The following is a 69168-nucleotide window of genomic DNA, read 5'->3' on the forward strand; positions in this document are numbered from 1 at the left end:
ATTGCCACAGGGCTGGGAACCAGGAGGCTGGGGGCTGGGGGAGGCCTTGGGCTGGGCACCACGTCACTGGGGTTGAAGACTGGGATGTCCAGGTGGGGGGCAGAGCCAAGCGCAGGGTCTGTACAGTCACGGCTGGATCCAGCAGAACCAGGTTGGAGAAGAGACCTGTGTACAAGAGGCAGAGGCTGCACCAGAAACACGTGGGACCTGGGACCTGGCAGGGGGACATAGGATGGGGGAGAAAGAACCTGCAGTGGATGGGTGGCCCCCATATGGAATTTGGGAGGACCTGGGCTCTGGAGGGATGTTGGATACCCTCAATAGGAGCACAGAGAACCCAGAAACCTCAGGGTGGGTGGGGATATAAGAAAGATATGGGAGGTAAAAAGGTGTTAGGGGGACCAGCACTGGGGAGCACAGAGGTCTTCAGAGGAGGAATACAGTGAGACTCAGCACCTGAGGGAGCACAAAGGGGACAGGGGAATGTGGGAAGAACAGCAAGGACATGGATCCCCAGAGAGACAGGGACGTACAGGGAGATACTGGGGCTGCAGAGGAACCCCAAGGTGTACAAGGCTGCCTGGGCGTGTTGGGGCTTAGATGGGGCAAGCAGGGACCTAAAGGTGATCCAGGGACCCCCATCTCTTACCCTTCTTGGCAATGCCTCGCAGGAGGCTGTCCAAGCCTGGCTCCAGGTCTGAGGGCAGGAAGGACCCAGCCAAGCCAGGCAGGAGCTCCCTGTGGGGACAAACAGAGATGCTGGGGGACCAGAAGGATAATGGGGAACAGCTTTCTGGACACCTGCCTTAGCTCCCACTTGGTGACACTAGAGAAGGAGGGCAGTGAGGAGCCCAAATATCCAGGGCCAAATATCCAGGTTTGGCCATGCCCCCCCTTCCCAATTCAAGAGCGAGAGCTGTGACTGTGGGCTGCTGGCAGTCCTGCCTACTCTGCAAGGAACGGAGCGGCCGGGGGCCGCGGGCTCACCTGGGGCAGTCGGATGTGTCCACGTAGACAATGGCTGACGCAGTTCCGAAGGCCACGAAGGTTCCGTCGGCGCGGGGCAGGAGGGGGAGGCCGCGGAGCCCAGCATGGCACCCATCCCCGGACACGTAGCGCAGCAGGGAGAGGCGGCCGGCAGCCGGGAGCGCTGCGGCCCCATGGCGCCGCAGCACCTCCCGCACGTGTCCCGCCGTGGCCTCCCGCAGACCCTTCGGCATCCCCAAAGCCAGTGCCCTCCACACGTGGGGTGGGACCTCAGCCACCGGCTCTCCGGCTGCCACCAGCAAGGCCTGCACCGCCCGCCGTGCGGCCTCATCGCCCGCGGCCGCCGGCAGCAGCACAGCCTCGAGGGCCCGCAGCCGCCCCTGCCCCCCGGCCGGCAGCAGGACGGGGGCGGCCGCCAGCTCCCGGCACACGCGGCTCACCAGGCTGTGCATCCGGCCGCAGCTCGGCGTGCGCTCGGGGTCCGGCCACAGGCTGTAGGCATCTGCACCGGGCAGGGCCACGGCCACGGCGGCCAAGGGGCTGTAGACCCGGGGCAGGAGGTCGAGCAGTAGCAGAGCATTCCAGCGGGCATCTTCCTCACCCTCCTCGCCCTCCTGGGGCCAGCGCAGGTGGCGGCGATCATCGGAGAGGGCAAAGGGAGCGCTGGCATGGACGGGCAGCCCCGTGGCTGTCTCGTCGGTGGCTGGCAGTGGCAGGAAGCAGCAGAGCCGCCCTTGGCAGGCCCCGCGGAGGGGGTGTGCCAGGCTCAGCTCAGGGCAGCACCCCAGCTGTGAGCCCAGAGCCACGGCTGGCCCCTCAGTGGCCCTGCCTGTGGCCACCAGCCACTCGCTCCCAGCACCCACCTCATCCCTGCGCAGGGCCACCAGGCACCACTCCAGACTCAGCCCCTCAGCCCCTGATGGCACCGGGACAGGGAGAGGCTGAGGGGATGCCTCAAGTGTTCCCATGAGTGTTTGGACCCCGTCAGGGGCCACACGGTGCAGGGCCACGCGGCGGACATGGCGGAGGAAGAGGAGGGCAAGAGGGGCCTCTGTGAGGAAGGTCTGGATGAGGTTGCAGATGCGCTCAGGATCGGAGACCCCTGCAGCAATTTCTGAGGGTTGCCGGCGAAGGGGGAAGCGGAAGAGGGTGCCCTGGGCTGAGGCACGGTGTTGTCCTACAGCTTCCAGCCCAGCCCAGAAGGGCTCAAAAAGGCCAGGAAGGTCCTGGGCCTCAGAGATGTCCCAGCGCTTGCCACCACCAGGCAGCACCTGGCATTCGGGGTCCAGCACCCCCAGGTACGGGGGGCTCAGCACACCTGGCAGGTCTGGAGACATGGGAACCATGAGGCCACAGAGATGACATGGACACCACTGCCTTCCCAGATCATCCCAACTCATCAATGCCCACACAATGGCCTCAAGTTTATCCCCATGGTGCCTCCCATGATCCAAAGCTTAATCCCAATTCACCAGTCCTCCCTCTGTTTGTCCCCCTAGCCCTGCTCTCCATTTCCAGCCAGCCTCCCGATGCTCCAGGTTTCCTCACTTTGGACACACCCCCAGTGCTCCCAGTTCTCCCCAGCACCTGTATTTCAGTGCCTCCAGTAAAACCCACACGCCCAGTTCAGTCCCAGCTGAGGCTCCCAGTGCCACTCACCGGTGAGGTGGTAGACAGAGATGAAGCCCAAGCCGAAGCGCCCCACGCTGCGGGGATCCTCCCGCTTGTGTGACACCCCTGGGCGCTGAATCCCTGTCCAGTCCCGGGCCGACATCACGGCGTCGTTGTAGGCCAAGAGAGCTGGGCCTGGCGGTCAGCACCATCCATGGGTTAGGGGCAATTGGGACATAGAATTGTCATTCACACTCACTGTCCCCACAAGCTCCAGTCCCACAAAACCCCCCTCAGCAGCACTGAGTCCTCCCAGTACCCTCAGTGCCCCCAGCACATCCCAGAACCCCTCATCAGTTCCAGTTCCCCCAGTCCCTCCCAGCACCAGCCAGTGCCACCCCAAGGCTTCATCCAGTTTTTCTCCCAGTGCCCACAGTGCCTCTCACCCTGGGTGCCCTCCAGTCCCCCTCCGGTGATGTCGAACTCCCGCTCGTCAGACACAAACACGACCTCAGTAGCGCCGGCATCGTCCGCGTTCTGCACCAGCTCCTGGAATTACAGATCAGTGCTCGGTCACCTGGGCCCTCCAGGCCCTGAGAAGAGCACTGAACCCCTCTTCCAGCTGGGCACCAAGGTGCTGGTGCTGGACAGGGACCAGCCCCACTGCCTGCAGAGCCTGCCCTGCTGGGCAGGAGATCCCAGATGGGGTTCCCTGGGGGTCTGACCTTGAGGATCTGCCCTCCATCTGGGTACTTCTGCAGGATGCTGTGCAGGTAGTCAAGGAAGGTGGGTGCCCGCTGGCAGAAGGTGTCCCTGTAAAGCAGAGAGAGGGAGAGAAGGTGTGGGGGAGACTCTGTAACTAGGACACCCACATCCTCCTTGGATCCCACAGGATGTGCCTCTGCTTGGAAAGGGTCAAGGACCCCATCTCCTTCCAGGATCCACTGAAACAATCACCTTCAAGGACAACAACTACACTTTCCCAAACCCCTGTCTCTTCCTGGGATACCACAGAGCACTGGTTTTGGCTGGGAGAGAGTTAATTTTCTTGCCAGAAGTGTGTACAGGGCTATGTTCAGGATTTAGCATAACAGTGTCAGTTGCACACAGATGTTTGAGTTGGAGCCCAGTCAAGGACTTTTCAGTGCCCCATGCTCTGCCAGCAAGGGGAGCATGGCCAGGAGACCCGACCCCGACTGGCCAGAGGGATACTCCGGACCCCGGAACCTCCTGCCCAGCACAGAAACTGGGAGGGGGCAGGCCAGGAGTCACCAATCCCTGCTGTGGGATGGGTGGGGCATTGGGCAGTGGGGCATGAGCAACTATTGGGCATTGCTGGTTTCTCTTGGGTTTTATTCCATTCTCCTTTTCATTACTATTAGTAGCAGCAGTAACATCAATATATTTAGTTTTGTTTCAATTCTTGAACTGTTCTTGTGTCAGTTCAGAGGTTTTACCTTTTCTTTTTGATTCTCTCCCACTGGGAACAGTGAGTGGCTTTATGAGATGAGCTCTGGGTAGGGGTTAAACTGTCCTGAGGGTTTGGGTAACCAGAGAGTACTGGGAAGGGGAAGGGGAAGGGAAAGGGAAGGCTGAGCTGGGAGATTTGTCTCATGGCTTGGCTCCCGCAGAAAAGCCTAAAGGTGTAATTATTGGCAGTTCCCACTGGATGGCTCCCGAAGCCCAGCGGGGACGGCAATGCCGAGCGCAGCCGGCAGCTTTGATCCAGCCGTCCTCTCGTACCACAGCCCCGTGTTATCAACCACAACAGTGATAACCTTAGCCCAGAGCCAGGGAGGATGAACATTTCCATGGGACCTCACCCACCAGGAAGGGTTTTATAAAATGCACCTGTGAGCGCACGGGCAGGAACCACGAGAGCAAACTGTGACCCACAGCTATTAAATAAATACGCGAGATGCTTACAACTGTGTTTTAACACACTCTGCTCAGATCTCAACTCTTTGTGCCCCAAAGAGAGGACTGTTGTGGTTTAACCCCAGCCAGGAACTCAGTCCCACACAGCCACTCGCTGCTCTGGTGAGATGGAGGAGCGAATCCAGAAAAGGTAAAACCCATGAGTGGAGATAAGAATAGTTTAAAAACTGAAACAAGACTAAATAAATTGATATTACTGCTGCTACTACTATTAAGAATAGTAATGGGAAGGAGAGAGAACAGAATAAAACGCAATAGAAACCAGCAGTGCCCAGTAGCTGCTCATCACCCACTGACCAATGCCCAGCCCGTTCCCCAGTAGCAATCAGTGGCTCCCAGTTTCTGTACTGGGCAGGAGGTTCCGGGGTCCGGAATATCCCCCTGCCCAGTTGGGGTCGGGTCTCCTGGCCATGCTCCCCTTGCTGGCAGAGCATGGGACACTGAAAAGTCCTTGCCTTGGAGTGAGCTCAACAGGGCTCTGATTCAGCATGTTACCAGCATTGTTCTCACTTTGAATACCAAAAACAGCGCTGGAGCAGCTTCTGGGAGAAAATTCTCTCTCTCAGTCAAAACCAAGACATCCAGCAGCCCCTGAAAACCCCTCCCTGTGAGCCCTGACCGCTGCAGTCCCCACCTCCCCCAGTCACCCTTCAGTGCTCCCCAGCACCCCCCGAGCCCCTGCCCCACCAACAGCCCCCCGTGACCCCCAGAGCGCTCCAGCCATGCCCTGTGTGCCCCCACAAACCCCCAGTGATGCCCCCAGACCCACTCACGCCTTCGGCTGCTTGAGGGCCATGGTGGGCACTGAGGGGGACCCCTGCCCACTCCTGGAGATGGAGATGCTGCTGCTGCTGCTGCTGCTGGTGCCGCCGCTGCCCGGTGTCCCTGCTCGGTGTCACTGCCCGGTGCCGCCGCCGCCGGGTATCACAGCCCGGAGCTCCGGTCCGCCCCCTGCTCCGCCTCCCTGGTCCCGCCTGCCGGACCGAGAGTTTCGTTTCCCCGCTGCAGACGCGCATTCAGGGAAATGTGCTTTTGCTAAGTGTTTTGCAAAAATAGCGGCGGGGAGGAAGGAGACACGAAAGGCGGTGCGCGGGACCGGGGCGGGAACTCGCCTGTGCGGCAGGGAAATGGGAATGTGGATACCTGGATGGGGTATGGGAACACGTGGGTGTTGGATCATATTATTTTCTGATTTAGAGATGGGGTGACTGAGAGGTGTTTTAAGAACTTTTATTCTATTTTCAGTCTCATGAGAAGGGTGAGATAATACAGATGTTATAATTCACATCATCACAATCAGAAGTAAACTATTTCCTAATTACAATATACTATTAAGTGTTTCTTGGCCTATCAGCTTTAGCCACACCATGTTGTAGATGCCTTAAAGCCAATCATCTAAAACGACCCCTCGTGGGTCCCACTACCATGCATCTTTCATGGTTCTATTTCTCTAAAGTATTCAGTCTTATCTGCAATGCCGTCTTTTGAAACTTGTTTCTAGCTCCATTTGTCTCTCACCAATATCTGTCCTATTCCATGGCATTTCTAAGTCAGCATTTCTTATCTCGAAGTTTGGATATGGATGTATACTGTGTGGGCCTTCTGTCAGGCCCTGAGAACTCTCTACAAATCCATTTCCCTCACGTGGGGATGTGGCTACATGGATGTGGAAATATGTAGGGATGCACCTACAGGGATGTGATATGGGCATGTGTGGGGATATGGCTGCAGGGGTGTGGGGTGTGACTGTGTGGGGACACTGCTGTGGGCCCAGGGCCATCAGGGCCTGGTCTCCTGTCACCAACTGGCCTGCAGAAACACCCAAACTGTCCTGGGTGAAGGGGCTCTACCTAATGGATCGTGGGGCCATATGGAGATCACTTGCACTGCAGAGATCACATAAGACAAATTTCAGCCCCATGGACTGTTACAGACCATGTGGGCACCACACGACAGCACACTGAGGCTGCCTGGACTGGGGAGTGCAGGCACGAAGACCACAGAGACATGAGACCACTTGGAATGTGTGAAGAAGGAACCTGCAGGACACGGTGACTCGGGGCAAGTGAAGGACAAATTTCAGGGGATGCAGTGAGGCACCTCTGCAGGGAAGCCTCCTCACCTCTTCCTCCTTTCACCTTGCTGCTGAGTGTGATGATGGTGTGCAGGTCAGTGCTCCCCGGCTTTGACCCCTCTCCAGGCAGATTCCCATTCCTCCAGACCCTCAGAGCTGTGGTGGGACTGCAGATAGCCATGGGCCTGTGCAGGGGTGGGGATGGGTCCTGCAGCGCTGCCAGGAGCCCTGGCCAGCCGGGACAGAGGGACACAGCAGCGTTGTGCTCCCAGGGAAGGCTGGGGAAGAGAGAAGGGGGTGTTTGGGTGGTGGCATTTGCCCTGCCGTCATTGTAACCATGCTGGAGCCAGGCTATCCCGGGGATGGCTGAACCTGCCAGTGGGAGGTGGGGAATGAATCCCTTGGTTTGCTTTTCTTCCCTGTGCAGCTTTTCCTTCCCTTATTAAACACCTTTAGCTCAAACCACAAGGGGGTTTTTCACTTTGACCATTTGATTCTCTCCAGTGCCCCACCGAGGATCGTGTGTGAAGCTCAGCTCAGTTGTGTTTGGGATTATACTATGACAGAAGGTGAGTAAAATGAGTCCTTCCCTTGATAGGTGCAATAAAACTGCCCCTTCTCTTCCCTGCTTTTTCCCATTTGCTGGGCTGAGAGGTGGACAGAGCAAGCTGAGGCACCTCCTGGGCTGTTTGCAGCAGTTTTGCATGTCTGGAGCAAAGTCTTCCTTGTAGTTCTCTCTGGATGTAGCACAGCCAGGACAAACACCAGCATTCAGAGAGGAGGGATAGGGAGGGATCTAATGAGACATTTATTCTCCAGCATCTCGGCTCTCAGAATTGAAACTGAAAATGAAAGGCAAAACTAGGTAGATAATAAGAAAAGAAAGTAGGACCCGAAACAAGTCTGACATTATTTTTTTTTTCTCTTTTGGAAAATGCAGGTTCACTGAAAAACCAATAAAAGCTGCTTGTAAGAATCAGTTCTTATTATTCTGAACTAATCTGAAACAACTCAGGTGGAAAAAACATTTTCCTGTTGATATTTTCAAGAAGAATATTTCACTATTTTATAATTCAAGATGATGCTTTTATCACAGTATTTGAATTAATGCATAGTTTCAAGTGTGAAAAATTAAACAAAAAAAGAAGATAAAAATATCATTTATATAAAATATTTTTTAAATTTAATCTTAGGAATGTCTTTTCATTTGTCTTCTTGAACAGCATTATTTCCCAAGTTTTTGGCTTTTATTTATCACAGTCCTAAAATTTCTGTGACAGGTAAAAAACCATTTGTGGCTTAGTGTGACCGTGGTCACAAGGGTTTTCAGGATGAGAGAGAGACGAGAATGTTGATTCCATGATCAGAAGGCTTGATTTATTATTTTATGATACATATACTACATTATAACTATACTAAAAAGAATAGAAGGAAAAGTTTTCAGAAGGCTAGCTAAGCTAAGAATAGAAAAGAAAAGAATGATAACAAAGGAGATCTCTCTGACTCTGTCCGAGAGAGCTCAGTCCTTGATTGGCCATTAATTGTAAACATCCAGCATGGGCCAATCACAGGTGCACCCATTGCATTGCACAGCAGCAGATAACCATTGTTTACATTCTTTTTCTGGAGCCTCAGCTTCCCAGAAGGGAAAATCCTAAAGAAAGGATTTTTAGTGAAAGGATGTCTGCGACAGCTTAGCTTAATGGTTAAAATCTAAAAATGTCTGTGGCAAAATTTGTAGTCAACGTTGCACCGTGTAGCATTTTGGGTGTACTTCAGTGAACTGTGGGCTGCTGCTGCTTGCCTTGGGAGCCCGAGTGTGCTGCCTCTCTTCAGCAGAGGCAGGTTATAAGGCTGTGCAGTCTGCCCTGACAATTGTGCAGCCCTTTCCTGGGAAGGCTGCTTGCAGGCTGGTTCCTGCTGCAGGCTGGGAGCACGGCTGCACGCTCACCTGGTGCTGTGGGAACAGGCAGACAGAGATTACTTCATGCTTAGCTTGTCTGAAGATGCTTCTGCATTGTTGAGAGTTTGTGATGAAGGCCTCCACCAACAGCCAGGGAGAATCCAGGTGGGAAGAGACAGCCAAGGCCAGCGGGGCTATGGGGAGACATGGCTCAGGTGTTACAAACATGATGGTCCCACCAAATCCTTGCTGGAGTCCGTTTTGCTGAGCGGGAGCACTGCAGCAGTTGCTGGATTTTGGCAGCAGGGGTGGTTTCTTGTGATATTTGCATGGTTTGGAAACAGCTTGTGTTTCTTTATCCTTCCCTGTTGTTTTTTTTTTTTCCTAGTATGGACATACTTCTGCTCTAGCCAGTGACTTGAGGCTGCAGAATTGAACTGGGGAAGGTAGATGACTGAAAGGAAAATGTCAGGTCATAATGGTTTCCTTCAGGGCCAAAAAAAGAAGAACCTACTGATTTACATATTTGCACTGTAGCCAGGAGTTTGCCTCAATGATCCTGATGGCTCCCTTCCAAGGCAGCATATTCTGTGATTCTGAGCTGAGAATGTCCAGTGGCAGAAAGGGCTCAACTGGCTGGGATCAGGAACGCTGGGGACATTGACTCCTGTCAGAGGGTGGCACCCTCGTCTTGTTGGCAATGCAGCTGCTGAGGAGCCACCTTTGGGCAGTAGAGGGAGGTGTAGCTGCAGCTGGGGGTGAAGCCCAGATCACAGGGCAGTTCTTTGGGGTTGCTGAACTGGATATGAGGAATTGTCTCCAGTCACATCTTTCCATACTGCCTGTAGAACCGTTTATGGTGGTGGGATTCTGACAGTGCATTGTTCATTAAAGCTTTTTAAATTTAAGCTCAAATGTGCTTGCAGGGATACAGTGAGGGGCACATCCTGTTGGTTCTGTTTGTGGGAGGCCCTGTGTGCCTGCCCAGACCTGTGGAACTGTGAGAGTCTGTCTGAATTTTCCCTCAACTGCCTCACAATTGTCATTGGGGGACCACTGAAGAGAAGACCCCGCCCTGTCTAGAATCTCTGGCTCTGAAGGAGAAAGTCACACGCCCGGAGACCTGAAAGGACAGTGTTCAGTTATTGTTGTCACTGGTGTGTTTGCTGTATGAAGAAGAAGGAGCACCATGCTCTATTTCCCTTTCAATAGCCTTGGGAGCTGTCTCACCTCTCGGCCTGGCTGGAGTTCTCCTGAATTTTGGATGGTCCCCCACAGAAGACCCTCACCTGCTTTACAACCGCCGTGACTGACAGACTGAGATGTTGTGACCAATGGACCAAGAATAAAATGGCTCTCATTTACTACTGAGAACATGGACTACCTGTTACATCTATTCCCTATTGTATCTGTTTCCCCGCCCTCACAATTTTCAGTAATAAAAACCCCTGAGTTAGCTAGAGATTTTGAGATCTCCCCGGACGTGGCCTGGTGAGCTTCGACGGCTGGACCTTTGGAGAACAAAGCAGCACCACATTGTGGTAGCTATAACCCATTCCCCCCCTTCTCCTCCCTCTTTTCCTTATCTTCTCCTTTTTTCCCCAGTTCTCCTCACCAACACATTTTCTCTTGTGGTTATTTCAATAAAACTGTATTTGTTGATTTTTGTAACTGCAAATCCCCTGTGCCTTGGTTGTATATTTTTGCACCTCAAAATCACCACGTAACCGGTTCACTGGGACGGACCACAACAGGGACTGGCTCTGTGTGTGTGTGTGACCCCACCTGTCCTCTGGGGACTCACAACTGCTTGGACCTGGGGCCTTGGAGCTGTGGCAGCCTCCTCTCTCTCAGGCTGCTGGATCAGGCAACTCCCAGCAGTGGGGATGGAGGAGGAGAGCTCTCTCCACGGTCCCATGCTCTGGATGTGCACCCCGAGGTCAGTCTCAGGGTGAGGGATGTGAGAAAAGGCTCTGGAGAGGGGAGCAGGGATTCCAGTGTGCCCATGGATGGGCCCACAGCGATGCCACCAACATCATCCTGGACAGTGTGAGCCAGGCCAGAGCCATGGAATGGCCAGGGCTTGTTCTCTACTGGGCACTGGTGAGCCCAGAGCAGTTTGGTGTGGCCAGTGGGGGCTGTGGGGCTCAAAGGAGGCTCCCCAAGGAGATGCTGATGCCTTTTTGGGGCTACCTAAAAACAGAGGCCAGACAAAATAACGGGAATACAGTTCTATGTATTGAAGGGCCTTCAGGCTTTGTCTATTTCAGATAGACAAAGCCCCTCAGGGGCTACACCCAAAATGGACAATGATTCACAGGTTTTCATAGTTTTATAACTTTTAAAAGATTGGTCCATTTGCCTGTTGAGGGTTAATCTTCCAATTACAGCTTCAGGTAATGAAGTCATTACCCCTAGTTTGCTCCCCCCAACACACTTGTTTGCATTTCTTGGGGCCTGACACAGTGAGGAGTCCTTGATTGCCAGGCCTGGAGAGGCATTGTTGTGTCTGACCAAAATGGGAAAGCAGCAGCTCACACTGAATATGGAGTTTAGAGTTATGCACTAAAGAATTGCAGGATTACAAATATATGAAAAATATCAAAGCTCAAATACTAAGTCATCAATGCCAAGAATTAGTTGAGGCTGGGGGAGGCAAAGGGTGGTGAGACAAGAGAGAGGGCCAGAGGAGGTGCCCAGAACCGGAAGAGGCCATAGGGCACCCTGCTGCCAAAACTTCTCCTTGCCCATGGAATCTCCAAGGGAGACCAAAAGGGCTGAAGGGGGAAGAAGGAAAAGGGTAGAAAAGGGTCTGGAAGAAGCACAGCTTTGCCTTTTCCCCCTGGTTTACACCCATATAACCCCCACACCCCCAGCCCTGAGCCTTCCCTGTTTTTCCTGCAGGGGCCGTCTGTGGCAGAGGCTGCAGACGCAGAGGGGACAGGATGTGCTGCCTGCAGCTCACAGGAGGGCAGGGAGCCACAAACACCTTCAGAGCAGGACTCCTGGCCAAGCTGCACGTGTCCCACACAGCCCCAGTGCCAGGACTCATCCGTTCCCTTCTCCCACATCCAGGGGTGCAAGCGACTGTCCCTGTTTCATCAGCCCCTCATTATTGTCAAAGGGAGCTCTGTCTACATCACTGGCAACCCAGGGAAGATGCAGCTGAGGTGCACCTGGCTCCAGGCGTGGGTAGAAGGCAGCAGCTGTCTGCAGTAAGGTCCATGGGTTGCTCCAGTGTGGGACTGAGGGGGTTTGGATGGATGAGGAGTGGAACCAATGCTGTGGGGTGCACCCAGACCTACAGGTAGGAGGTGTTGCTGCCCCTCCTGTAAAGATGGACCCTGTAGGCCAGGAAAGGACCAAAAGGAAGTCAAGTTCCTTCCCTCCTATTTCAATCTGCTGAGCCACCAAACTTGTGGGTTTGTGGTTGCAAAACAAACCCCTATTTCACAAGGCGGAGAAAAAGCCATTTCACCATCAAGTGACCAGATCTAAGAAAGAGAAACAAAAAGTCCTGATAGCCTTTCTACCAAGGTCTGCCGGGTCTTAAGTTGTCACAGGGGCCCTGCCCTGGGCATGTGACTGGACACTGTGGTTCCAGTTCAGCCACCCCAGCCCTGCAGTCGTGCTGCAGAAAGCCAAGCCGTGGGACAGGAGGCAGCTTGTGACAACGAGCTTCTATCAGGAGCCACAAGGAGCCCCGCAGCTGCTCGGTGCCTCTGGCCAACGCTTCCCTCTGCAGAAGCCCTGCTTGAGCTGAATACTGAGGGAGCCAAGAGAGACGTGATGCTGCCTGTGACCCGTGTGCTGGCCTTGGGTGAGTGCCAGAGGCTGTGGGGATTCCCAGAGGGCGACGGGAGGTGTTGCCCAGACACTCCATGGAGGTGTTACACGGCTGCTTCTCTTGCAGGTGCTTGGCTGGTGTCACTGGGCGAGGCTACACCAAGTGAGTATCTTGAGGAGGTAGAAGGTAGATGGGGAGTTTGGACACATTTCTGGGCCTACCCATCTCCCAGGGCTCTTCCACAGCCCCCTGGAACAAAACTCACCCTTGTGTGGAGATGGGGCCTGGTGGCAGCCCCGGGCTCACAGCAGGGCAGCTGCTTGGGGCTCCCTGTCTGGCTGGCAGCATCTCTCTCCCTGTGCAGGTGCCCCCACAATTTCCATCTTCCAGAAGCCACCAGGGGTGATCCCACCTGGAGGCTCCACCACCATCTACTGCATTTGCCAGTGCAGCAGTGGGAGCTTTAGGATGTACAAGGGCGGCCACCAGCTCCCCACCCTGGAGCAGAGTGGTGGCAGGGCCGAGTTCTCCATCTCTAATGCCACCTACGAGGACAGAGGTAGCTACGTCTGCCATTACCTGGAGGGAGACACTGAGCTGGCTCGAAGCACTGGACTGGAAGTCCTTGTGGAAGGTGAGGGATGTGCTTTTTCCCCTCTTGTGGGGTCACGCCCCAGGGCACACCAGGATGCCTGTGGCCATTTCCATGATGGACAAGGTTTTTCTCCTCTTCCCTGGCTTGGAGAGGTGGGGACCATCTTCACCTCTGCCTGAGGCAGTTGGTGGCTTCACAGAGATCCTGGTGCTTCCGGCACCACGTCAAAGCCCTCTGCACCTTCTCATTCCCTCTCCTGTCCCCCCAGAGCTCCGTCTGCCCGGACCCAACCTCTCTGTCCTCCCTGGGCACGAGGTGGATGTGGGAGCTGAGGTGATGTTCCGCTGCACCACCACACAGCCCAGCACCAGCTGTTACCTGTACCTGGAGGGCCAGATGGAAGTGCTGCTGTTCCTCAGGGAACAAGGGAACCACAACTTCTCCCTCGTGCAGAAAGGTCACAGCGGCCGCTACAGCTGCCAGTGCATGAATGGTTGGAAAGAATGGTCTGCTGTCAGCAACACCCTGGACCTGGTGGTGAGAGGTGAGACATCGCCCCAGCCACATCCTGCTCCACTCTTCCTCCCTGCAATCTGTCACATCCTGGGGGAACTAGAAAGAGTTTAGGGCAGGAAAGCAGCTGTATGAAGGGACCAAGGAGAGGGTTCCAGCTTCCTTCACCTGCGTTTGAGCCTGGCCAGCTCCTCAGAGACCCTACTGATGACCTGGAGACCAGGGTTGCTGGGCTGATAGGTGGGGATAAGAGTCAAAGGACACCTCTCCCTGCACCTCCCAGCCCCAGGAACACTCATAACATCTTGTCACAGCTCAGTGTCACCATCTCGCTGGCAGTGGGCCAGCTCTATGTTTCTTCCCTCCTTTCCATCTTTGGTGCCACTTGGTGGGGTCACAGGCGAGAGGCTGTGAGTAGAGGGTGTCCCAGGGGACAGGGATGTGGGAGGTGCATAGAGGGCCCCCTCGGGGCTCTCTTTGCTCCTTAGGAACTTCGCTTTGTGTCTCTTTGGCCGAGGACCTCCCTGGGGTGTCCCCTTGCCCTGTGCGTCCCCTTGGATCCCCTGCTGCCCCCGTGGGAGGACTGGGGTGTGGCAGTGGGTTCCTGGGCAGTGACGGTCCCTTCTGTCCCCGCAGATTACACGCTGTGCAACGCCGTGCGCCTGGCGCTGGCGGCCGCGCTGCTGCTGCTGCTGGGGCTGCTGGCGGCCGAGGCGGCGCGGGGCCGCTGCCGGGGCTGGGGAGCGCTCATCGCCCTGCCGACCCCGCGCTGGGATCAATAAACCGGCCCGGCCCTGCCGCCAACCCCGCCTGCTCCGTGTCCCACTCGCGGTGCTTGTCCCGGGCCTGGCCCGGCTGCTCGGGGGTCCCGCGGGCGGGCGGGCGCTGGAACACCCGGGAACGCGGAGAGGGGCGGGGGGCTCGCCCCGGGCGGAGCGGGGACCGCAGCACCGACCCCTGCACTGACCGCTGCATTGGCTGCTGCACTGACCCCTGCACTGACCGCTGCAGTGACCTCTGCACCGACCGCTGCACTGACCGCTGCACCGACCCCTGCACTGACCGCTGCACTGATCACTGCACTGACTGCTGCACTGGCTGCTGCACTGACCGCTGCACTGACCAGTGCACTGACCCCTGCACCGACCCCTGCACTGACCCCTGCACTGACCCCTGCACTGACCGCTGCACTGACCCCTGCACTGACCCCTGCTCTGACCGCTGCATTGGCTGCTGCACTGACCCCTGCACTGACCCCTGCAGTGACCCCTGCAGTGACCCCTGCACTGACCCCTGCACTGACCCCTGCAGTGACCGCTGCACTGACCGCTGCACTGACCCCTGCATTGGCTGCTGCACTGATCCCTGCACTGACCCCTGCACCGACCCCTGCACTGACCGTAGTACCGACCCCTGCACTAACCGCTGCAGTGACCGCTGCACTGACCCCTGCACTGACCCCTGCACTGACCCCTGCTCTGACCGCTGCACTGACCAGTGCACTGCCCCCTGCACTGACCGCTGCATTGGCTGCTGCACTGACCCCTGCTCTGACTGCTGCTCTGACTGCTGCTCTAACCCGTGCTCTGACCGCTGCACCGACCGCTGCACTAATCCCTGCTCTGATCCCTGCACTGCCCCCTGCACTGACTGCTGCACTAATCCCCCAGCCACACAGTGACCCCTGCACTGACCCCTGCATTGACCGCTGCTCTGACCCCTGCACTGACTCCTGCACTGACCCCTCAGCCACACAGTGACCTCTGCACTGACTGCTCTTGCTGCAGTGACCACTGCAGTGACCTCCCGTGCTGCACAGTGACCCTGCTGGCCATGCAGAGTGGCACCCACGCAGTGACCGCCCCTGCTACCCCACTGCACAGTGACAGCTCCAGCCCTGCAGTGACCGCTCCCACAGCACAGGGACCACTCCTCCTTCACAGGCCTCTGTTGCTCACATTCGTTTATTATTTTAAAACACTGACAAAACACATCACACCATCATCTATATATATAAATTTACCTTTGTACCACTATAAATTTATATATATAGAGCCTTTAAATCTCTGTACATTCAGGACACACAGTTCCAGAATAGCTGCACTGGCTACAACAGAAGGATTTTCATTATGAAAACACAGAGAGGAGGCGCCAATATCAAAAACACAGAAAAAAAGAAATTAAGAAAGAGTGCAAAATGAATGAAAGTGCAAAAAAGCTTTTGTTATCATAATCACACTCCCTCCACAATATGGTCTCCATTCCCCCCTCCAAGCACCAGTGAGCCTCAGGCCCCAGAGGGAAGGGCTAGGCTGGAAGAAGGGAGCCTGCAGCCCTCCTGTCCTTCCCTCTCTGCACCGAGGAGCTCTCCTGGCGGATGAGGAGTGAGGAACCCGAGTGGCAAAGTCACACCCCTCTCCTGGCTCCCTCTCCCAACAACCTCACCACACCCAGGGGCCAGATGTGCCCCTGCAGGCGGCAGCTGCCCCAAGCCCCCAGCCCTCCCAGCCCATTGCAGGGCGCTTTTCTCTTCTGAAAGTGCTTGTGATCGCCATGGAGAGCAGCAGAGGAGGGCGAGGGCAGGCACAGCCACCCTCCCTGCTGAGCTCCAGGCTGGCTGCTCTCATGGGGATGGATGGAGACCTTGGCTTGCACTGTCCCAGTGCCGCCCATTTCCACTGGGAGGAGGAAAAGTTTCCCAAGAGGCTCCAACTGCTCCCCTGCAGCCAGAGTGAGCCCCCAGGAGACACCCACAGTGGGGCTGCAGCACAGTGGGACCCCCCATGGCTCAGCTGAGCCCTGCCAACACCAGTGCAGGGGCAGCAGGGGCAGAAACAGACTTGGGGACCTCCACTCAGAAAAACATTCCACTTGAAGAATTCTTCATTGACTTAGAAATGCTGGCTGCAGTCACAACCCTCAGAAAGGCCCCAGAGGAGAACCTGTGGGTCAGGACAGCCCACTGTCCTCTCTGGCTTCTTAGTGACACGGCAGTAAATGTCCCTGTGAGGAATTTGGTCAGGCAGCAGGGGAAGGACAGAAAACTTTGGTGCTTCTGCCTTGGTCACAGCTGTCCTTAACAGTCCCTGGGGGGGGACTCCCCCTCCATGCTCTGTGGGGTTGGAGGACCTACCAAGGCCAGGGGTGCAGCAAACCTTCCTCCCTGCTGGGACCAGGGACAACTGCTCACAGAGGACACATCACATGAGACCCTGGGGTGGGTGTCTGCTGCCTCCACAGCCCCAGAGACCCCCACCCTAAAACAGCAACACACCAACAGCAGGGGAATGGCGTCATGGTACTCCCACAATCACCCATCCACAGGTACACAATGCTTTGGGTTTGGTTTAAAGGACACAGAAGGTTATAAGTTTTAACAGTAAATAGCCCTTGACCACCTGCAAACCCTGTAACTCCCTCACCCAGACAAACCCAGCAGCTCTGTACTCCAACAGGTACATCAGCCTGAGAGGCTGAGGATGCTCAGTGCAGCAGGAGTGTGACACAGCTCCCCCCACCCTTCAGTGGGACTGGTGCTCCTGACAGCTGCTCCCAGCACAGGGCTCACCCCCGGGCTCCAGCCCTGCAGCCAGAGGAGGGGCAGCACCCTGGCAGTCCGGCCCAGGTCTCGTCTGTTTCTAAGAGGGAGGTGAGGAGAGCCCAGGGCAGGCAGTGCTGTGCTGGCACAGCGTGGGGATGCACCTGTGCCAGGCAGAGCAGGGCTTGGCTGCAGCCAGCAGCAGAGCAAGAGCCAGTGGTGCGGGTTGTAGCCAGCCCTGGAGGCAGCCAGGGCTTGGCTCATGGCTCCTCTGCCCCTCAGCAGGATCTTCTGAGCTCCTCACCACCTCTGCTCTCCCAGGCTGCCCTGTGAGAGACGGGGCTCTCCCTCCTTCACAGCAGTTTCAGATCTGGTGCCTGGGTAGCAGCTCCTGTCCCTGGGATGGTGCTCAGTCCCTTCCCCAGCAGGAGGAATGACTTCACACATGGGAATACAGCAGATGAGAATAGGATGCTTTCCTGAAATGAGTCCTTGCAAGCTCAAGGGCTGTGTCCAGTGTGAGGGAGCTTTTTCATCCCAGATCCCACCTGGAAAAGTCTCAGCATCATTCACAGCCTGGGCTGAAGATCCCAGGCCTCCTCTTCTTCTGCCCCCACACACAGTTGCCCACAAAGAGACTCTCCATCAGCTGAAAAGACCAACCTCCACTTCCTGCAGAGGAAGGGTGGCTGGGGGAGTGACTCTGGGGCCAGGGACACAGCTGCTCCTTCCCACTCCCCCTCTCCACAGCTGGCCACACCGCAGCGCTTGAAAAGATGCAAGGACATAAAAAAGGAAAGGAGAAGGAAAGCTGCCTAAATCAAACCCAAGCAATGACAAAACAAAGGCATGGACAAGTTGCAAGTCCTGCGGGAAGAGCAAGCACCAGACGTTTCAAGAGCAGGTCAAACATGACCCCAAAAATTCAATAACAGAGACAAAATGCTACATTTCCATGGGAAGCCTCAAACAGGTTGACCCAGATGTGACAGCAGCTCCCAAGGCAGCACAGCTCCAGGACACATTGCTGGTGCACTTGCTCACACCTCTGCATCCCTGTCTTTGGGCACTGGCAAAGGGGGGAAGTTGTTTCATTACTGGAATGCCATTGTTGGGAAAGGAGAATGAAGCAGACCTGGGCTGGGCCCTGGGCAGGTGCCATCTAAGCCACCCTCCAGCACTGCATGGCCAGCCCCTGCTCCAACAGCTCCCACAGGTGTGCCAGGTGATGGACCATGGAGAGCAGCGTGGGGCCTGCCAGGAGGCACAGGGGCTTCTCAGAAGCTGCTGGGACTCTGCCAGGACACCCAGCAATGTTGGCTTTTCTGGCTCTGCAGCCCTTTGGTCCCTCCTCCATCACAAGGGACAGTGCTACATGAGCATTCCCAAACTGCCTGTGGCCCTGTTGGAAAGGTGCTGTGTTCTGAAAAGGACAGAAACAAACCAGCTAAGTGCTGGATTTCTTTCAGCTCTGCAGGTAAGGGATCCAGGGACAGCAGAAGATCCTGCTCTTCAGGCAGCAAAACCCAGGTGCCTTGTGAGGGTAAAGAGTGGGGAGAAGGCAGCTTGGCAGAATTGACTCAGTCAACTCAGGAATGCCTTCACAAGCGACTCTGGATCTGCCTATTGGAGCAATGGATGCTTTTTGTCCTTGGCACCTGTCCCCACCCTAGAGAGGGCCCTGCTCCTAATACAAGGACCAAAGAGGGCCCAACTCCCTTTGTGGAGGACTCTTTAATAGGTGTGAGGGGGAACAAGTTATCCAAGCATCCTTTCACCCAGAGAAGAGCTGGACAGAACAGTCTGAGGTGCAAGAAGTGGAGCCTTTTCTGCATCCAGCCAGCCCTGACCTGGCAGGGCCCTGAGGCTGCTGAATTCCAGGAAAGAGGAAGAAAGCACAGGCGCTGGTCATGGGCAGAGCAGCTGCCAGGACAGCTGTTCCCCGAAAGGGACAAGAGGTGGCCACTGGTTTGCAGTGCAGTGTAGGGGCAAAGCAGTCATCAACTGGCCTCAAAAAGGGGAAGTCAAAAGAATTCAGAGAAAAAGGCAAAATGAGCAGAAGCTCCTCAAGAATGTTCCTTGGAAACGGTGTTAGCACAAGTAGCCCCAGAGGATCACACAGAGGGAAAACCCCAAATCTCTCTCAGCTGCTGAGCAAAGGCAAGAGCAGCCTTGGAGTGGGTGTGATCATGGCTGCAGGCAGGCAGTCCCTTCCCTGCCTGGGGGACTCCAGTGGGTGCCAGCCCCCGCTGTGACACCTCCACAGGGCTCCCCCGGCCCTCAGCACCCCTGACCCACAGCAGGACACAGTGGGGCAGCTGTGGCACCAAGCTGGGCCAGTGCCACCTCCACCCTCCCTCCCTGCCCCCGAGGGTGGGCCCAGCGCTGCAGAAGGGCAGCGGGCAGGGAACAGGATGGGACAGGGAGCTGGGACAGGACGTGTGGCACCGGGAGGACACGAGCAGGACGGGACAAGCTGCAGTCGGCTGGGGAATCTCTGTCCTGAGCGGACAGTTTGGCAGCACCAGTGATGAGGGAGGGTCCCAGCTGGGCCAAGAGAAGTCACTTTAAGGTGTCATCAGCGTTCTTGAACATGAGGATGGCATTGTAGATCTTGAGTGCCGGGCCCAGCTTGACACTCATAATCTTGACGATGTCAGCCTGCGTCAGCAGGAGGAACGCTTCGCCATCGATCATCTGGGAAGGAGAGCAGGGCAAAGGCACTACTGCACACCTGGGCTGGCACTCCTGGGGACAGCCAGCACCAGCATGACCTGGGCAGAAGCCACAGGTGACCCCAGAGACCAGGGCAGGGCCCATCCACAGCACTCCCCAGGGAAACCCCAGCTGGCAGCTGATGTGCAAAGGGCAGAGGGGGAGAAGCTCTTCAGGGGCCATCCCAGGAGCCCACACTGCAGCCAGGTTGGGATTCTGTGCTGGAGCCCCAGGGGCACAGCACAGAGCCACCACAACCTGCTCTGGGCAAGCAGCCATGCATTCCCTGCTCCAGGGACCAGCCCTTGTGGACACTGCCCTGGTTCAGCTTTGCCTGCCTGAGCACCCTTAAGGCCCTGGGGCCATTCCCAGACAGGCTGTGACAGTGGCTGTAGCCAGGGTGCCCAGGATCAGCCCCGGGTGTCAGAGCCACCCCCACCACATCTGCCCACAGAGGGCCCAAAAACACCAACCCTGACAGGCAGCAGTGCTGGTGAGAGGGGCAGAGGGGGAAGGATGAAGGGGTGAGGAGGAGCAGCTCCCTGCAGGAGGTGATGGTGCTCTTCAGGCTGCAGCACCATCCTCCTCCTGCCCCCCATCCACATCCCCTCAGAGGAGATCCCCCCATGCTGGGAGAACAGGGCAGCACAGCTCCCTGGGCCCCAGCAGCTCCCTCCTGCTCCATGGGGACACAGCCAGACAGCTGCACCCTCCCATGCAGTGGGGCTGCAGGGCAGGAGCACTGCCAGGTGCTGGATGTGCCCTCGGCACCCAGCAGCAGGCCACTGCAGGAAGGCCAGTGGCCAATTCCTCCCAGCCCTGGTGGCAAACAGCTGTCCTTGACCACCTTCTCTCATCTGCCAGCCCTTCTCACCTCATCCTTGAAGAGCTTGGCTTGGTCCTCACAACCCGTCAGAGTCTGCACAAAGCTAAAAACCTTGGAATAAATGAGAGAAATGTCAAGACAGAGCAATGATTCTGGCTGGAGACCCCTCCTGAGCCCACATCCTCACATTCTGAGCCCAGCAGGTGCCACAGGGCTCTTGGGGCAGAGGCTGCAGTGGCTCTGCCCTCCCATGCCAGAGCCCACCCTTGGCCCCAGGCACAGGCACTGGCCTGAGAGGGGCACCCAGAGGGGTCATGGGGACATCAGGGGATCATTAAGGTTGGCTGAGCCCTCTGTGACCATCGAGGCCACCACTGACCAGCACTGCCAAAGCCACCTCTAAACCATGTCCCCAGATGTCACATCCACACAGCTTTTGAACACTTCCAGGGATGGTGACTCCACCACCGCCATGGGCAGCTGTGCCAGTGCCTGAGAGCAGGCAGGGGCTGCTGGGGCTGGTGCCTGAGCTCCTCCACCTACTCAGGCCTTAACAGGGGTCACCATGGCTGCCAAGAAAGTGAACAAAGGTAACAATGTCTCCAGCAGACCCCTCCTCACTAACCCAGGCCACTGTGCCACAGCCAGGCAGGGCACTCCCAACCACGCTGGCACATCAGGGCCATCCAAAGCACCTCACCTCATCAATGGTCCACTTGGCCACCGTGGCTGCTGTGATGCCAGCCACCCCGGGCAGCAGCTTGCAGTGCTGCTCCCAGCACAGGGACAGGGAGCGGTCGGGGTGAGCGGACAGGGCGGACATGAAGAGAGACTGGTGCACGTTGTCTGAGGAAATAGCTGGGGACAAAGCACAAGGTGTGACACGAGGTAAGAGATGAGAACATCCCATGCAGGGACCAAGAGCTAGTGGCTGTCCTGTGAGTTAACAGGGTGTCAGTGTATCCAAGTGCTCGCTTAGATGGGATTGGGGATCCTGGGAAAAGAAGTTGAGACAAGCTTGGCTTTGCCTTGTTCTTATGACTTTTAATCATTCATTTTCCACTCACTCCCAGTGGTAGGGTAGGTGGCAGGACAGCCCATGGTGAAAGGGATGTTGGATGGAATACACATCAGGCATCTGCTTGTCTGCATCAGAACCAAATGCCAAGCCAACTATCCAGCACCAGTTTCTGTGTGGCAGCAATAATTTGGCAGTTCACAACCACACTAAAATTTTGGGGCACAACTTCCCACTATCTCTGTCTGAACAGGACAAAGCACCACAGAAAATACATGCCATAGAGAGGATCCTAATTCTATGCCCTAAAGCACTCAAAGACTCCCAGTCATAACCCCAGAGCCAAATCAAGGGAGCTTTGTGAGCCCTGGCACAAGGTGGGGACGTCCCTTACCAACTCTGGCAGCTGACCACAAGCCCCTCACTGGGGCAGACCTGTGGGGGCCAAGGGAGCACCCAGCACCCCCAGCCACCCCAGCTCCCGCAGCCCTGCCCTGCAGTGACACCACGGCAGAGGATGGCACTTACTCTGGAAGTCTTCCTGCTGGATCTTCCGGTACTTTGGAGGTCTCCCTCTAAAGAGACAGGAACACTGATGTCCTGGGCTGGGCCTGGCCCAGGGCCCTCCTCCCCAGTGCCCAGAGAACACCTTGGCAGTGGGAGCAGGGACCCAAAGGGCCCCGACCCAAAGGGCTGACAGCCAAAGCCAGGAGCCGTGGGAAGAGAAAGCGACAGAGGCAGAGGTGGCAGGAGCAGGGCCAAGGAGCCTCTGGGGGCTGGTGAGCCCTGCAGGGTGGGCAGTGCTGGCACAGGGTCCTCCCTGCACGCTGGCCGTGCCCCTACCTGCCGTGGTGCCGAGATTTCTTTCGCTGAGGGAAACCCATGGGGCTCCTCTTGCGCGTCGAGGCCTCGGTGTCAGACAGGTCAGCCTTGAGCCTGCCCTGGTTCTTCTCTGCCAGCGGGCACCCTGAGAGGCAGTAATGGGCTGTGAACCTCCCCGTCACATGGCCTGAGCCATCGCAGCCCGGCGTGGGGCACTTCCTGGAGAACAGAGGGGACACAAGCGTTGGGCCCAGCTTGGAGCAGCACTGGGGACGAGCCAGCGGGGCCACCCCTCTGCCCCCGAGCACGGGCAGCCATTGCCCTGGCCATGGAAGGCAGAGGAATGATGTGCTGAGCCAATTCCCATGGCCAGGCTGCTGGGGGCAGGAGCAGGGCACAGCCAGTCCCTCCAGCTACAAACCTTGGCCCTCTGCCATCCCTGCAACCCTGGGCAAGGAATCTGTGTGCTGATTGAGCAGCTCATTGGGGCTCCCAGAGTCTCCATCTTCCCTGGCTCCCACAGGTGCCCAGACCAGCCTCAGAGCGAGCAGTGAGTGTGTGCCAGGAGTGTGGCCAGCAGAGAAACCCCCAGGAGCCACATCTGCCCTCCCCATCCTCACACATCCTCCACCACACTGGCTCTTCCTGACACCAGCCTAGTGCTGGGGTTGGCACTAGACCCAGCCTGGCTTCCCTTGGAAAGGGTCCCTCAAGTGACTGCCTGAGCTGGCACCATGCACTGCTCCTTTTTGGGACTTGCCAGCTCAAAGCCTGACAGGGAAAGGCATCCAGGAGGGAACAGCATTCTCACAGCTGGTGCCAGTGAACAGCATCTGCACTGTCCTCTGCACAGCCCACAGGTGCCCCTGGTAGGTGGGCACACAGGACACCTCCAGGGGCTCTGGGGCTGCAGGACAGGCACAGGAGGGGCTCACAGGGGTCACTCCAGCTGGGGTCCAGGGCAGCAGGGGGCAGAGCCAGGTGTGGGTGAGTGCAGGGAAAGGCTGGGTGCTGGTGGGGCGGGGCAGGTGAGGAGGAGCAGAGGAAGAGCTGGCCCAGCCTGGCAGGGAAGCAGCTGTGCCCCTGCAGGCTGTGCCAGGGAGCTCACCTGTGGTGAAAGCTGTACTTGGAGCTCTTGGAGTGAGGGATGCTCTTGCAGCCCAGGCTTGGGCAGCCCCCATGGGCAGAGGAGGCTGGTTCCTTTGGCCCTGCAGGCAGAGGAGAGGAACAGGAGAAAGGCTGTCAAGGCTGCAAGCAGAGGCAGGCAGAGCCAGGGCTCTGGGCTCCCTGCCTGCACCAAACAGGGAGGGCTTTTCCTACTGACACATCCGTGGAGTGGCCTCTCCTCCCTGCCCATTCTCAGCCAGAACCTGCCCTCCCGTTTCTGCATGGGCAGGTGGCAGTGACAGAGTGTCTGGTGAGCTTGTGCCCTGTGGGGAGGAGCTGACACAGGTGCAGCACTTACTGAGAGGAGGCTGCAGTGGGTGTCCTGTTTTTGAGCACCAGCCCATGGGATGGATGTCCGGATGATCTGCATCAATCCAGAAATCATACACGTGGCTCCAGCCATCAAAATGCAGCTGGGGAAGCACAGAGAGAGGTCACCCTTCAAATGCCAGCACACATCTCTGAGGAGCTCTGGAGCTCTCCTAGCTGAGTGCAAGCAGCAGGGTAGAGCTGGAGGGCAGCACAAGGCTCACAAGGCACCCCACAGCCAGGCACTGGGACCTGCCCACATTTGCACACTCCCAGAGAGGGGAAGGGCAGAGTGAGCCAGCACAGTGCCTGCACACAGGCTCACCGTGCTCCAGCACCCACCTTTATCCTGTGATCTTCCACGTCCTCCACACTGGCCACTCGGATGAAGGAAGGAGACCTCCTGTCCACTGCCTCCAGCTTCATGTTGACCAGGAAGCCGTGGGGCGGGCGCTGGAAGGGCCCAGTCAGGGGGAGCAGGGAGCTTCAGGCTCCTGCCCCCTCAGCAGCTTTCCCAGCACTGTGTCCTCCTCAAGCCCAGCTCCCAGCCCTGGCCTGGCCAGGGAAGAGCCATCCCAGCTCACAGTGGCAACAGGAGAAAACAGAAACAGCCTCCCTGCATTTGAGCTGCCTTTAACAGATGCGCCCCAGGGATGAAGGTCTCTAAGAGACACATTCTGGGGATCTGTGTTGCAGCCATGCTTGGCTGGACATGGCTGCTGGTGGTGCAGTTTGAGACAAAAACTAATCAAGCAAACCTAAATTATTTTCCATCACTCAGCTCCTGCTTAGCTGAGGGCACAGTTATACTCGTCATTTTTCCCAATTTTGAACTCTTTGCCCAGGATAGCCCCGACTTCTGAACCCTGGCCTAGGCCTGTGGCAGGAGAATACAGAACATCACTGGACTTGTCACAAAAGCAAAGATCTGACAATGAAAAAATCCCAAATTCCTGCCCAGGTGGGGTGGAACAGATGATGTGACACTCACCACTTTAAAGGCCCAAGCTGGGACAGCAGATGCTCCAGTTTCTTTCAAGTACTTTTCCCAAGTGAAGTTGTCAGGATCAGGATAATCTGGAAGGGGGAAGATGCAGGAGGTGAGACAGGCCTGCAGGAAGTCAGAAAGTGCCTCAAAATGCCCCACTGCCTTCGAGGGCCACCCAAGTCTGCTGGGCACACAGGAAACTGAGAGACACCAAGAAGTGCTGCTATTTTCTCATGGCCCATGAAACCCACAGTGCAAGGAAGCAGAAACAGCTGGGTGTGCACACGCAGCTGAGGTCTTCTCGTATCTCTGAGTAGAGACTTGGCCTAACACAAGCACCATGCTGCACCTGAACATGTGTACAGGAGCCTTGGCAGGAAGTTTGTGTCCCCAGGACCCCCATGTCACCCTGGGAAGCCTGTTCCCAAGGGGATGTACTCCCAGGCTGCACCTGACTGATCACTGACTCACCTTGAGGAGGTGTGAGGGGTTTGCCGTGCTCATGACACCATCCAACCGGGTGGATGTATGGACTGCTGGGATCACACCTAGAAAACATACCCAAGCTCTTACACAGGGCCCTCTGTGGGTGTCTCCCCAGCACTGGCCCTCAAGAGCCTGTGTGGCCTTACCAGTAGTCATAAGTATCATCCCAGTTGTCAAAGTGCACCAGGAAGCGATTGTCCACCACGTCAGTCACTGTGGCCACGCAGATCAGGGACGGGTTCATGCGGTCCACGGCCTCGAGCTTCATGCCCACCTTGAAGCCTGGAGAAGCCTCGTGCTGGCAAAGAGAGAGGGGCAGGGCTTTTTCAGAGCTGCAGCCCCAGCTCCTTCCTCACCACTGCCCACGCCTGCTGCAAGGAGGCACCTGCCCAAACCCTCCCAAAACCAGACCCTGTCTGGCCTCCAGACAGCCTGGGGCCACTCAGGCTCCCACATGGGCAGGGTGCTGCCGTGCAAGGAAAGAGGAAGTGGGTGAGCAACTCAGCTGGGCCACAAAAAGAAAGAGGAAAAGTGATCTTCAGACCCTCAGGATCTTCTATAACCAGTAAATTCCAAGAAAACTGACACTAATTCTGCTTTGTCCCAGAACACTTGTTTGTGGTCACAGTCAGCAGTGACCAATGCCTCAGGCATGGCAGGAGGAGCTGGGATGGGGCACTTCTTCCTTCCTTGCCTTTATTTCTTAGATCCAGATTCTGTACAAAACACTGCATCACTGTCCTGGTTTAGGGCAAATTTGGGAGAAAACCTCCAAAAGGGGGCCCCTCCAGAAAGCAAACCCACACGTCACCCTAGGACAATCACACATATTGGTGGGGTTGTTGCAGCAATGAACAGCAGGGTTTAGACATAATAAATAACTTGGGAGGCTGATTTGCCAGTAAGGTGAGTTTCCTCTGCAGCTGACAAAGGAGCAATCAGCATTTTCATTCTCCTATATTCCCACTTTCCTTATCCAAGCTTCCATGTGAAAAAAAATAGGCAGACACAGAAACAACAAAGATACAAAAAGACAAAGGAACTATACTTATGAAACATTAGGTGATATATTTTATCCAAGTAATTGTTGAGAATTGTAGTTACTTCTCCTCATCAATACTTAATTTTAAATTGTCCATGAGATAACCTGGAGGAAATAGAATCAGACCAGCACCAATTCTGGGCATATCAAATGAGTGCCCAAGCTACAGATCCTGAGCAACAAAGTGTGCCACATACTCCTGGCTCTTGAGCACTGTGGGCTTGAGGGGTGTGGGATGGACAAAGCAAAGCCCAGTGCTGGTGGAAGCATTTTGCTCAGCTGGAGGGAAAGAATCACACCTGAACCTGTAGGCTCTGGCAGGAAGGAGATGCTGCTACTCACAGTGTTTCGGACCATGAAGAGGTGCTTAGGAGCTGCCTGAGCCTTTGTTAACTTCAGGTAGTTTGTCCAGCTGAATTCCTCTTCCTTATAACCTACAACCCCTCAGGAAGAGAAATGAGAGCAGTGAGCTCACAGCCAGGAGGATGTGAGGGTGAGCCTGGCCATCCCTGAGCCACTGTCACCCTGCCAGCATATCCTGCTGTGGGCAGACAGGACCTGCAGCAGCCCCGGGGGTGCCCAAAGCCCATGGCTGAGGGCTGGTGGGTGCTTTTGAAGGGGTGTTAGGAAACATGGGCAGTGGAGTGGAAATCCAGAGCACAGCTCCTCCTCCAGTCCTGCCTGCCCTGGGGCACAGCTGGTGGCACTGGGAGGTCCAGAGCAACAGGGCTTTGCAGCAAATGTGAGCAAGCAGAGATGGGTGCCTGAAATGTTGTCCTGTGGAACTCCACCAGTACAGCAGCATCCCTCCATGGCCCCATGGAGCCACCCTGTCCCCACCTTGAGCTCTACATTTGGCCCACTCTTCATCCCCCTCCTTCAGCAGGACACAGCACCCAAGCTGAATGAACTCCTTACCTTTGGGGGGCTGGAGTTTGTGCCCTGTCTCCTCAAACCAGCCAGCAGGGTGGATGTCAGGGGAGTCAGCATTCAGCCAGAAGTCGTGGCACTCGGAGTAGCCATCGAAGTGGAGACGCATCCGGTAGCCACAGACCTGCCAGCAGGGAGGGAGGAGAAGGAAAGGGCCATGGAGACCTGCTGCTGTCCCTGGCTGAGCATCACACCCCCTCCCACACACCAGCTCAGCATGGGCCACTTTGGGAAGCCAAAAGTCAACCACAGAGCAGTGCCCAAACTGGGAGGCACAAACCAGACTCAAAGGGTGACCAGCACGGAACAAGGTCAGTGCAAAGGCACCACAAGCCAGCCTAAAGGAGGGATGTTCATGCTGGTGCTTTAAATGCCATGGTGGAGAGCCTTGCTGGATCCAGCAAGTGCACAGACTCCCTTTTCTGCAGCCTGGGAAGCTCCTGGTGCAGGGATTTTGGCTAAATGCCACACTGGCTGCCCGGGGAGCTCTGCAAGGCAAGGCTGGTCCAGGTGCCACAAGGCTGAGTGGAAAGCAGATCTGCATGGACACAAGAGGAGCAGTGGGATGCTTCCACACCCTACATCTCAAGTGCTCAGACCTGTCTTAGGGACATAAGCTGCTGCCATCACCACAATCCCTCCCCCTGTGCTGTGTCAGGGTGACAGGGACCAACACAGCTCCACAGTGCTGTGTCCTGTCCCTCCAAGCTGGCAGGGAACTCCCTGCTTGTTTGCCTGAGCTGCTGGAGCAGCAGCTCATCTCCTGCAGTGACAGGGCCTGCCTCCTCCAGGGGCCAGCTGGCAGCACCTCCCCTGCCCCAGAGCCTGTGGCTGAGCCAGGAGGAACCAAGGAACAGGGGCACTGGAGGCTCCTTACCTCAGCCACTGTCAGGATGAAGTACATGGATGGGTGCTGTGGGTCGATCCCCTCCAGCTTCATCCCCACTTTAAAGCCATTCTTGTGCTGGGAAGCTACTTGGTACTGGAAACAAAAATTAAACTACAATGTAAAACCAACACAGGGAGCTGGGTCTAGAACCCACCAGGGGAGCAACCACCAGGCAATGGGAGCTGCTGGGACCAAGAGACTGTGGGCCACAGGTTATGTTATCATCCAAATTTTATTTTTTCCCATAGCTAAAAAAACAGTGTTACACCTCCTTATGGATTTACATCTCTTGCTATTGGCAGGGCAAGGTGTCCCTGGGGTAAAAGCTGCAGCAGGGGGAGCAGGACACAGGCCTGACTTGTTTGCAGCACAGCCTCAGGAGAGCCCACGTGGCTCCAGGAAGGGCTGGAAAGGCTCCACCACCCTGCCAGAGTCACAGCAGTGTCCTAGGCAAAGGTGGGCTGATTGGGATGGGGCCAGCACCTGCTGGGGAGTGGGACTCTGGGCAAATCAAAACTGGAGGCTGCCCTGGCACTTCCAGCTGACAACGGGAGCTTGGCTATTGCTCAGAGTCCCGCAAAACAGGGAAGCAAGGAAGAGAGGAGAAGGAGGAGGGGTGGGAAAAAAAAGGGAAAGAAAAGAGAAGATGAAAGAGGGAAAAAGACAGGAAAATCCCAACTCACATCCTGGAAGAGATCTAAAGGGGCAGCGACAGCTTTCTGCTCCTCCAAGTAGGACGCCCAAGACCAGCCTTCTTTCTTCTCCTCACTGGCACCTGAGCGCAGCACAAACGCACACAAACGCTGCTGAGGGGCTGCTCCAGCCCTGCCCCACTCTCACACAGGGTCCTGCATCCCTGCTCAGCTCAGCACCATCCTGCCAGAGCCCCTTCTGCAGCAAAGCTGGCTGGCTGCACCACGAGGGGCAGAGCCAGGAGCCCCCCGTGACCCAAATGTCCTGAACCATGTCCTAGGAAGGCACCTGGGCTGCTGGAAGGTGTCCCTGCCCATGACAGGGGGTGGGACCAGATGGGCTTTAAGGTCCCTTCCAACGAGTCTGGGACTCCAGGGAGCGTGAGGGATGAGCCATCAGAACACCAGACCTGAGCAGACTCTATTCCAGCCAGAACATCTGCTATGCCCACACAGGATGGATTTGTGGCAGCCAGCAGGATCCATGCACAGGTCTGGGAATCATTCCCAGCTGCAAGGGGCTCCTAGACAGTCAAAGCAGCAGCAGGTTCACACCCCAGCTCTGCCATGCCCTGCTCTGAGACAGCAACCTGAGCCCCATGGCACAGCAAGGCCACTCTGATGCCCTAGAGATGTGCCTGCCCATGTAACAGAGAAGACAGCACTGTTTCTTCACAGGCAGGGAGGTGACCCTTCATGCCTTTGAGAAGGCCACAAAGGCCTTGCCCAAGACCTGTGAAACACAACCCAAGTCTCTTGCTCTCCAGCTTCTTTGTCTCCCTAATTTGCAGCAGCTGAAGGGACTCCAGGGATGCTGTGCCTATTCCAGTGCTGAGGAATTTTCAGACACAGATTAGCCATGGCAGCCGGCCTCAGGTAGGGCAGGCTAGAAATGCAGGGGAAAACAGACCAACTCCTCCTTCCTTTGGGCTTAGGGGAAGAGGAGATGGAAAAAACCCAGAAACTTAGGGAAGAAATTAAAGGTGGATTTCAGTGAGCAAGGTGACTGACCTTGCTTTGCTGACATGTTCAGAGTGAAAAACACTTTTACTATTCCTTAGGACACAGAAAAAATGCCAGGCATGGCTGGGGAATCTGTGAGTACAACCTCTGCACTTCTGGGGAATGACAAATACACCAAGAGTCAGAGCATACACTGACTGCACTGAGGCATCCAGGTGTGTATTTTGTTTGCTGAAGTACTTCTAAAATAAGAGAAAATAAAATGCTGAAGTAACAAAGCTCATCACTGCTTACTTGTATGCAGCAGGGAAGGTTACATGCTCAGGGCTCAGTGAGAAGCAGGTATGATATCTGAGATTCCTTTTTGACTGTAACATCAGGGGTTAATGACACCTGGCCCTGCCACTGTCCCTGCACTTGGTTATGGAGAAGAGTATGAAGTTGGAACGGTTTAATTTTAAAATTATTTTGAGTATGACTTTCAGTACTCAAAGACAAATAAATGTCTATTTTCCATAAACGTTTATTTTCATGTTTCCCAAAGTTTTCCTTGACACTGCAGGGAAAAAACCAGCCAAGCACACACTGCATCCCTCAGCTTGTCTCCTTTCCTTCCATGCTGACAGCTCTGCTTTTGAGATCTCTGATACAGAATAGATCCCACAGGAGGAGACAACCCCAAATCACATGGCCTCAGTGGCACTGCACCTACATGAGCAGCTCCCAAACTTGTGAGCTCCTGACGTCAGGAGGGAAGCTCCCCATGAGCCCATCCCAAAGGAGGGCAAAGCCACACGTGGTGCAGTCCTGTTTGTGCTCAGGACAGCATCCCTGGGAGCAAACACAGTGCCCAGGAGCCAGCAACAAACTGAGCTCCCGAGGGGAGGGACAGGAAGCTCTGTCCAGCAGGGGCCAGTGTCCGTGGGGTGCCCCCTTCCCATGGAGAGAGAGAGAGGAAAGGAGAGAAACGGAAAGAGACAGAGAGAGCAGGATCAAGCAAGCAGAGGAGCTCACAAGCCTTCAGGACCACGTGCCAGCGCATTGCAGTGGGTGTGTGACCCTGCAGGAGCACCAGAAGGGTCCAGCCCTGCAGGGGGACCCCAGCCCCAGCAGTGCTCACCCCACAGCCACCCCGCCCTCCGTACCGTGCTGGCTCCCGTTCCACGCCTCGGCCTCCACATTGCTCATGGCAGAGTCTTCCACTGAGCTTTTCCTCTCTTCCTGCTTTTCCTCCTGACATGAGAACAGACAGAACAGAACCCAGAGGTTTTTGGCTGTGTGTTGTATCCTCACACTGGTGCCCAGGGCCATAGTGCACCCCCACAAGGTCTGCAGTGTGACCAATGCCTGGCCCAGAGATGGAGTGCCAGAGAATCTGATGATGGGAGCCTGCAGGGACTTCAGTGCTCACTGGCAGCCATCACACCTGGACTGGACCTGCTCCAGGCAGGGCTGGCAAGCAGAGCTTCCTTACCTTGTCAAAGTCTCTCCCCTCCCCAGGACACCCAGCACACAGACAGACACCCTCCTACTGCAACCCTTACTGTGGTGGCCTGGACTCAAGAGAGCAGCTGAGAGGGGTCAGTGCCTACAGCCAGCCTGGAGAGTCTGGCACTGCCCAGGCCTCAGTACTCCACATGCCAAACAACCAGCCCTCATCTCCACACATCCAAGTCTTTTTGGCATTTTGGCCAACCTGTTTCCCTTTTGACCTGCAGCTGCCAGAGCCCAGAGCAGCACAATGAGATCCGTGCACACAGGGCTGGCCTCCAGCCCCCTGGACACTGGCTGCACCCAGCCCTTCCCTGTCTTTGTCCTACCATTTGCTCAGACTCATATTCTTCCTCTGAGGGGCTCTGATAGTCCTTCCTCTTTCGTTTCTTCACAGGCTTGAGGATTTCTGTGGCATTGGTGCTGCTGGCAGAGTTTTCCACAATGACAGACCTGCACAGAGGGAGGGAGGGCCAAGCACTGCAGCCAGCGCAGCACGGTGACACTGCCTGGGGTGTCAGTAAGGGAGAGGCTGCTGGACAATCACTGTCCCCCCATTTCTTACTCACACATGCCCCTACCCTCCTGTGGGGGAATGTATGCACATGAGTTGCCAAGAGTTAGAGCCAGGGACAGGCCAGAGTCACCCTCACACACGTGGGTGTTAGAAACCTGAATCCAGGGATTAATCAAAAAGGATCTAGTTCAGTAGCAGGGATCTAAGCTGCACCAGAGGTGCTGGAAAACAAATCCTGAGAGTCACACACTGGTCAGGAGTAGGGCTTGGAATGCCCCCATGACCTGTGGCCTTCCACTACTGCTCAGCCTGGAAGACACTGCAGCAACCTCCTGCTGCAGCAGATATGTGTTTACCAGGCCACACATTGGGCAGGAGAAAATCTAGCTCCCTTGGGAAGTTTTCCTCCCTCAGCCTGGCTCCAGGAACAAGCGGAACACACAAGACCCCCAGCACCTGCCAGAGGTGCTCCCATCCCTCCCTGGAGCACGTGGGGCAGGGCAGAGGGATGGGCCCCCTTCCTTTACCTCTCTTTGAACTGCTGGTGGCAGTGCTCGCTGCAGAAGCCCCTGCCCTCACGGGCGCCGTCCCACACGTGTCTGCGGCCGCAGGTATCGCAGTGGCACAGCCCCTCTGCCGCGGGCTGCTCCGGCACGTCTGCGACAGCAGGAGCAGCAGTGAGCCACGCCGAGGGACACAGACAGACAGACAGACAGACAGACACCAGGCAGCATCTGCTGCATGCTGGTACCCACCCCACAAGTGCCACCACGGTGCCCTTACCCTGAGCCACAGTAGGATTGTCTCTGCTGGGGGGTGCCACCTCGGAGTCCCCATCTTTGTCTGTGTGAGCCTCCTTCACGGCTTCCACAGGAGGCAGCTTATCAGCACTCACCACCTTCAGCGTGCCGTACTCATTGATCCGGAACTGGCAATGGACAAAAAGCAAGGAAAGAGTTCAGCAGACAGACATACAACTGGTGGTTGTTCTGCAAATGAGGGACGGGGATGGTCATCGGTGTGTCTGACAAGAGGACAACTCTTCTGAGCACAGCACCCCAGGCCCTGTGAAGGTGCCCTGCCTGCAGCCTGTGCTGGGCACTCAGCTGGAGCTGGCAGGTGGGGAGCTGCAGGATGAGGCGTCCTGAGGCTGAGCCACAGCTGAGAAATGGGTGCATTTTCTGCAAGCTGTCATGCACTGAGGGTACCCCTGAGGCACCCACTGCAGGATGAGCACAAGGCTGCTGCTCCCAGCATGAGGGCAGGAGCTGGGGCAGAGCCAAGCCCACAGCACAGCTTGGAAAGGAAGATGTCCTGCACAGCACATAGCACCCCTGTGCCTCCTTGTGCAGGGCAGAGCTGCTGCAGCCCCCCAGGCACCTCTGTGAGCTCTGTGCTAAGCCCCCAGGATGGCAGGGCCACAGGGATGGGGCAGGAGAAGAGCTGGGGCAGCTGAGGGATCCTCCAGCTGGGGTGCAGGGGGGCCAGGGCACATCCTGAGGGATTTAAAAGCACAATCAGCTGTGGGGAGAGGCAGAGGGCTCAGACCCAGAGGCCCAGGGCTACACTTACCCGCAGGTTGCTCCCAGGCAAAGTTGCCACCCCATCTTTCCACTCCAGCACACGGACTGTGCTGCAGGTCTGCACCCCACTGATCTGGGGGATGACAGCAGCAGTGATGGGCTCATTCCCTGCTCCCCTGTCTGGCCTCTCGGCCCCTGTGCTCCTCTGGGGCTCCCGGGGGAATCGCTGGATTTCTAAGGTGCTCGTGGGAAGGTTGATGGCAGTGGCGTTTGCTTGAGAGGGGAAGAAAAGAGACAAACAACCAGAGGCATACACAGAACACTTCACTGATGCAAACAAGGCTCAAAGGCAGCCCAGGATCCCAGAGGACATGGCCTCCCAGGTGAGGGCTCTGCTGTGCGCCAAAGCACCAAGGAAGCAGAGTGACACAAAAAAATCTGCAGCCAGTAATGGCTCATGCTGGGGGGTGGCACCAACACTGTCCACATTCAAGGGTTTCCACTCCAGCCTGATCTCAGACTGTCTCTGTGCCTGATGTGACAGAGTGCCCTGATGTGACCGGAGTTTGCTCCTGCACTGCAATTTTCAGTTCAGTTATGTTTCAAAGGAATATACTGTGCAACCCAGGACCTCTCTGCAATGAGAACTGAGGCACCAGGAAAAATTGGGAGATCTGCTTCTAGAGAACACCCCTGATCTCACCTAACACACAACCATGTTTGCTCAAACACCTCCTAAAAGACATTGGTCAATTGCACTCAAAATTGTCCCAGTTTTCAAGAAGGGTAAGAAGGATGACTGATAATTACAGGCCTGTCAGTCTCACTACAGTGCTTGGTAAAATTAGGGAGAGGGTTATTCTGGGAGGTACTGAAAAACACTGGAGAGGCAAGGCAGTCCTTGGTCACAGCCAACACAGGTTCACAAGGGGAAGTCCTGGTTAACCAAGTGAATTTCCCTTTATGGAAAGGTCACCCCACTAAGCTGACCAAGCAAAGGCAATAGATGTGGTTTTTAGGATTTTAGCAAAGCCTTGATGCTGCCTCTCACAGTGGCCTTCTGGACAAAGAGTCCAGTGCAGAGCTCATCCAGTCCACTGTCCATTGGGTGAACTGGATGATGGCTCTCCTGCAGCTGGGCTCAAAGCCTTACAGGAACTGGGTGCACATCAGGCTGGTGGCCATCACCAGTGGGGCTCCCCAGGGTTTAGGGCCAGTGCTCCTGATTTTTTTATATTTTCTTTTTATAAATTATCTGGATGCAGAATGTCCATTAAGTAATTTTATCAATGATACTAAATTAGGAGGAGCTGTGGACACCCTTGAGGGTAGAGAGGCCTTACACAGAGATCTGGATAGACAGACAGCTGGGCAATCCAATCACCATGTGCATGAAACCAGAGTAACAGCTGGATTCTGCTCCTAGGATGGGATAATCCTGAAAAATTGTATGACTTGGGGAGCAAGACTGGGGAGCTATTGTGGGGCAAGGGCTCAGGGGCTTTGGGCTGAGGGCAAGTGGAACAGGAGCCAGAAGTGCCCTGGCAGCTCCAAGGGGGACATCAGGGGGTGACTGTCCTGCTCTGGGGCAGCCTCACCTGCAGTCCTGGGGACAGTTTGGGCCCCTCAGCACACCAAGGACAGATGAGGGCTGGAGGAGGGGACCAGGATGGTGAAAGGTCCAAGGGCAGGACTTGGGAGGAGCAGCTGAGGCCACCTGGCCCGTCCAGCTGGGAGGGGAGAAGCTGAGGGGTGACCCCATTGCTGTCTGCACCTTCCTCTGGGGGCAGGGGCTGATCTCCCCCTTCTGGGACCAGCAATGACCCGAGGAGATGGAGCAAAGCTGCCTCAGGGCAGGTTCAGGTGGGACATTAGGAAAAGGTTCCTCACCCTGAGGCTGCTCAGTGCCTGGAAGAGGCTCCCAGGGAAGCACCAAATCAGGGAGTGCCTGGACAACACTCAATCCCTATGGTTTCATTGTAGGTGCTCCTGCCAGGAGCAGGGGTTTGGACTCAATGGTCCCTATGGATCCCCTCCAGCTGGAGCTATTGTGGGATTCCCTGCTAATGCAGCAGCCCAGGAGCCCACAGCCCTACAGAGCAGGCACCAGCACACTGTGCTGCCCTGGCTCAGGGCCCCTCCCATCAGGGCCTCAGTTTAAATCTCAGGAATATCTGATTGACCACAAACAGTCCAAGTGATGTGGGATAGCCACAGAGAACATCCAAGATGGCAACAGCAGCATGGCTTTGCCTCCCAAGGTTTGGGAGGAGCACAGCTCCACAAGGAGTGTGGGTGTCCAGGCTGGGGAGGCAGCAGGTGGAGGGGGCTGCTCCACATACCTGGAATGATGAAGGCAGTGGTGGGCAGGTGGGTGCTCTGCACCGTGCTCTCGGTGGTGACCACGTGGACACTGACCTCCCCAGCAGCACTGCTCTTGGAGCTCCTCACCACCTCCATCTCCCCCCTGCTCTCCATCACCTTGCCTGGGCACACAGCGAGGCCCTGCAGGGCAGCAGGGAAGAAATCAAGTTGGGTACCAGTATAAACACAATAAAGGAGTGAGAAAGTGACTGCACAGGATGGTCTCTCCCAGCAGAAACCCTTGCAAGATGCATTGAAGGTCCACTGAACCCACATGAAGGTCACAGCATGCCCCATGCAAGCCCGTGCTGTGAGGTGCCAGCTCAGAGCCTGCAAATGCTGAGGGTTTTTTCTCACCTGGCACCACCATAAGATGGCACGAGCACAGGTCCACCACAAGCTGCTGCTGGCTCCCACGGGGGCCCACAACGACAGACTGTGACTGAGGGCTGCCAAATCCCACCCTGGAGCAGGCAGAGCTCCCTGCAGGCCCCTTCCCGTTCTCCCGTCCGAGTGTCACCCTTGATCTTCCAAGCAGCTGCAAGAGAATTTCACAAGTGACAGCAGTTACTGGGGGTGTGAGTTACTGGGGGGAACTTGAGGTCCCTGTACCCCAGCTGTGAGTTTTTCACAGGACTGGTGATGCTCAGCCTGTCTGTCCCAGATTGCAAGGCAAGATGTATTCTATTTGCCATCTGGATGGCAGTTGTCTTCTATTAACTGGGCAGTTTTAGTTTTCCTTATCTCTTCCACACCCACTCCTCCCTGGGGGGGATCATCTGCTGACAGCAGCTACTGAATGTCACTGCATGCTGATAAGAACTGCAGCATCCCATTGGGAGATGCTCCACCCAGAGGGAGGAGCCAAGCATTGCTACCCAGATACAATCTGGAGATTCTGAACACCAGCACGGCTTCTCCACTGGATTCCCCAGAGGAACAGCAGCTGCCTCTCCTTCCACTGGATCTTCAGAGGAAGAATCCATCCTTCTCTACAGGATCCCTGCTCCAACAGAACCAGCCCTGACACTGCAGGAGGGCTGAGCCACAATTCCAATGGCACTGCTGCCAACACCCTGACCCACAGGGTGTCAGGCTGGGTTCTGCCTCTGTCAGTGTTGTTCTACTGTACTGCATTGTTTATTTTATCATTTTATTTTCTTCCCTATTAACAAACTGTTATTTCCTGCTCCCATATTTTTTGCCCGAGAGCCCCTGAATTTAAAAATGACAACAATTTGGAGGTGGTGGTGGGGAGATTCACATTCTCCACTTCAGGGGAGGCTCCTGCCTTCCTCAGCAGGCACCTGTCTTTCCAAACCAAGACTGTCTAGCCATGAATCTCAAGGAGGAAGCAAAGTGTCAGGGCCTCGAGGGCACCACTGGCCCTGGCTGGCTGTGAGCAGCCCCCAGCCATGGGCCCAGGGGCTCCAGTGTCAGCAGCACCCTCTCCACAGCACCTGCTGCCAACATGGAGGCAGGGCCACACAGAGGACCACAGCCATGGCCTGGCCCCTCCTGATGCAATCTGAATTTGAAAGGAAAGACATCCATGTGGAAAACAGGATATTCATTTCAGTGAAGCAGGGTTAGCTAAGAATTGGGCTACAAAGGACAAAGTCTGGAATTTTAAAACCAGAGACATTCAGATAAAGGTGTTACAATCAGAGGGCACAGAGTGGGAAGGTGCAATCACATTGAGGGGAGGATCTACTTCTCCTGGTTCTGTCAGGTTTGTGACCAGAAACACCTGATGCTCAACTGGCAAACAGCACAGACCTTTCAGGTTCTCCAGGTGCAGAAAAGCACTGTTAAGTGTCAAAACAGCTCAAGGAACTGAAAAACTAATCTGGACAACAGACTCCAAGTGAAAGTCAAAATGGATTTAGCAGCCAACCTGTTTCAGTGCTTCCTAATACCCAGTAGGAATCTATCTGCTTTTTTTGGCACTTAAATCCAGTCAATCCTTGATTCATCATTGGGTCAAATGTTTCAAGGACAACTCTTCATTTTGTGGGAACTTTTGCCTTTTTTTTTAATTCAAACAGAACTTGGGACTGGAAATGCCTAGAAATGAAGAGAAATAATGAGGTCCAGTGCTCAGGTCCATGATGCTCCACCTGAGTTTCTCACAGTCTCTGATGTGAACACAAAAGCAAATATTTGCACAGGAAATGTGAAGCAGTAGTCAACATTATGGTTTTATTTTGGGTGCCAGGAGCAGGGAGTTGGACTTGATGGTCCTTAGGTGTCCCTTCCAGCTTGACATATTCTGTAATTGTGGTTCACTCTCCAAATCCTTACAGGTCTAGGCTGATGCTGTGGACACTGTGAGCTCAGGGTGAACAGAATGAATTTGGATTACAGATTGTGGTGTTTCTCTTTAAACTGGAAAAGCTAAACAAGTGAAATTTAGACCTTAACCTCCAGACAAGCCCTCCTCTAGCAGCCTCCTGGGAAAGCCTCTCTGCAGCCAAGGGCACATCCCAGCAGCACTGAGGCAGCCCAGCTCAGAGGGCTGGGAGCCCCCCAAGAGGCAGAGGAGCCCATCCAGCCCACGGCCCTGCCCTGCTGTTGGACTCAGTGACCTTACAGTTCCTCTACAACCTGAACAATGCCACCATTCTCCCACCAACTGAGCCTCCTGTTCCCCTCACCTGTCCCTCAGCAGCAGTGTGAGTGCTTTCCCCAGCACCCCTGGCTGGAGCAACTTCTGTGCTGCTGGTGGAAACCTCTCCCTAACTCCTTGTCCCAGCTCCTGCCCTCTGAGCACACATGGAGCACAAATTCTATTCCAAGCCCAAAACTGTTCCAAGGCCACACATGAGCAGCAAGAACACTGTTGGTGTGAACTTGTTAGCACACTCTTGCCACAGCTGAACCTCAGGAGCTCCCAGGGCTCTCCCACATCTTGTCAGGGGCTTCCATGGTGTCAGACAAGAATTTCCCACCAACACTGCTCCCATCAGCCAGAGCACACAATGGTAAACTTTTAACTCAGCATTCCTGGGGTAACCCCACACGTGTGGGCATGGCACAATAGCTGCAGAGCTCCATCCCCACCTGGAGGACTGAGAATCAGGATTGGAGACGTTGTTTGCAGCTCACAGTTTTTAAAATTCTGGTATAAAACCCCCTGGAAGGACACTATACAAATCAGTACCATCCCAAATATAAACACAAATCTTTTACTGTAAAAAGTGTTTCCCAAGGAATGAAATCACCATATAAAGATACAAGTACTACTAATAATACAACTACCAAAAATCTCTCTAAAAACAAAACATTTTAAAAAGTCAATCAAATTCTATCTACAAAGCCATCAGCTGATTCCCCAATGATTCAAAGTTTTAGAATTGTTAGTAATAAACTCATAACTTCTGTTGTTTCTGCTTTCCATAAGTAATACCAATAAATAGTAGCTATTGTTAATATTATATAAATGTTTAAAAAATATTAACTCCTTCAAACACTTACTACTAATATATTAATTATATAATGTAAATTCACTAATTTTTGTAAAAAAAAACCAACCTGCTGTGAAGTATCCCAGGTCAGGAGTGCTACACAAGGAAAAGGGGCTCAGCCACAGCTATGACCCGCCCCAGCACCACTACCACAGCAGGACAAAGGCACTTTGATAACCCTGCTCCTTCTGGGGGCAGAGAAAAGGCCATGGAGGGGGACCCAGAGCTCAGACAGCTCTGGTGTCAGAGCCCAGGCAGGTACCAGTGCCCCAGAGATCCCTTCAGGGGATCCTGCAAGCCCTGGAGTGACCCAGATCATCACAGGGTAATTCAGGAACCCCCAGCGTCTGTAATTCAACCTTCTGCTCCCAGCAGGGTGGGATGGCTGCTCAGGGCTTTACCCAGCCTGGTCTTTACCCAGCCTGGTCTTTACTCAGCCTACCAGGATGCAAATCTGCAAATTAACACAACAATGAGCAAACCAAACTCACACTTTTTCTCGGGTGTTAGGAAAGGGTTTTAACCCCAGAGGGTGGTCAGGCATTGAACAGGCTCCCCAGGAGAGCTCCAGGAACATTTGCACAAAGCTCTCAGGCACTGGGTGGGATTGCTGGGGTGTCTGAGCAGGGCCAGGAGTTGGACCAGGATCCTTGTGCTCAGGATATTCTATGATTTGTTCTGCTGATTGCCCTAAGTATTGAACAAAAGCTTTATTTATCTTTTTTTTTTTTTTTTTTTTTTTTTTTTTTTTTTTTTTTTTTTTTTTTTTTTTTTTAGCTGTTGTCTTAAAAAGCTTTTGGCTTACACATGTCCCAGTGGCATCTGATAAAGCTGTGCCCACCCAGACAAACCAGAATCAGGCTGCTCAGCAGCCTTGAAACCCCCCCCACTCCCCAAACCAGCTTTTAAAAGAGCAACAGTGGAGCTGCAGCTGTTTTGGCCCAAACAGTGAGGCCCTGAGCTCTCCATTCTTCCTGGTATTGGGTGTAGCTCCACATCTTACAGAAGGTGCAGCTCCTCAGCCAGCTGCCCATCCAATCCACAAGGACCCCTCACATCCACTGCTCACTTCTGCCTTCTGCTGAGGGACAGCCAATGATCCCTGGCTGGAAAAGCCAGGAAGGAGGAAAGCCACCCCAAGAAACCCCCACATGGTCCCTCCAGAGAACACCACAATGTGCTGCTGGAGGGTGGAATTTTTCAAGACAATTCTCATCTGGGAGTGCTTTGCTCCCTCCTGCTTTGCTCCTGGAATCCTGTGCCCTGTGTAAGGGTAGGGCTGTGCACATGGAGCCTGTCTGCAGCCAGGCCCCACCAGCATACTCCAACCAGTTCTGAGAGCAGGATCAGTGCCTCTGAACTGTTTGTCTCTGTCAGACACAAACCCTCAGGTTCTGGAGACAAAGCACCAGCACAGAGAAGGGGTCCCTGCATGGCCCAGCAGGGAAGGGCATCAGCACAGGGCCCCTGAGTCTGACCACCCTGAGAGAGCTGGGGACACCAGCCTGTGCACACAGCCACACAGACAGGGACACAGGTCACAAAACACACACTTAAAGACAACCAGGATCACTGGCCCTGCTGCTCACAGAGGTTTAGCTCATCCAGCAGGGATCGCTGGGTGTTGGCACAGCCACGGTCCAGAGCAGTGACCCTGGGGCTGGCAGAGCTTCTCCTGCCACAGCCTCTCACCAAATCACAGCAGAACCAGGGAGTGATCCATTCCTTGGGAAGAGGAGGGACATGCTGTGTGCAACAGGGCACAGAGGAGCATGGAGAGAGCAGCTCCCGGCACGGAGCCACTGCACAGCCCTGACAGTGCTTATAAAGCAGGATCTGCTCGAGAGAGGTGCTCCTGTTCATCACAAAATTGGCTTGAAGTACTCTGATTCAAACAATATTGACAGGTATTCACTTACTGGCTTCTCAGAATTTTAAATATTCCTAAAACCTGCACTGGTACATGCTGGGGGCTGCTCAGCTGGGAGGAAAGGTCCTGCTGGACACCAGGATGCCCATGGGGCAGCAATGTGCTCCTGCAGCAATGCAGAACAGCGTCCTGGGCTGCACTGGGAGCTGTGCCACAGCTGGCAGAGGGAGGGGATCCTTTCCCTCTGCTCCACTGCAGTGAGGCAGCCCTGGAGTGCTGGGCCCAGAGCTGGGCTGCCCAGGACGGGACACAGGGACAGACTGGACAGAGTCCAGCACAGGGCCATGAAGCTGATGGAGGGACTGCAGCGTCTCTGCCATGAGGAGAGGCTGAGAGAGCTGGCACTGCCCAGCCTGGAGCAGAGCAGGCTCAGGGCATCTCATCCCTGGGCATGAAAAGCCAGGGGGAGGCTGCAGAGGGGACAGGGCCAGGGACAGCCTCGGGGGCCTCGGGCACAGCGTGACCCACAGGAGGGGCCCTCTGAGCTCAGGAGACGCTGCTGCACTGGGAGGGTGGCCGAGCACTGCCGCAGGTGCCCGGGGAGCTGGGGGAGTCTCCATCCCTGCAGAGACTCAAAAGCCACCTGGACACACCCTGGGCAGCCGGCTCTGGCTGGCCCTGATGGAGCAGGGGCTGGGCAAGGTGACCTCCAGAGGTGCCTCCAGCCTCCCCCAGCCTGAGATTCTGTAAATTACTTTTTTCAGGAATTTCCTCAGCCATAACAGAGAACTTCCCCATCCTTGCCATCAGCTGAGATCTGGATTTTTAATTACCTCCAGTGGCAAAATTCAGCCTTTAAGAAAGACCACCAGCTGGGATCATGCTAAAACTGCAAGTGGCACACCAGAGCACTACAGAGACCTGCAGGGCTGAGAGCTGCTCTCTTAGACCTTCCCCTGACTTCTGGCATTGCCCAGCGCAGGTGTTTAGGAGACTAATGGCACTACAGAAAATATTTGCTTTGTATACACACAGGAGCACTCAGGAACACCCTTGGCACAGGCAGGTGGCCCAGTGGAAAAAGACAATCACACACTTCTTCCCTTCCAAATGTGACTGCTGCTCCAAAGCCAGGAGCAAATGCCTGCTCTGTAACAAACCAGACACCACAAAGTTCTGCTCCTGGGTTCTTGAGCATGGTGAGGTTTGGAGTGGGCCACGGTATTTATCAACATCTCAAAACCACATGAAACATCCCTCTGTGCAGTAAGAGGCTGTTCATGTTACACATTTCAAAAGAGAAAACAGATTCTGTGGAAATTGAGATCAGAGAGAGAAGGGCAATAAAGCAGCAAGCTGCCTTCTGCTTTAGGTCCAGACACGGACGACAAAGCAGAGACACTCAGGCTGGCTGTCACCTGCTGTCCCCAGGAGTTTCACTGTCACCAGGACCAGCTTTCAGGCTTGTGGATCTGCTCAGACCCACAGGTGGGGAGGATGAGCAGTCACCAGCAATCCCATGTGCCACTCCAAAGGGGTCGAGGTGACACCATCCAAGGCCAGCAGGCAGCCTGAAGCCCGGGCACTTCTGAGGGGCACAACGGGAACTGTCACCCCCACCTCCCACTGCCCCTGAGGGCACCAGCCCCGCTCACCACCCACACCTGCACACTTTGGATGTTTTTCCACACACAGATGGAAACATCTAAACAGGATGGATACCTGACCTCAAATATTTTTAACTGTCCAGTGTTTTATTTTCTTTTATAACTAATAAAAAAAATCCAGGTTAAAACTAATAAAATCAATCCAGGAGCTGTGCACTGGGCTGTTTGTGCACTGCTAGGCTGGACCAAAGCCGTGCACGCCGCAGGGCCCTGTCCAGGGCTGCAGTGCTGTCACTGCGGGCTCCGGGACAGCGCTGCTCGCCCGCTGTTCCACAAACACCCGAAGGAGCGCGGCCGGGCGTGCCCCGTGCGAGGCGCTCCCAGCCCGGCCCGGCCCGGCGAGGCTCCCCCGGGGCAGCGCGGTCCCCGCGGGCAGGGCTGGGCTGGGCAGCGCCTCACACCTCACACCTCGCACCTCGCAGCCCGGCCCGCGCCCTCAGCGCGGCGGTGTCCGGGGCACGGCGGCGGCCCGGCCGGAGCCAGCGAGCCGCTCCCGCCGTCCCGGCCCCGCCGCCCCCCTCCAGGGCAGCCCCGGCCCCTCCAGCCCCTCGGCGCGGCTCCAGCTCGGGGGATGTCGGCGCTTTCCCCCCCAGCGCCGGGCCCGGCCCCGCTGGCCCGGCCGGGGCCTCGCCCGTGCGGGCACCGGGCTGCGGCGGGGCCGGGCGGGGACGCGGCGAGCCCGGGCCGGCGCTGCCCGGCCGCGCTCCTTACCTGCACCCGGGCGGGCGCTGCTGCGAGCCCCGGCGGCGCTGCCCGGCCCGGCCCGGCCCGGCCCGGGGTGCGGGGGGCGCGGAGCGGGAGGGGCGCGGGGCCGGTCCGAGTGTGCGCGGGGAGCGCGGGGAGGGGGCGGCTCAGCCGCGGCGTCGCCGTGGAAACGCGCGGGGCCGCATCCGCAGGGCCGCGCTCAGCCCCGCCGCAGCTTTTCGGGGGGATGCGGGAAAGGGGGGCGTCGTCATGGCAACAAGCGGGGCCCCCCCGACCGGCCGGGCAGCACCGGGGCCGCGGGGTGCCGGGACGGGGAGCGCGGAGCCGCGGGGTGATGCTTCACTGAGGCACCGGGGCTGTGGGTGGGCTGGAGCCCTCTGCTCTGGGACAGGCTGGGAGTGCTCAGCTGGGGAGGAGAGGGCTCCAGGGAGAGCTCAGAGCCCCTGCTAGGGCCTGAAAGGGCTCCAGGAGAGCTGGAGAGGGACTGGGGACCAGGTATGGAGGGACAGGACACAGGGAATGGCTCCCACTGCCAGAGGGCAGGGTTAGATGGGATATTGGGAATGAGGAACATGAGGGTGGGCAGGCCCTGGCACAGGGTGCCCAGAGCAGCTGTGGCTGCCCCTGTGCCCCTGGCAGTGCCCAAAGCCAGGCTGGATGGGACTCAGAGCAGCCTGGGACAGTGGAAGGTGTCCCTGTCCATGGCAGGGGGTGGGATGAGATGAGCTTTAAGGTCCCTCCCAGTCCAAACCACTCTAAGACTCTGTGATTAACCAAACACCCCTCTGAAAGGAATCGGACAAGACCAGTGGGGATGTGTCCTCCACAAACAGCCAAGGAGACCACAGCAGCTCCCCAGGCCTTGTCTGGCCCTGGTGCCAGGGCAGCATCCCCTCCCCAGCCCCAGAGAGGGACCAGGGGATGTTAAGGTGGCATCCCCAAGATCCCTGGGAAGTGAAAGGATCACTCTGAGTGGTCCTGAGGTGGAAATGCAGGATGGACACACTCTAGTAGCACTTCCAAACAAACAGCTCTGCTCAAGCCCAGGGCTGCTCACCTGGCCACCCTTCAGTATTCTGTGGCCACACAAGGAGTGTGTTCTGACACACAAGGTCTGTCCCACTTACCTGCACAAAACAGGAGTGGAAGGAACCAAGGCTGGAAGCATAAGGGCCAGATGTACAAAAAGCTTCTGAGAGGAGCCCTCGCTGTGCTTTCGATGGGCTGGGGAGAGGTGTCTGCCTGCTCACGCTGACAGCCAGCTCTGCCTGACCAAACCCGGGCACAGAGTGTTCCTGCTCACTTTGGAGACTGTAGGAACAACCTCACAGCTTTAGTCTATCTGCAACTTCCTTGCCACTTGAGTTTTGTACTCCAAAATTTTTACTGCATTAAAAATATTAAGTCAGACTCTGATGAAGCAACAGATCCTGCAAATCAGGAGGGAAGTAACAATATATTTCCTTTGCTGCTACAGTCTTCTTTCCCATTTTCAAATCAAACTCCAGTGGCACAGTGTAGAAAAAGATTTTCCCATATCAATCCTTTTATGCTGCAGAGGGAAGGTCAAACAGATTTGAATCAGGAGCAGAGTGAAACTCAGTTACTTGAAAAGCAGCCCATCAGTTCCCTGTTCCTGGCTAAGCTTGCTGCAAAATCAGGAATTCAGAATGATGAATTCCTAGGGAACAGCTACATTAGGTAAAAAAGAGGAAACAGCTTTGGCTTCCCAGTGAGCCCTCTGGCTGATGTAACATCAGGTCATTTCCTCTCTGGCCTCAACTTCCATTTCTGTGACCTCTGTTGGAAGGGAACTGAACTGATACCCTGGGGAGCTCTCCTGGGGAAGGGGCTCAGGGGCTTTGGGCTGAGGGCAAGCGGGGCAGGAGCCCTGGCAGCCCCAAGGGCCAGCCCTGCCCCAGGGGACATTGAGGGGGTGACTGTCCTGCTCTGCTCTGCTCTGGGGCAGCCTCACCTGCAGTCTTGGGGACAGTTTGGGCCCCTCGGCACACCAAGGACAGATGAAGGCTGGAGGAGGGGACCAGGATGGTGAAAGGTCCAAGGGCAGGACTTGGGAGGAGCAGCTGAGGCCGCCTGGCCCGTCCAGCTGGGAGAGGAGAAGCTGAGGGGTGACCCCATTGCTGTCTGCACCTTCCTCTGGGGGCAGGGGCTGATCTCCCCCTTCTGGGACCAGCAATGACCCGAGGAGATGGAGCAAAGCTGCCTCAGGGCAGGTTCAGGTGGGACATTAGGAAAAGGTTCCTCACCCTGAGGCTGCTCAATGCCTGGCAGAGGCTCCCAGGGAAGCACCAAATCAGGGAGTGCCTGGACAACACTCAGTCCCTATGGTTTCATTGTAGGTGCTCCTGCCAGGAGCAGGGGTTTGGACTCAATGGTCCCTATGGATCCCCTCCAGCTTGAGCTATTGTGGGATTTTGTGAACTTTTGTTTACTTAAACCTATCTCTTTGTAATGCTTTTATGACTTAATTTATTCTGATCTGGATTTTTCAACTCTGCTGGTCCATTAGTCCCACGAGACCCAATGTGTGCAGGGCTGTGCTGCTCTGGGACTTGTTTTGCTGGGATTCATCCCCACAACATCCTGCTATTCACAGGATGGCAGCACACATGGGGTAGTGCCTGCCACTCCTGTCCTCACCCACAGTCATGTCCCAAAGCCTAAAACATGAAGCACCATGAAGCTGCTGCCATCCACAGCTTTCATTGCCACTGGGAAGGTCGCTGCAATGCTGTGTATCAGTTTCATGCTTTCTAGGAGGATGTTGTGTGTGAAGAATTACAGAGCAATTGTGGTCTGGGCTGCCACATATACACAGCTGACACCTGAATGATGGCAAGTGGTGGATTACACTTTCAGTGTCACAGAGCAACTGGTTTTAATTGTCAGCAAATAGACTCAGACAAGGTAATTGGAGAGGCTCTTTCAGAAACACTTTTCTTGTGTCTCCCGTTACTGTCAGCACGTGCTCCATGCTGGAACCAGAGCTGAGCAGAACAGGAGCTGCTGTGGCACCCCCAGGTGAATTGTACAGCATCCCTGTCACCACTGTGATCACAAGAGACTGCTGTTTTCCTCTCGTGCTGATGCTGAGCAGAACAAGGAGCACAAGAGCTGTGAAAGCACTTTGCACCTTAGCCCATCCTGCCCCAGCAGCTCCCTGGGTGCAGTTGTGCACTGTGGTCACACAGCTCACACCATGAGCTGTGACCCACTGAACGCCTCCTGGCTTAACAGCACTAACTTCTTATTCCCATTGGCAGGATGATCCTGTTCCAGGAGCTGCACACACCAGTAATAAATCTACAACCTCCCCACTCCATCCACATGCCAGCACAGGCTGTCACTCCCAACCCTTGTGCCACCTGCAGCTTTCCCTCCATTGTTTTCGGTATTTTGGACTGAAATCACTGTACTCAGTTCTTACCCAAAGGAAAAACACTGGAGCAAGACGTAAGTGTCTGCTTTTAAAATGAATAAAAAGAGTATTTAAGATATTCTAAATTAGACAACTCTGCAAAAGCCCTTTCTGTGAACCAGAGTCAAGTTGCCCTTGAGTCAGAGAATCACCCAGAATCATGCCCAAAAGTTGAGTCCTAGTAGGAGCTGGTGTGAACTACTCTGAGTCATGCATGAGCTGCAAACATCTCCTGTGATCAGCGCTTTTTTCTGTGGTGTGGATGATACCAACAGCTCTGCCATTCCTTCTCCCACAGAACACACCCATGTGCTTCCAGCCCAGCCTGGTAAAGACAGATGTTGCTAAAAGGGTGGAAGTTGATGAGCCACTCCAGAGCAGTTTGTTTATTGCAAATCTTTACTGGATTATGAAACAGCGGAAACTTCCCCTCTGACACCTACACACACATTTTGCAAACCTATAAAGTGTGAGGGAGCTGGGAGAGTTGAGCCCATATTCTGCTATTTCATAATTTTCACCTAACCACAAAAAAAGGGGGGGGGGGAGGAAAGGGCTGATCATGGTGTAAAAGTGACCATTATGGTCACACAGATAAAATTCCTGAACTGCTGCCACTACACAGAGCATTATTTGTGTAAGTTGTGCTTCTCACCTGTTAAAGTAACACATTCCTGTTTGCTTTAAAGAGCCCTGACAAAGCCAGGACACACCAGAGCTGCTGAGGCTTAACAGCACTAACTTCATATTCCCATTTGCAGGATGATCCTGTTCCAGGAGCTGCACACACCAGTAATAAATCTACAACCTCCCCGCTCCATCCACATGCCAGCACAGGCTGTTACTCCCAACCCTTGTGCCACCTGCAGCTTTCCCTCCACTGTTCTTGGTATTTTGGACTGAAATCACTGTACTCAGTTCTTACCCAAAGGAAAAACTTTATCACCAACCACATCCAAATGATGAATGTTTCCAGTGATCCCAGGGTTTGCATCACCTCTCAAAGACATTCCCAGCAGCTCAGCTATTTGTTGGGATTTCCAGGGTCCTCAGGCAAGTTCCTGCTTTCATGACTTCTGCTCTTTGATGTACGAAATTGCTCTGTGGATGTTACAGTGCCAACCTAAACTACACTTTAGTAGGAATTGGAAATGGTTCAAGTTATTCCATGTGTGACAAAGAAATCCAAGAATTGTTTTAAATGCTCCTCCCCATTGCTGATCTAAAGGTTGTTACAATCAGCATTGGGACAGAGTAATCTCCCAATTATAAACAAAATCTGAAACCACAGAATAGAGAGGTAGAAATGTTATAGTAGGAAAAAGGAGGGTCACTTACTCAGGATCCTCAGCTCTGCTCCAAGCAGTGATATTGCAAGGTGAGAGACTTATTTTAGTGTACATCAGACACAGAAGTTGTAAGTCAAATAAAAAGGGAATCAAATAGAGATTGTGGCTGCTCCATCCCTGAAAGTGTCCAAGGCCAGGCTGGAGGGGGCTTGGAGCAGCCTGGTCTGGTGGCAGGTGTCCCTGCCCATGGCAGGGGGTGGCACTGGGTGGCTTTAAGGTCCCTTCAGCCCAAACCAGTCTGGGATTCTATGATTTAAGGACAAAACTTGCATTTATGTCAAAAAACAAAACACATGGAAGGATGCTTTTTCAAATATAGGAAAAGGCCAGGACCAGAGTGCCGCAGACATCTTTTCATGAAAATCCTTTCCTTAGGATTTTTTCCTCCTGAGAAGCTGAGAGGCCTCAGGAACAAAATGTAACCAATGGTTATCTGCTGCTGTGGAATGCAACAGGTGCATCTGGGATTGGCCCATCTTGGATGTTTGTAATTAATGGCCAATGACAGCAGAGCTGACTCGGACAGAGAAACTGAGGCAGCTGCCTTTGTTATCATTCTTTCCCTTTCTATTCTTAGCTTAGCTAGCCCTCTGAGGTGAAACCTTTTCTTCTATTCATTTACTATAGTTTTAATGTAATATTTATAATAAAATAATAAATCAAGCCTTCTGAAACATGGAGTCAAATCCTCGTCTCTTCCCTCATCCAAAAACCCCTGTGAACACCGTCACACCAGACTGCAAAAACAGTCCCAGATTCTGAGTTTCACTTTTAACTGTAGTGTTGATTTCTCTTTCACAATTTGCTGCAGGACACTTAGATTTGGTCAATCCTGCACCCTACATTTGATGACAAGGCAGGTTTCTCTTCTGCATTTTTAAAGACAAATTAATATTTATTATACCAAATGCAGAAAAAAACCCAAAAAACCCCAAGAACCCCACAAAAAAAGCAACAACGAAAAACCAACTTCCCCCCCCAAAAAAAGTCAGGTAGCCCAATTCTGAACCACATCCCCAAAAGACTGTGTCCAGGGTCAGGTTATAAACTGAGTTATGACAAGGTCAGGTGGTTTCCCCATCAAACTATTGCTGCTACTGCAGGCAAAGCAAACCACATGCAGGTCCTGCAGCCTTTTACCCTCGCATGGAGAATTATCCCAACCCCTTCCATCACACCCAGAAGAGATCTCAGGAATAATCACACTTGTGATTACCAGCACACACCAGCCTCAGTGTTCCACTCCCACAAAAAGTGCTGCTGGCAGAGCTGGACCACTGAGGGTGTTTGGGTTTTGCTGGTTCCTTACAACATTATCACAAGCCATGCACTTCACTGCCTGACTCAGGATCTGGCACTACCAAAATCCTCCTGGCTTTCCAGAGGAAACCCATCCAGAAGGGTGAGTCATGCCAAGGAATCCCTGCTTCATTGGCACAGTGAAGGGCAGCAGCCAAAGGAGACAAGACAGTGTGGCTCCAGTAACACAGAAAGAAATCTTGATATTTAAAGGAGTTCCAGGTAAATTGGTTAAATGCAATCTGGCATTCATTTTACAATGAACATAGAGTATTTAAGATATTCTAAGTTAAACAAGACAACCCTGCAAAAGTCACTTTCTGTGAACAAGAGTCAGGAAATCACCCAGAATCATGCCCAGAAGTTGAGTCTTGGTATGAGTGGTGTGAATGAATTTCAGAGTCATGCATTAGCTGGGACCTGTAATTCATAAATAAGGAGCACTCAATACAGCTCAAAACAAAAAATCCTGGCTCAGAAAGCAGAGTGCAGCTGGTTAGGAGCCATCTCTGCATTGCTGACCAAGGCTGGGGTGCCCACGGCCCCAGAGTGGCCAGAACAGCCTCAGGCTGGCACTGGGGTCAGTTTTAAAAAGAAGGAAATGTATCTACAAAAAAGTAATGGTCAGTATCTTGTTATCACACATACTGGGAATATGCACATTCAACCTGCTGAGCTCCAAGCTCAATCCTTCTTTTGAGGACTGTGATGTGTATTTTACCAGAGTTCTCTGTGAAGTTGCTTTACAAAGAGGAGCAGTTCTCTCTCAAGTCTGATCTACTCCATGATCAGAAGTATAACCAAAGCAGGTTAACTCAAATAAGTATGTCCTCAAGTGTATCTTAGGCTGTAAACCTGAACTTAACTGTTCTTGCCCAGTGTGAATTCTGAAAGAAACCCCCTGTACTCCCCACCCCCCAATCTGAGATCCTGCAGGAATCCACACTGCAACACCATTTTTGTACTCATGCTAACATACACCACCCTCAGCAAACAGCTCCAATTTAACCCAAGAACTCCTTATCACAAATTACCACCAGGGTCAGGCGCAGATAGCACTGCAGCAGCCAGGCTGATAACCTGATCTTGTGGCAACACCAGGCACAGAACCACTTCAGGTTCCAGGAAGGTGAACTCAGACCTCACCACTCTCCCTTGGACCCCAGCATGGACACTCACCTGCAACAGGCAAAATGCAGCTTTTCAGAGACCATCAGGAAATGGTGAGAAACTGAAATTTCAGGAGAATTGTTTACATAAAGAAATTCCAGGAAAGACAAGTTGGCATCAAGTCACATTTCCCATGTGCATTGTGCTGACCCAATTCCCCTGGGCAGGTGTGGAAGCTGGGACCAGAGGTGCAGCTGTCACACCCAGCCACGCCTGCAGAAAGGACAAGGTGACACACTGGGACACAAAGAGCTTGTGCTGGTTTCAAGCACACCACCAAGAGCCTGTCAAGAGCTACCAAGTCTCTCACTAAACCAAAGTAGTTTTTTCCATAAAAGCAGGGTACCTTGTGATTTCCCCAGCACAAGGCAGAGCAAGAATCCCATTTCACTGCAATGAACACAAGAGTTTGAGTCACCAATTTAATTTTATACAAGTCAAACTACACGTTGTATAAAGAGTACAAGGCAGTTCTAATGTTTGCTACTGCATGTTACAAAAATCAATTTAACTATAAAGGGGATTTTTTGGGATGAGTCCTATTCCACAATTTAAGTGAACTGGCAACTGTGGTTTAGCAAAGCCTTTGTTAAAACTAGAACTCTAGCTCCAAGAGATTACATTTCCAATAAAGTTCGGACCTACACACAAGAGGATTATATTCTCCTAGTCTGAAGCAAAACGTTAACATAAGTGAGTCAAAGGGGAGGGAAGACAGATTTCTTTACCTGGGTTTCATGTCCAATGGGGATTCAGAGGCTGACAAACCATACAGCATACTAAGGACTTGGACCACAGCCAAGAGACACTTTCGTGTCTGACAACAGTGACACTTGAGATTCAAGCAAGAAACGTCAGAAAGCTTTTATTCTTTCAAGTCTGGAACAAAGGGGTTTTTAGCAATACTGTAGGATACAGGTTCCAGAGTACCTTTGTCACCTTTAATACAGTCTCAGTATGGGGGGAATGTTCTTTTGGCAAGTCAAGGTACAACATAAGTCCTCCAACTTGAGTTTATTGCTGGTCTAAAATCTTCCTAGTACTGTTACTGGTTTATACAGTTTGCTGACTCCTTCCAAAATTAAGATAAACTGTGTGACCTGCCCAGCAAGGCAATCCTGCCTTTGGCAGCAAGCTGAAACCTATGAAGCTAATGACACCCATGGTTCTAACGCCATGAAAAAAAAAAATAGGAAAAAAGGATATTTTCAAAAAGCCCATATTTAAGCCTGTTTATATTCAGTTTATTTTTAATATAAAAACCACTTTGCATTTAAGAGTAGTTAAGTTACTCCTGCAGAAATGCTATAAAATCAAACTTTCAGCTCAATTTCTACAAAATGGGGACTCTTCCTGCTTTGTACGACCATTCCACCTGGTATTGTCAAATTTGGGATAGAAATTAAACCTTTATGCCTTAGTTCTTAGGCCATTCACTCCTGCAAGAGAAAAAACCAACTTCTGAAGTACTAACATAACACTAATGGCCTGACAGGTAGGAAAATGTTCCATAATAGTGTGCAAGGTGAGAGGAGAGTTGTAGTCCTAATCTCTTGAACTGGATCTTGATCGTGAGCGGGACTTTGAGCGGGACCTGGAGCGGGACCTGGAGGCGGCTCTCTTGGGCGGTGACTCGGAGCGAGCCTTGGCCGACGGCTGCTGCTGCGGAGAGTTGGAGCGAGACCTGCTCCTGGACCTGGACTTAGACTTAGCATCCCCTTTACCATTTTCTTTGGGAGATCGAGACCTGGACCTGGATCTGGACCGGGACTTCTCTGACTTCTCCTTGGATCTGCTGTGTGAGCGTGACCCCCTGTCAGACTTGGGTTTGGATTTGCTCTTTGATCTGGACTTCCTGCTTTTGGATCGGGAACGGGAGCGGTCTTTGCTTCGTGACCTGGATTTAGATCTTTCAAAAAGAGAGAGAGGGAAAGAGTTTATTCTGCATGGCCTACAGTGCACTTCCAGCAGCTGTAAACATCTGTCAGCAAGGCAGTTCCTGCACTGACAGTGTTAACTCTGGGGCACTTACCGGGAACGGCTTTTGGAGACACTACGAGATCTGCTGCGGCTGCTCCGACTCCTCCGACTTCTGCTTCTAGACCGTCTCCTGGATCGTGACCTGCAGACATTTAAAATGTCATGCCCTTTCTCTTTGCCTGGTTGTGCCCTCCATCACCAAGTACAGGATGGAAGGGATCTCAAAGATCACTGTGTTCCACCCCTGCCATGGGCAGGGACACCTGCCACTATTCCAGGTTGCTCCAAGCCCCACCCAACCTGGCCTTGGATACTTCCAGGGATCCAGGGGCAGCCACAGCTGCTCTGGGAAGTCCATCCTCACAGGGAAGAACCCTCCTGATTGTATCTAATACACTGTGCTATCCAGTAGCATAATCTATCAGAGAAAAGCTGCTACAGAACTTCTCAGAAGCAAGGGTGGTCCCACCATGGTGGCTTTAACATACTGTCAGTGAATCACATCTGAGGTTTCACACGTGGAAAATTGCTCAAACCTGGCTTTGCTGTTTGATGTAAAATGTTTCCTTCTACACTAAGGCCTCCTATTCCTAAACCATCAGCTGAGGGTGACCCCTGCAGGTAGGGCACCCATTCCCATGCTGATTTTTGCTGCACCATTTTTGCTGCGGTGTGTCCCCCGAGTTACCTGGACCTGCTGCCGGAGTAGGATCGCCTGTGGCTGGAGCGTGGCTTGTCCTCCACCAGCCTGATCTTCCTGCCGTTTATCTCTGTGCCATCCAGCTTGTCCAGGGCGCGCTTCATGTCCGAATACGAGCGGAACTCGATCACTCCTTCATTTGTACGTTCTTTGTGGGCATCTGCATAGGTCACCTCCCCAGCCTGCCTCATGAAATCCTGCAGGAAGCACAGGGCAGCTACAGAACGGGGGGGTTCTGCAAACAGCACTCAGTGCACACAAACACTTTTAAATTATTCTACTGCAACAAAACCAACATTGCTATTAAAGGAAGCTATTGCTTCCTGATATTCACAACAGACTCCAAACACAGAACATCAATACCTACTTTTAAATCCTGCCAACTACAGCGACTGGAAAGGTTCTCAACAATCAGCCTGAACTCTGTACGAACGGGCGGTCCGTATTTATCTCGTCCCGATTGTCTCCGACTGCTATATCCGCCACCACCCCCACCTTGATGTACAAAGAAACAAAGTTAGGTTGGCTCCTAGCACGAAGGAGGATCAATGTTCTGAAAAAGTTAGTTTAACAGTCATATTTACTGGAGTAGGACTTTATTTCGCTAAGCCTCCAATAAACTTTGCAATTTTGCCATGATCTATATTAATGGCAAATCAAACAGACTAACATCCTACAAGTCTGTGCTCCTATGATCTGTTAGAGAGTGACTGCTCCTTATTAGATTCACCTTGCTAAGTTTTATTTTACAGAACATTGTAAAATATAAAACTTAACTGATTACATGCATTTCTACATTTTACAAAAACGTTTACTAGTTACACTAAGTACTTACATCACAGTATGAGGTTTTTGGTGGTGGTTTGGCCACAAAACACGCAAGGTAACAGTCACCTAGTTCAGTTTAACCAGTTTTGTCTAACCCTTGGAATCCTCACCATCACCCTGCGTCTAATGGCAAAAGGCTGCTGTCGTCATGGCTTCCGGTAAGGTCAGCCAAAGGGTCATAGGGCAAGGGTCACACAATGTATGGAAAAGCCATGGCCAGGAAAGGCAGTCATCTTAGCCTCAGTGGACACAGCCTCAGCCCCACTGGTCACTTTTAAATTGAAACATCAAGGACTTGTTAAAAAGTTTGAATTGAACATGCAACAATTTTAAAACAACATCATACATTTGATTTTTTTAAAAAGACAGAAACCCACCCCCCCCAACACCACGATTCCAAACACCACCGAAAAATCAACCGTAGTACTTTTAGTTACAGTACTAGGCCGTTCAAGCGCTAAACAGCTCAGCTCAAGAAGCTACATAAGCGAGCTGAGCACAGAAATATTTACAATACCCCCCCTTCAGCACAACAGATTCCTGCTCCAAAACCTCCCCCCGCCCCTCCCATATATCCAACTGAATCAATCACATCAAAGTTCACAGCTGAGCGATTCTCCCCCAGTTACACAACGATATTTATACACTAACATTACTGATGCAACATCGCTGTCACATCTTAAATGCTCCCAGGAATACTGGAGCCGTTAATTAGCAGAGCAAACCCTTTCTACAAGGCCACGATTTGGGAGCCACAACTGCTCCGGGATACCCGAGGGCGCTGCTGGTGCCGAGGAAAACGCTGCAGCTCCAGCGGTGCACCGGGTACCCCCCGCTAACGACCCTGCCCACCCAGCCCGGGGCTCGGTGCCAGCCGAGCCCTGCCCGCCCCCGGCCCTGCCCGCCGCCGCCCCGAGCCCCGCGGGGAGGGACGGGCCCGGACTCACTGCGGCTGCTGTAGCTGTAGCCGTCCCTGTCGCGGCGGGGGCCGCGGGCGTGCTCCACGATAACCCGCTCCCCGCACAGGTCCTTCCCGTTCAGCTCGTACACGGCATCGTCGGCGTCGCGGGAGTCCTCGAACTCCACGAAGCCGTAGCTGGGCACAGGAGAAAGGCCCGGTCAGGCGGCGGCGGGGGGAGCACAATGTCACGGGCCCCGGTGCGCGCCGCGGGCCACGGTCCATTCCCCGGTCTATTCCACACTCCCCAGTCCATCCCAGGGTCCCCGGTGCACGCCACGACCCTCGGTCTATTCCCCGGTCGATTCCACGGCCCATTCCGCTATCTCCGGTGCACGCCGCAGCCCCCAGTCCATTCCCCGGTCCATTCCGTGGCCCTCGGAGCACGCCGAGGCCCCGGGACGATGCCGCGGCCCCCCCGCTCCGCTCCCCCCCGGCCGCCATCTTGCGCCGGCGCCACGCGGCAGCGGCCGCGACATGGACGGGCCCGGCCGGCCCGGGGCCCTCGGCAGGGGCGCACGGACGAAGGCGCTCACCCGTTTTTGAGATCGACCTCGAGCAGGCGGCCGTAGCCGCTGAAGAAGCGCTGGATGTCCTTCTCCCGGACGTGGTAGCTCAGGCGGCCGATGTAAACGCGCGGCATGTCCGCGGCGGGGGGGGGGGAGGAGGGGAGGGAGAGGAAAGGAGGAAGAAGAGGAAAGGGGAAGAAAAGAGACAGAGAGAGAGAGAAGGAGCGAGAGCGCTGGCGGCGTGAGAGGCGGAGGCGCTGCGGGCCCGCTCCGCACGGCCGGGCCTGGCGCACTACAATGGCGCCCGCCACCATCCGCCGCTTTTATAGCGGGAGGCGGGGCGCGCTGACGTCACCGCGCCGCCGCGCGTGCTCGGGGGGCGGTGGTTGAGCGTTGCGCGTGCGCGAGGGCGCGGGCGGGGTCCAGCGGGAGCGCGGGAGCTGCGCGCAGCTCTGCGCATGCGCCGCCAGTGTTCGGCGTCTCACGCGCTCGGCCCCGCAGAGCTCCAGGGGCGAGCCCGAGAGAGTCCCGGGATCAGTCCCACAGAGCACCGGGATCAGCCCCACAGAGAACTGGGATCGGTCCCACAGAGAACTGGGATCGGTCCCACAGAGCACCGGGATCAGTCCCACAGAGAACTGGGATCGGTCCCACAGAGCACCGGGATCAGCCCCACAGAGAACTGGGATCGGTCCCACAGAGCACCGGGATCAGCCCCACAGAGAACTGGGATCAGTCCCACAGAGCACCGGGATCCGTCCCACAGAGAACTGGGATCGGTCCCACAGAGCACCGGGATCAGCCCCACAGAGAACTGGGATCGGTCCCACAGAGCACCGGGATCAGCCCCACAGAGAACTGGGATCAGTCCCACAGAGCACCGGGATCCGTCCCACAGAGAACTGGGATCGGTCCCACAGAGCACCGGGATCAGCCCCACAGAGAACTGGGATCAGTCCCACAGAGCACCGGGATCAGCCCCACAGAGAACTGGGATCAGTCCCACAGAGAACTGGGGTCGGTCCCACAGAGCATCGCGGCCAGTCCCACAGAGCACGGCGATCAGTCCCACAGAGAACCGGGGCCAGTCTCACAGAGAACTGGGGTCAGCCCCAAGAACAACGGGATCGGTCCCACAGAGCTCCAGGGGCGGGCCCGGCAGAGCCTCGGGATCAATCCGAGAGAGCCCTGGGGTCAGACTCCTGCGGCAGGGGCAGGCACAGGCTGCCCCTCTCTCTCTGCCCCTCGGGATGCTGCAGAGCTTTGCTGGGCCCCCCTTGATGCTGCATCTTTCCCAGCTCACTCAGCCCGTCCCAGCTTCCCTTCTGCCCTTCCCTGACCTCCTGCAGCTCCACTCCAGTGCTCCTTTGGGCAGGAGCTGCCAGAACTGCAGCCAGGATTGCAAGTGCACGCTAAGCAGGATTCAGGCAGTGCCACGAGGGTGTGCTCTCCATCAGGGACAAAGGGAAGAGCAAACAGCCCCAGCCTTTCATTCCCTGCCCTTGGGCTGACAGCAGTGGCTTTCCACCTCTTCTGTGTGGAGTTTCCATGGCTCCATCCCCCAGAGCCCCACTGCCCTCTCTGGCAGCAGCAATGGCCACATCAGTCTGTCATTCTCTGCTGCCACTCAGGACGAGTTCTCCCCTTGCAGGCACACGTCCTGCTGGGGATCAGCACTTGCCTTTCCTCTCCTCTCTCCCCACTGGCTGCTCTCCGATGGCCAAGGCCAAACACCTTTCTGTTAACAGCAAAATTGGGACTCTCTCCTTCATTCCAGATCCAGATATTTAGAAATCTGAACAAGGGTTTGGACACCAGGAATTCCCCAAAGCATGCAATGTCAATGGGGACACTGAGGACATTGAGAACTAAAGGTCCTAGGGCACAGAATCCCAGCATGGAGGAAAATCATCAGCCTCAGCATTAACTGGCTTTGCCATGACTACAACATCTTCTCCTCCTTATTCAGAAGAATGCAATTACAAAAGTTCAACTGGGAAAAGGTGCTCTCTAGAACTATGAACACAAGGCCCAACCATAGCTAGGAAATGGCACTTTGTGGCATCTGCCAATCTCACCAGCACATTCTTCCTTTCCTTCTCCAGCTTTTCCAATTTCCTCTCCAGAGATGCCACCTCCTGATGGAGAGCCACAGTCTCTTCCTGCCTTTCAGTGGCCTCTTTCTCCAGGGCAATTTGGTGAGAGATGTGCTTGGCTTCTGCCTGCAACCACTCTGCAGAAGGAAAGAGGAAAGAAAAGGGAAAATGGGAAGGGGAAAAGCAAAGCAAAGGCAAACTGAAGTGCATCCTGCAGAGACAACAGCACTGTCTTCTCTACCTGCCTGTGTTTGCCAGGCCCTAAGCCCACAAAGGCTCCAAAGCTGACAGAAATGAAGGAAACTTCCAGGAAGAGAAAAAAGCAGGAATGAAAGGGGCAAGGTTCAGAGGGATAGGAAAGTGTGTTTGCTCTTGGCCTTGTGCAGAGTGAGCAAGCCAAGACAAAGGAGAGGAGATGCCTGTGCAGCCCTGCTCCAGAGAGGCCGTTAGCCTGGAGACTCTGGCAGGGCCTGGAGTTTGGGGCAATGGAGCTGAGGCATCCAGCTGCAGCTCCTTGGCACAGACACGGCACCTGAGAGGCACCAGCTGTGCACGGGATCAGCCCTAGCACAGCCAGATGGCACTGCCAGCCACAGCATCTTTCTCAAGAGAAAGCGTTCACTGCCACTTGGATGGAGAAATCTCCTGCTGGCTGTTTTTGCCCTCTGCCATTTCAGGCCAGTGCCTGCATGGCATCAGAGATCCCTGCTGGTCAGACAAGATGGGGCAGTGGCTGAGAGAGGAGAAGCTGTACCTCGCTCATAATCCTCCATCTGTTTCTGCAGCTCCTGACTGTGGGCTCTGAGGTTGTCCCTCTGAGCCTGTGTCTTCCTCAGCTCCAGCACCACGGCCTTGCACTGTGTGGCCATGGCCTCTGCTCTTTCCTCAGATCTCTGGAGCCTCACATGCAGCTCAGACACCTCAGTTTCCAGCAGCTGCTTCTCTTGACTTGCCTGGTGCTCTCTCTTCTCTAGCTCTGCCAGCAGCGTGGCCTGCACCTGCAAGATGGATGCACAGAGCCTCAGGGACAGGGCTGCTCCTGAGGCAGCAGAGTGGGCCGCAGGGAGAGCAACAAAGGAAAAATTATTTCAGGCAAAATCATGCCAAACTCAGAAGGCACAGAAGCAGGGATTGCAATGGAGACAAATGGAGAGGAAAACAGGGAAAGGGAGGCAAGGGGCATCCTTGGGCTGCAGCTCTGAACAGCGGCTGAACTGGCTGTGCTGGAAGTGCCCTGCCCAGCCTGCCACAGCCACCTCTGTGTCCCCACATTGCTCAGAGCCTGGCACAGGCACCAACTCTGTCTGGGACAACACTGCTAACCGAGGGACAGAGAAGCTCCAGAGGAGTCTGCTGCTGCTTCTCCTCCCACATTTCCTGCTGGGACCCGGGAGAAGATGGGGGAAAACTTCTGCAGCTGACACCAGATCCAGCCTCAGGCTCAGGGTGCAGCAGCAGCCCCGGGCAGAACACGGCAGCTGTGGATGCTGCTGGGAGGGGAAAGAGGTTGGGGCCTCCAAGGCAAAGGTGCTGTTGTGTGTCCCTGGAGAAGAGGATGCCACTGCACAGCTTACCTGGTTTTTGACCTGCTGCATTTCTCTTCTCTGCTGAGAATGGAGCAGATCTGCCTGCTTAAGAGCAGAAAATAAGCCAGACACACGATTTTTCAGTGTCAGGTTCTGTTCTTCCAGCATTCTGAGGCACTGGTTCTTCTCCTCCAGAGACAGGATCAGCCTAGAAGGAAAGTCTGAGAAAACCCCAGGGTCAGTCCCACAGAACTCTGTCACAGCCTCCTGAGAGCCCAGGCTGCTCCAAGGGCTCTGTCTGTGGAGTCCCTTCCAGGCATGGCTGCACAGGAGAATCCCAAACATCCGCCTGGAGTCACCAAGACTGTGTCCTGACTTCCCTTTTATGGTCTGAATTAGGAAAATTCTCCCAATCTGTTGATAAAAAAACCTCTCAATATGTAGATAAATGCACTGTTACAGTCTGCTGGGCTTTATATTCAAAGTATTTGTAGTGTACGCTATGATTTTTATATTTGAGACAAACTTCTATATATCTAATTGTTATATTGTATTACATTAAATATTTAGATTTTACAGAAGCATTTCTATTCTAATGCAGCTAACATTTTTATGTTGTACACTACATAATCAAAATAGTAAAAAGGCCACATTTAGTTCTACTCCAGGATTTTTCCCAGCTGCTTTAAAAGCAGCTTGTGTTCAGCTTATGTTTCCTGCTGAAAAATCCCTGTCTGTGACAGCCCAGGTGCCACCACTGCCTTCCCTTTCCAGGGTGTTGCTCTGAGTGAATCTGCAACAAAGCTACTCCTGAGTTTCAGTTAAAGAACTGTGAGAATCTCTTTTTTTTTTTTTTTTCATTTAATAGAAGCTTGATTCATGAGTGCAACAGGCAGTGTTACAGTGGAAAGGGCTTGGATGATTTCACAAATTCATGGAGTGTTTTCTGTGTGCAGTTGCAGCAAGTAATTTACAAGTTGCTGTATTATTTTTTTTCCTACAATATACAGATATTTTGACTTAAATTTAGCCATTACACATCTCTGTGTAGAAAATTCAAAAAGCCTTTTTAAGTCCTTTATAGCCCAACACAGAGAGGAACAGTACGAGGGATGTTGTATCTTGTCCCTGAGCCTACTGAAGTAAAAACTCTCCTGGAATGTTGGGATGTAGCTCACAGTCAGGATTTTCCATGTTTAGCTGTTCTGTAGGAGAACAAGCTCTGAAGCACCAGAGCTTTCTCAGAAACTGCTAAGTGGGAAAACTCTTTGTTACAAAAGTGTCACAGTGTCTCTGAGCCTCTCCTCTGGGCAGCAACACCATTGCACTGAGTGGGGCATACAGAGAACTTAAAACCTAAAAAACCCCCAATATTTAAGTGATTTGTATCTCCTCTGGGATAACTACAGGTTACAGTGCCTAATCCCACAGCTCCTCTCCCCGCCATAGCTGGGTTTCTGTTGTTTTCCACTCCTGTTCTCCCCATAAAATCTCCCTGGCACAAATTTAAAAACCCTTGATGGGGCATTCATCTGGAATTGTCTGTGCTGGCACCTATGGAGCTGCCTGTGAGAGCCACTGGAAACAACCCCATTAGACAGGAGCAGCTAAACCATCCTCTGCCCAGTGAAAATGTGAAACCTGGACTAAGGTCCAAGGATAAAGAGGAAAACTCAGCCTGGTTTTAAGGGCTTCCCTGCAGATGGATGCTCTTCTGGACCAGAGCCCTGGGGAACTGCCTTTCTCCAAATATCTGCCCTTCAGTGCTGTTTTCACAGCCCATAAAAGCTGCTCTCTCATAGATGATGATGTTCATTTCAACATCTCTGCCTCTCAGTATAAGGAATTTCTTTCCTTGTTCCAACAGGGAAAAATAAATTCTTGATGGCAAAAGTGCTATCCATGCAACCTCTGAGCTCTGAGCCCTCAGCTGGTGTTTACATCAGCACCTTTTCTGGGGAGAACATCCCAGTGCTGTGCCCTGGAGGTGGATGAAGTGCTGCCTGTTCAGCTCAGGGCTGCACAGACTGGGAATGATCACAGCCCTGTGCTTCCAGGCTGGGTTTGTGCACACAGAGAGCTGGGCTTTGGCCCTGCCCACCCTGGGACCACAGGTGGTGGCAAACAGAGGGAACAGTACAGGAGGGAACTGGTTCTCTTGTAATAAGACAACCTCACAAACCCACTCCCAAAATCAAAGTCAGGTCAGGAAAATCCCCAAACCAGTCAGCAACAAAACAAGGCCAGAGTGAGACAGATCAGGAAGGGACAAACAGCACTAGGAGTGCATTTGCTGGGTCAGGGAGTGTCTAGATGGGAACAGGAGACACAGTTCCCTGCTTCCTGCTCGTGTGTGAGCAGATCCAGCAGGATCTCAGCACAGGCACCTCCCTGGGGCTGGGCCAGCACGGCCCCAGAGCAGCTCCACAGGCAGAGCCCCTTTCTCCAAAGCATCAGTGCCTGGGCTCTGTGGCTCTTTGGAACATGCAGAGCATGAGGGGTCCCGTGTCCCACGGGATGCTGATACACCAGCACTGGCTGTTGTGTCTTTCAGGCTTCAGGGGCCCTGACAACGTGGTGGCTGTCTCTGGTGGAACATCTCCAGGCCCCTGGCAGGTGGCAGCAGAGTGAGATTTGCTGAGGCCACAAGAAAAGGGAGGGAGGATTCATGTTGGGATCTCGTCCTTTTGTTTTGTTTTTCCATTTCTGTCCTTCAGAAGGAATCCAGAGTCTTTAAGGTGCCTCCTCACCTGGTACCACATCTCCCTCCAGTGCTCTCTCAAGCCATTTGCAAATGTTTCCTTCTCACATCCTCTGCCCTTTTTTCAGTGTTTGTCCCCCATAATCAGTGGTGTGTTTTTCACATTGTTTGTTCTTCCTCTAGCTTTGTCCCACCTTGGTCCTGGATTAGGACCAGCCTGGGGCCCAGAAGGTGAATGGCAAAACCTCCCCCTATTCCAAGGCCATTTAGGGGCCTCTCTGACCAGCCTTGGCTGTAATTAGGATGGCCTCACCCTTGTGCTGTCTTATTCCTTCTCTTTTGCTCTCTTGGAGATCCTGGAACACAAGAACTGTCTGTGAAACAGTGACACAGTGACCAGAGGTGAACCTCATCTCTCCCACAGTCCAGGCAGGCTGGCAGAGGTTGTTCAGAGCAGATGCAGATAAGATCCAATTATCTTCACCCTTCTGGATCAGTGCCTGACGTCTCTCTGTGTGCCCTGCCATTTTTACAGCCCTGACTGGCAGTCCTGTTCCTGGCACCCACGAGCACAGGCTCAGCCCTGAACTCACAGCTTTCCTCACACCCAGAGGGATGTGTGCTCCTGGGACTCAGCATTTTATGGTTTGATCCACCAAATCAGCTGGAGCTGCACAACTGGAAGCTGCAACTCTGTAGTTCAAGCCTTTATTCCTTCTCCCTGGGCAATTAAGAGAAATGAAGACAGATGAGTATCACGGTGTTTCTGTGCCACAGTGGAAGGAGGGAGGAGTGTCAGAAGAAAAAATTACATTCATCTTTTTCCCTCCTAAGGGGGAAAGGCTCTGATCTCTTGCTACAAAGGTTCAAATCTGTAATTAATCATAATCTGGGACATATGAAGCAGAGCTCTGGTAACATTCTACAGGCCTTTTATTGTTAGTCCAATATAAATATCAATGTAATTGTTCTGTCTTGTTGGGGCCTAATATTTGGCTTGTCATTATTTCTTATAATCTGTTGTCAGAGGAGCCCTCAGTGTTGCATTCATGTTCTTTCTCCAGCTGTTCCAGCAGCAGGTATGGCCATATAGGAATGGCTCATGAAAACAGTCTAAAGTGTGCATAATTATGAATTTATTATCCACCAGCTGTATGTTGCAAGACTGGTGTGTCAGGATGCTGCTGTCAAATGTCTGACTGTTTCTGTTGCATTTCCTTCCCCCATCACCTTATTCTTGTCACACTTCTCTGACTGGGAGCCCAGTTCTGAACATGAGGCCTGCTCCAGAGGCAAAATGAGCAGGTTTTCTCCCATAGCTCCTCCTGGGGATCCCATAGACAGTGACACCAGAAAGATCCACATGTAAAACACCCCAATTCAGCTCAGGTGTTCCTGTGGTGCTGCACTGTTGGGGTCATTCCCAGCCTCCCTGAGGGTCTCACCTTCATCTTCCCTGTGTTAGTGGGGAATGGAGGGAGAGCAGAGGGCAGGAGGTGTCCCCATGGCACCTGAAAGTGTGGCCCTGCCTACAAGGGTCCCTTCTTCTTGCATGTGGCTTTTTCTCTCCAAAATTCAGGATCAGGGAGCATTGCAGGGGATAATGTTCTCTTCTATAGGATGGGGGGAAGAAAGCAAAGGGGTAAAGAAGCAATGTCTCAGACACAGGCCACAGCAAATCAGTGAGCTTCAATTGAATGATTTTTCTGTGGAGTTTTAGTTCTCCAGCTGCAATTCCTAAGGATTTTAAGTCCTCTGCCCTGTTAAAACATGAGAGCTCCAAAAGCTATTGGCATCCAGTCATGGCACAAGCTAAAGCTGCCTCTCAGTCGGGTGATGTTACCAGTTCCCAGGAGCTGACCAAGCAGCTCCTCCATCTGCTGTGCCTTAGGACCTCTTTGAGAGCCATCCCAGCCACTGACTCCTGGGTTAGGATCAAAATGGGACCCCCTGGCATGTATGTAGAGAGCTGCTGAACTGACTGGGACTGTTTCTGGGCAGCACTGCTGGAATGGGGCTTTCCCCCACTGTTTCCTCTGCAAAATGTGAGGGAATGTCCTCATATGCCTTGTGGGTCCCCTCTGGGCTTGGTCTTTGAAGTGGCCAGTGCAGGAGAGCAGCCAAGCAGGGATGCATGTGGGCTGTGCTGGCTCTCAGACTCCTGCTCTCTCTTCTGCCAATAGATTCATTCCCCCATGGTCCCTCCATGTCAGCAGGGGCTCCCAGCATGGCTCAGAGTGGGTGTTGGTACAGCTAGAGCTCACACATGCTGAGGGAAATGGGTATCCTTGGGCTCTGAAAGTGTTTGTTCCTCTGCCCAGTGGCACCATTTGATGTTTTGTGGACTTATTGCACCTCCAGCATGGTCACAGACTCCAGCCAAAATTCTCTCTGTACTCCAGGTTGAAAAGGCTGCAGGAGGAATGCCATCAATTCTGTGCTCACAAAAAGCACTAATTGCACTCTGAACCCAAATTTCTCATTTTATTCACTTTGGGGGCTGTATGAAAGGGCTGTCAGCTTCTGCTACGGGTACACACAGAAGATCAATTGGTGTCTCCACGTGCAGTGTCTAGACCCAGCTGATACACTGCTGGGTTAATAACATTGTGCTGCTTTGGGCTGGGGTGGGGTTAATTCTGCTCACAGTGCCTGGTGTGGGCTGTGCTTGGGATCTGTGCTGGAACTGCTGATAACTCAGGGGTGTTTTAGTTACTGAGCCAGAGCTGCTCTGCTCCTCACTCCTGCAGCAAGAGCAGTGCACAAGGAGCTGGAGGGGGCACACAGAGGGGACAGCTGAGCACAGCTGACCCCAGGGACATCCCAGACCATAATGTAAAGCCAGGGAAGAAGGAGGAGGTGGGGGATGTTCTGAGTGATGATGATTGTCTGCCCAAATCCCTGTTACCATGATGGAGCCTGGCTGTTCTGGGCATGGCTGAGCACCTCCCTGCCCGCGGGAAGTAGGGAATTAATCCCTTGCTTTGCTTTGCCTGTGTGTGCAGCAGCCCACAGGAGTCCTTTTTGGTGCCTGCTGTGGGCCTGCAAGCGTTCAGGAGAGTGACAGGTTCGATTGGAATGTGCTGGGTGGAATCTATAGGTGTGAGTGCTGTTGAGCTGTTAATTGGCAGCTCCTGTGCTTGCCGGGGGCTCGGCTCACGCTCAGATTGCAATCTTGTGCTCATTAGTGGCAGCTTTTGGCGTTCCCTGCTGGCTGTGGTGCCGATCATCTCACTGTGCTGTGCCTGGGAACACCTCGATAACAGCCAGGGAGATGTGGCACCATTGCTGTGTCTGTGCTGGGCTGGCTGGGCAGGCTGGGAGCCCAGGAGAGCTCCAGGCAGAGGGACTGGGCTGAGCCTGTGCAGGAGCAGGTTCTGTGTTAAAGGGACTGGGCTGAGCCTGTGCAGGAGCAGGTTCTGTGTTAAAGGGACTGGGACTGGGATGAGCCTGTGCAGGAGCAGGTTCTGTGTTAAAAGGACTGGGCTGAGCCTGTGCAGGAGCAGGTTCTGTGTTAAAAGGACTGGGCTGAGCCTGTGCAGGAGCAGGTTCTGTGTTAAAGGGACTGGGATGAGCCTGTGCAGGAGCAGGTTCTCTATGAAAGGAACTGGAGCTCGAATGAGCCTGTGCAGGAGCAGGTTCTATGTTAAAAGGACTGGGATGAGCCTGTGCAGGAGCAGGTTCTCTCCTAAAGGGGCTGGAGCTGGGATGAGCCTGTGCAGGAGCAGGTTCTGTGTTAAAAGGACTGGGATGAGCCTGTGCAGGAGCAGGTTCTCTATTAAAGGACCTGGGCACAAGTCCACACAGGATCAGGACACCCCGAAGTGTCTGTGATAACTCCACACCAGGACAGGTACTTCTGGAAGTGTGTGGCTGTGGAGATGTCCATCCTGCAAAAGCTGTGTCCCTTTAGAGAAAAGGATAAATCCACACTGGAGAAGGGACATCTCAGGGTATCTGGTGCTGTGGGATAAGGCCATGCTGCAGCAGGCACACCTTGAACATCCTTGGCTGGGCATGAGGCCGTGCTGGAGCACCTGAAACTGTGTGCCCATGGATTAGCACACCCAGAGGGATGGAGGCAGGGCTAGGGCCCTGTTGGAGCAGGGCATTCCCAAAGGGAATGTGGCTGTGGATACTGCCATGCTGGAGCTGGTGTGTCTCTGGAGGTGTTGCAGCCCCTGGAGGAGGTGCAACTCAGAGCTCTGTGGCTCTGGATAAATCTGTGCCACAGTAGGTATATCCCTGTGGAGACTGTGGTTCATGGAGAAAGCTCCACTTGGAGCAGGGACACCCCTAAGGGACTCCAGTCTGTGATTCAATCCAAGCTGGAGCAGGGGCAGGGAAGGAGGGAAGAGTTCACTGCAGTGTTAAACCCAATAATCAGATCCAAAGAGGTGGAGATTGCCATGGAAATATCTTTAAATTGTTGTAACCCAGGATTTGAGTTGCAGGTTATGGAATTACTGCAGCAGGAACCACCTGGATCAGTGGAGGAGCTACACAAGGAGCAGTTGCAGGGCAGCAGTGACCTGGCCTGGGCTGCCTTGGGTGCCCAGTAACTGCCCACAAACAGCAGCCCTGAGTGACCACCCCACCATGGAGCCCAAGGGCATGGACTAAATAAGCTCAATGCTCACTTTGCGGACATTTTACACAGTGGTCCAAAGACTAGGGAAATGATATCTGTGTATTATAGCAAAAGATGGGCTGGTGGTTAATGAGCTTCTGTGGATACTGTGGGACCTGAGCAGGATGTGATTGGTATGGAATAAAGGGTGGAATGTGCTTCTTTTGGCTGGGATGGAGTGAATTTTCTTCCCAGTAGCTGGAACAGGGCTGTGTTTTGGATTTGTGCTGAAAACAAAAATCCTGATAACATAGGGATGTTTTAGTTGCTGTTGAGCAGGGCTGGCACAGCCAGGGGCTCTTCTGCTCCTCTCCCCAGCAGTGATGTTACCATGATGGAGTCTGGCTGTCCTGGGGATGGCTGAGCCTGTCCTGGGGAAGGGCGGAATGAATTCCTTGGTTTGTTTTATTTGTGTGTGTGGATTTTACTTCCCCATTAAACTCTCCTTATCTCAACCCATGAGTTTTTTCCTTGATTTTGATTCTCTCCCCTGTCCCACTGGGGTGAAGGAGTGGCTGTGCAGGGCTGAGCTGCCAGCTGGGACTAAACCATGACAGAGAAGTCACAAAACACGTGGGAAACCTTGCCTGAGCTTAGACTGAAAACTGATGTATCCAAACCCAAATCCCCAGCCTCTGCTGCCTTACAAGAATATAAAAGATGAGCGATATTTTTTTTATATGGATCCTGTGCAGGTCTTCTAGATATCCAATATCTGGAGCAGCAAGGCAAGGATTCCCAGCTTATTTTTCCTTCAGAGATTCCTCAGGTGAAAATCTCAGATCAATTCTGTCCCCTCAGGCAGAGCTGGGCCAAGGGATGTTCACACAGACTTCAGTTTGTCTGGCCACAGTGCTGGTGGTGATCTTCCACACTGGAAATTAAAGAAGCTGGGATTTTTTTCCCCTGGCATTTTCATTTTAAAAACATGTTGGTTTTATTCCTTTTCCTGCTGGGCTTCTCCCTGCTGTTCCTGCCACATTCCTAAGCGATTGTGCTGGCTGCCCAGCAGAGGGGTGTAGAAACCAGCACAGGCACCAAACCCGCTCCCACTGCTCCCAGCTCCTTCCCCGCTGCCCCCAGATCCCGTCCCTCTCTCTGGAGGAGGCAGGGAGGTGATGGAGGGGGTGAGGAGGAGTCGGCCAAGCCTCCCAGGAGCTGCTGGTGCCTGGCTCTGGGCACAGCCCGGTGTGGGCACAGGCAGGGCCGTGCCTTGGGCACCACTCTGGGCACGGGCAGGGCACAGACACCGGGGTGATGGCTGCAATCCTGGGTGAGGGAACCCCCATGGGGCTCCCAGCCTCTCCTGGATTGATTTGCTTGGAGTGTGTGGCTGGTTGAGAAAGCTGCCAGCTGGGTCTGCATCCCGTGGGAACGAAGGTGTGTGGTGTCCCTTGGAGCTCTGGCTGTCCTTTGACCCCACGGGTGACAGCAGCAGGCCGTGCATGGCAACTCCTCTCACATCCTGTCCTCCCCGCCTTTGCAGGCTGCTCTGTCCATGCCTGGATGTGTTTTCCTAACGAGGCACTTCAGGGCCTTTCAAATCAGCTCCAAATTCCCTTCTCTCCATCTGCTTTCCAGCCTCTGTCCATCTGCTCTGTCAGGCCTGGCTGACATTTGTCACCGTGGGGTGGCTTTGGGCGGTGCAGCCGCCCTGGGACAGCCCGGGCAGAGCTCGCTGCCCATCCCCCGTGGCTGCCAGACCCGTGGCCAGGACGAGCAGCAGAGCCCAGCCCCTGCTCTGCCCTCACCCAGCCCTGTCCTTGTCTCTGTCCCTGTCCTTGTCCCCGTCCCTGGTGCTCCGCTCTCCCAGCCCTCCTGTGCCAGTGTGGGGCCACCCCAGGATGGGGAGAGCCTGGTGTAGGCACAGGAGGGAGGGGATGGGACTCCAAAACCCTGAGGATGGGGATTTGCTGAGTGCCTTTGCCTGCCTTCCTGGGGGACTTCTATTCCCTTCTCCAGCTATTTGCCTTCCACTGGGGCTCAGCACTTTTGACTCTGAATTAAAGCCAGAAATTCCCTGGACTCCAGGAGCTGGATGAGTGGAGGGACTTTGTGACATTGCGGCAGAAGTGTTGAGTCATTAAACTGACGTCCCAGAAAATGCTCTTTGCATTAAGGAGATTAATCACAGATTTCTTTATTTTTTTCAAAAAACCTCCTTAACTTGTGTGAATCCTTCCTGTGAGTCCTTCTCTGTGCTGCCTACAATACTTGGCCTCCTTGGCTCAAGCTGAAACTGATTTAGCATTAAAAATGCCATTCCCAACAGTATTAATAACACCTAAACCCTTATGGGTGGAAATCCAGAGAGCTGATCTCCTCTCTGGGAGGAGATCAAAGAGCTGATCTCCTCTCTGAAGCAGCCTGTCAGCCTTCCTTCCCAGCCATGGGGAAGGGGCACAGTTTGCAGAAGTGGGAGCTGGAGTAAAGATCTGTCAGGGATGAAATGAAGGGTTCAGGCTGGGCAGCAGAACTCCTGAGCTGCTGGTGCCTACCCATTAACCCAGCACTGCTGGGATGGAGAGGCTGTGCCCAGGCCAGCTCTGGTGAGCTCTGCCCCCCTGGTGGGTGGGGGGCTCTCCT

At 54.1% G+C, this 69168-nt stretch overlaps 3 protein-coding genes across 4 annotated transcripts in view; all 3 read right to left on the bottom strand.

Moving 5' to 3' along the window:
• The window catches only part of LOC131090920 (sacsin-like), a 15468-nt gene extending 10118 nt beyond the window's left edge, over positions 1-5350 (bottom strand). Inside the window, exons 1-7 of the mRNA XM_058036592.1 lie at positions 5310-5350; positions 3324-3411; positions 3045-3147; positions 2647-2793; positions 988-2314; positions 650-738; positions 1-165 (exon numbers count right to left, since the gene is read on the bottom strand). The exon at positions 1-165 is cut by the window's left edge and continues 10118 nt beyond it. Coding sequence (XP_057892575.1) covers positions 1-165; positions 650-738; positions 988-2314; positions 2647-2793; positions 3045-3147; positions 3324-3411; positions 5310-5332 — 1942 coding nt within the window. The 5' untranslated portion in view covers positions 5333-5350. The remainder of the gene's footprint in view (positions 166-649; positions 739-987; positions 2315-2646; positions 2794-3044; positions 3148-3323; positions 3412-5309) is intronic.
• A 10003-nt stretch (positions 5351-15353) lies between these two features.
• L3MBTL1 (L3MBTL histone methyl-lysine binding protein 1) lies at positions 15354-43469 on the bottom strand. Of its 2 annotated transcripts, none has more exons than XM_058036050.1 (23): positions 43404-43469; positions 36046-36226; positions 35667-35829; positions 33374-33597; positions 32585-32729; positions 32329-32458; positions 31614-31737; positions 30939-31026; positions 28822-28913; positions 28127-28231; positions 27238-27373; positions 26662-26753; positions 25424-25575; positions 25263-25339; positions 24795-24880; positions 24146-24256; positions 23793-23907; positions 23436-23535; positions 22349-22546; positions 22034-22080; positions 21188-21345; positions 20536-20598; positions 15354-19643 (listed from the first exon to the last, which is right to left on the bottom strand). In XM_058036050.1, the coding sequence occupies exons 3-23, from the start codon at positions 35800-35802 to the stop codon at positions 19509-19511; spliced, it is 2514 nt and encodes an 837-aa protein (XP_057892033.1). In that variant the 5' UTR covers positions 35803-35829; positions 36046-36226; positions 43404-43469; the 3' UTR covers positions 15354-19508. The 2 variants fall into 2 exon arrangements, with proteins under 2 accessions (XP_057892033.1, XP_057892032.1); XM_058036049.1 differs by having other exon boundaries at positions 26662-26762.
• A 7593-nt stretch (positions 43470-51062) lies between these two features.
• SRSF6 (serine and arginine rich splicing factor 6) lies at positions 51063-55929 on the bottom strand. The gene is made up of 6 exons (XM_058036462.1): positions 55657-55929; positions 55110-55258; positions 53702-53829; positions 53323-53531; positions 52687-52776; positions 51063-52563 (listed from the first exon to the last, which is right to left on the bottom strand). The coding sequence occupies exons 1-6, from the start codon at positions 55761-55763 to the stop codon at positions 52200-52202; spliced, it is 1047 nt and encodes a 348-aa protein (XP_057892445.1). The 5' UTR covers positions 55764-55929; the 3' UTR covers positions 51063-52199.
• Between the last annotated feature and the right edge of the window lie 13239 nt (positions 55930-69168).

This window comes from Melospiza georgiana, chromosome 17 (genome assembly GCF_028018845.1).
Source record: "Melospiza georgiana isolate bMelGeo1 chromosome 17, bMelGeo1.pri, whole genome shotgun sequence".
In the NCBI taxonomy this organism is placed as follows: domain Eukaryota; kingdom Metazoa; phylum Chordata; class Aves; order Passeriformes; family Passerellidae; genus Melospiza; species Melospiza georgiana.

Bases quoted from the DNA above. Each gene is read 5' to 3' on its own strand.
- L3MBTL1 (XM_058036049.1), bottom strand. From the start codon at position 35,802: ATGGAGAGCAGGGGGGAGATGGAGGTGGTGAGGAGCTCCAAGAGCAGT. The intron at 25,340-25,423 runs GTAAGGCCACAC...TATGTTTTCTAG, and splicing joins GATGATACTTATGACTACTG to GTGTGATCCCAGCAGTCCAT. The intron at 23,536-23,792 runs GTAAGTGCTGCA...CTCTGCCTGCAG, and splicing joins CCCACTGCAGCCTCCTCTCA to GGCCAAAGGAACCAGCCTCC.
- SRSF6 (XM_058036462.1), bottom strand. From the start codon at position 55,763: ATGCCGCGCGTTTACATCGGCCGCCTGAGCTACCACGTCCGGGAGAAG. The intron at 55,259-55,656 runs GTGAGCGCCTTC...TCCTGTGCCCAG, and splicing joins GAGGTCGATCTCAAAAACGG to CTACGGCTTCGTGGAGTTCG. The intron at 53,830-55,109 runs GTGAGTCCGGGC...TTGTACATCAAG, and splicing joins CTACAGCTACAGCAGCCGCA to GTGGGGGTGGTGGCGGATAT.